Source organism: Oncorhynchus clarkii, chromosome 21, assembly GCF_045791955.1.
Source record: "Oncorhynchus clarkii lewisi isolate Uvic-CL-2024 chromosome 21, UVic_Ocla_1.0, whole genome shotgun sequence".
Lineage (NCBI taxonomy): Eukaryota > Metazoa > Chordata > Actinopteri > Salmoniformes > Salmonidae > Oncorhynchus > Oncorhynchus clarkii.
This window is the reverse complement of record NC_092167.1, coordinates 11,351,081-11,412,028: the sequence shown is the minus strand read 5'-3', so window position 1 is coordinate 11,412,028 and position 60,948 is coordinate 11,351,081. Positions and strand designations below refer to the sequence as shown.

Here is a 60,948-nt window from a genome sequence, read left to right as displayed (position 1 = left end):
TCTACCCGACGACATCATCAACAGTTAAAACATTTTTAAAACAGTGATTTCAAACACTATGGGATTCGCGGTGACGTGAGGAGCAAGAAAATACCCTCTATGACTAGAAACTCGTTGCAGAAACGTTTAATCCTACACTGTGATGTCTCCGAGAATCATTTCTTAGGACCTTTGTTTTCACATTTGTAGGTCTAGTTTGGTGCTGAAGATAATGAATAAAAGGTTGAAAAGTGGCGGAATTACCCTTTACAATGGCTATTCTGCATTAAACGAGACTTCGTTCATTGTAGCCAAACAGGCATGTTCAAAACAGTTTTCATACAAATCCATGGGTCGTGCATGGACTCTTATTTTGAAAAGCGTGTTTATAACTGCAGGGGTTGAGCGCTAATTCCTTGTGACGCGTTCAAAACAACTGTGAACTCAAAAATATCTGATGTACGACTTCAGTGCGTTCAAGACAGCTGTGAATTTGCGAGAAAAAAACTCAGAGTGCGAAACATCGTTTTGAAAGGTCATCCAACTCGGAATTCGGGCCTCTCCTAGAACTCCAACTTTCCGATCTGAAAATCACCGACGTCATGATTTGACCTCGTATTTTTTCCGAGTTCCCAGTTGCCTTGAAAGCCCCGGAGTCAGTACTTTGACAGCGCGACGGTTTTTCCTCGGAGAACAGACTTTTCGCTGTTGCCTTGTAAGGTGTTAAAAACAAGATGCTGTCTTACATCATTGGGGTAAGTATAATTGCCAACTAGCTAAATATGATATGTTTTTACATTGGCTTAGGCTGAGCTACAGTTGTGCGATTTGACACTGCACAAGGAATCTATAGCGAACGGCAGGCAAGCTAGCTATGGTTGGCTAACTAGTACTGTAGACTACAGTGTAGATCTTCGTCGTGAACCATCAGGTTTGTAATCCACCGTAGCTGTAGTAAATCAGTCATATGGTATATAGTAAACTGTCGTCATAACTACCTAACTTGATAAGCAAAGCTTTTGCTTTGCCTCTTATTGAGATGTTTGGGCGTTGCATGGCGCAAGTTGCATGGCGCTAGGGAGTGAGTTAACGTTACCTAGTTTACGTGATTGACAGTCGGGTTAATTTCTGATTAAAATAGCCAGCATGGAGATCTCTGCACACTTGTCAAAGGAGTGCACGCCGCTATGGCTCTACCATGTCGTTATTAAGTTAGCTAGCTACTAGCTATCGAATAGTGGTGAAGCGCAGTAGTTTGGTCCAATGTTGGGGTGTGTGCGTATTTATTTAACTAGGCAAGTCAGTTAAGAACACATTCTTATTTACAATGACGGCCAAACCCGGACGTCGCTGTGCCAATTGGGACGCTGCGTAGCGCTATGGGACTCCCAATGACCACCAGATGTGATACAGCCTGGAATCGAACCAGGGACTGTAGTGACGCCTCTTGCACTGAGATGCAGTGCCTTACCGCTGCGCAGCTCGGGGAAATTCGTGTTTCCCCAGTGTTCCTCTGACATAACCACTCCCCTAATTTTAGGGAAGCGTTGTGCCTATCCATTATGACTAAACCATTTGTCAAGTTAGGTGTAATATCACACTGACTGATGCATTGTATATCAGTACAAAAATGAGGTATATCCTAATAACTGTTAAAAACCTGTTTTTGTTGACTTGTTGGTACAGTCTGTAATTTTCCCCTCCCAATCATGGCAGCAGTCTTTACAATGTTCAACATGGTAAAGATCGCCATCCTTATTTCCACAATAACTTCAACTGAAAAGGCAAACCTTCCTTTCCCATCTCCGCAGCTCATTCGGAGCAGTATTGACAACATGATCAACCTCATCCTGAGCCTCTTCCTCTCAAAGAAGAAACCTGCCATCACCCTAGAGGACCCCAACATCAAATATGCATTAAAGCTGATAGATAAAGAGGTAAGAATTCAGTGTTGTGATCAGGTTATTATTACTGTGCTGTGGTGAAACCACGTTCACATTATTAATATAATAGAGTGAATGAAACTAATTGGACTAAGAAATCATGAGTAACAATTGTGACTAGATAAGACATGTTTGATCTGGGATGCCCAGTGCTGTTCTAGAAAGGCAATTCCATGAAACAGAGTGATGATCCGACTCAGATTTTTCACCTTAACATTTATGTAAAACAAAAACCAATGATTGCAAAGTTAAACAAACTATGCACAATGACTACTTTTAACAATTTCCACACTAAAAAAACAACACATTTACCTGAACAGTGCAGATGCAATGTTTAGTAACATAATGATCCCACAAACTGTCATTCTGTTACCAAACTTTGCATTTGCACTGAGTTCTATGCTTTGTAATCATTGTTGTTTTGTTTGAGTCTCAGCATCACTCTGTTACTGTGGAAATGCCCCTTACCATTACAGGAATTGCACAAAGACCAAACACATAAATTAGGCTGGTCTGTGTCACAAGCCCTTTAGGACTTGGGCTGGGCAGCTGCTGCATTGCTACAGACTGAGGTTTCTCCATTTAGTGCAGAGGTCAATATGCAACCAGTCTGGATTATAGTTTGAAGTTATTGCTCTTGTACAGACTGCTACTGTGGATCAAGGCTAACAGTCAGTCAACAGTGTGTGTGCTTTATATCAGGGGTATTCAACTCACCCTATGAGGTCTGGAGCATGCTGGTTTTCTGTTCAAGCTGATAATTAATTGCACACTTGATGTCCCAGGTCTAAATATAGCCCTGATTTAGAGGAAAACAGTGAGAGAACACTGAGAGAACGTGGTGGAACTATCTTTGAGGTCTAGAGTTGAGTTTGAGGGATCTATATCATGTCAGTGCAGCTGTGAAATGCTGTGTTGTGGTTCTCATAGATCATCAGTCATGACACAAGGAAATTCCGTTTTGCCCTGCGGGAAAAGGATCATGTCCTTGGGCTACCCATTGGTGAGTACATTCAATTGATGTCGCTGTTCAACTTTTCAGCATTTATATAAAAACACTATTAAGACTATAATGTAGTGTAACATTGACTGTAATCCTGGTCTGAATCTGAAATCATACAAAAATGTATCTGTTTGTTGTGTTGTCTTCGCACGATCACGACTACTCTTCATTTAAGTGGCCGCCATACTTTGACTGTTTCCGTTCCCAGGGCAACACATATACCTGTCTGCCAAACTGGATGGAGTCCTGGTGGTCAGACCATACACACCTGTGTCTAGTGATGACGACTTAGGCTTCGTTGACCTGGTAGTGAAGGTACTGAAGAAGCTTTCTCTGTACTATAATTCAACCTCTATCTCCTCAACCACTTTTCCCAACAAATGTTCTTATTGCTTCCCAGATTTACTACAAGAAGGTTAATCCAAAGTTTCCTGAAGGTGGGAAGATGAGTCAGTACTTGGAGAGCCTCCGGATTGGCGACACTATTGATTTCAGAGGGCCCAGCGGCCTGCTGGTCTACCAAGGAAACGGTGAGTCATCACGTTTGCCCAACATTGCCACTGTGTGCTAGATCTTGCATTAAATACCCTGTTATGTATATTTAGGCCCTGGCTGAAAATGTTTCTAAAGTGGTAAGTGGTCACTGCTCTGAGCTAGGTCAATGGTGAAGAAGTGCACGCAAGCCACTCCTTTACTAAATTGGTTTGTTTATTGGGTGTTTCAACAGGGGCTTTTGCCATCAAGGCAGAAAAAAAGGCGGAGCCTGTGATCAAAACTGCCAAGCAAGTGGGCATGATCGCAGGAGGGACTGGTAAAACAAAAGCCACCATGCTCAATCTGTACATAGCAGAATGGCCATCTGTGATGGGTTGACATGTGTTCTATTGGATCCTGTTCCCTCAGGAATCACTCCCATGCTGCAGCTCATCACAGCCATAATGAAGGATCCCCAGGACCAGACAGTGTGTCATCTGCTCTTCGCCAACCAGGTGAGTTTACACCGCTTTCCTCATCTGGTTTGAATTTGATGTCAATGAGTTCAAACATGGGCTAGTAGTCCCTAATACCTTCTCTATCCTATTCTCCCTCAGACTGAGAAAGACATCTTGCTTCGACCGGAGTTGGAGGAGATCGCAGCTAATCACCCAACCCGGTTTAAGCTATGGTTCACCCTGGACAGGGCTCCTGAGGGTAAGAGATGCCCATAACTTCTATTATGTTTCAGTGAACATGAGCTGATATAGGGAAATAAATGTTTGCTTGCCCTGTTGAAGTGTCAATAAATGCCGTTAAAGGTTCACAAAGATTTAAGAGAAGGCTAAGAAAGAATCTTGTCTGGTCCGGAGTGACTTAAAATTTAACGTCTCTTTAATCATCAGAGTGGGAGTACAGCCAAGGCTTCATCAGTGAAGACATGGTGAGGGACCACCTTCCACCCCCTGGAGACGACACTCTCATCCTCCTGTGCGGACCGCCTCCCATGATCCAGTTTGCCTGTAACCCCAACCTGGACAAAGTGGGCCACGCCAGCAGCCGGAGGTTCACCTTTTAGAAGCCAACCCAGGCGAGGGGTTAAAGGGGCTCAATGATCAGCCACACCCAACATTTATTAAAACTCTCTTGCATCAGCGCTTGATAATCTGTTGAAATCATTTCACTTATCCTACAGCAGAATTAGTGGACCATTTTCTGTAACTTGGTGTGCCTTAATTTCCAAAACAGAATCCTGAAATGAGTGGTGTCTAAAGCATTTTCTGATTTCATTCTGAATTGAGTAACTGGTAGTTGGAGGAAACAATTATTTGAATGTTCTTCCTGTCAAACTAATTGTGACTGATACCTGTGTACTGAACAAAATATAAACTCAACTGATTTCCTCCTATGAACTCTTAAGTTAAATGAATTAGGCCCTAGTCTATGGATTTCACATGACATAGGCCTACTTTTTGGGAGCCAATCAGAATGAGTTTTTCCCCACAAAAGGGCTTTGTTAGACAAATACTCCTGGCCTTTGTGTCCCCAGCACAAGGTGCACTTAGGATAAATTCTCACTAACAGGGAAGTAAACACTTTTTTTTTTTACAGAAAATGAAAATAAGCTTTGCAACGAACATTTCTGCTCATGAAACCACTTTGCATGTTTTTTTTGTTCAGTATAATTTTACTTGAGTGCCTTAGCAATACTTCTTTGTATGCACAGCTGAAGACATGACCATAATACTGCTCAGTTGCTTCCACTGCAAACTATTCCCTAAAGTGTAATGTATAACTTTGCACATTGATGTACTTATTCCATATTGTTGCAGAAAGAGTGACTAAAGGGAGGATATCTTGAAGCTGTTACTGGAGTCTTTCCATGTGCTTAAATGTCTTTACAGCACTTGAAATATGGTTTCATTATGCAACATGTTGTATTGAGATCAATAAAATACAAATGCAATAAGTTGTTTAATAGGATTATTCAGCCTAATTGATCTTTTAACATCCTGATGTAAGCACAGCCTTGACTGATCTAAAGTAATGGCTGTGGGTTCATTTCCAGGGGTGCAACTTTCACTGGGGACATGTCCCTCCCACATTCTGAAATTGCATTATCACTGATACAAAATGGGACTTGTGGGTCTCTGGCTGGTGTAAGGATCTATCGACAAAGTGCTCAACTCAGACCTTGCTGAAGTGGAATAAAAAATACTTGTGGAAGTATCTCAATGTACATAGCTCACCCATCTGTAATAGGCTAGTATACACAGTCATGTAGCCCATTTTACCATGTTTTTATTGACAATTCTTCACAAAAAGATGCATAGAAACAGTACACAGTACATTACATTGTGTTCACTGATATGGTTAAGGCTTGCAAAACAATATCATTGCTTTCTGGTGATGTTCACATTCTAGAACATTGGGCTTCCATGTTCCTAAAATTCCACATGGCAGGACAAACCAAAGTGATAATATTGAATTACTTTGGGACACAAACAGGAGCATCAAATGAGACAACATTATGGATTAAAAGTCAAAACATTGCAGTCTAAGTGTCCCACTGCGAGTTGACCAATCTTTTAGGTTATATAATTGCTAATAGGTGTGAGAGGGTTCCAAAAATAAGTCAGTCAGGACAATGGCATACCATGTAAGTACAGGGACTCATTTATGGATATTCAAACAAATATATAGAAAAAAAACAGTTCTGTAACACAAAAGTATGGAAGTATAAAGTAAATGCTCCCATGTTGAAATCTCAAGTCATGCTACATTTCAACAACTTAAATAAATACACATGTATAACTTCACTTGGGAATGCAGAGCAAGAGATCGTAAATTGCTGAAACGACAACGACGTAAGGGCATAGGTGGTCTCAGGTTGTAGAAGACAGCTTATCAAGGTGTGTGTGTAGGGGGGGGGGGGGGGGTTGCATGGCAACGCCAGCTGGGGCCAATGATGTGTATAAACCCTGGATTGCTGATGCTATGTAACGGCCAATGAGAGGCTTTGAAGCCACCCGTCAGCCATACTCCTCCATAGGAATGAATTGAATTCTACAGCACTTCAATCAAATGTTTAAAGGACAAAATGACATGCATTTAGGTATTTATTTGTTGTAGTGGGGACAGTATCATTAGTACTCCCTTGTATTTTTACACATCATTTCAAAGTATGCATTAAAAGGTGTCTAATATAATATACTTGTCAAAAACAAATGTAGACATTAATGCATTTCTACAGCTTCTAAAATCTTTTTTTACAATTGAGGAGTAACAAAATGGCTGTGTGGTGGCTGCAAAACAGCACCCCCTGTCAGTCATCTAAAGTTAATACATTTAATTGGCAGGAACCCTCCCTCACACGTTGGAGTCGTCATCGGTGACGCTGGCCTCAGGGGAGCGAGAGGAGACCTTGCTGAAGAATTCATCCTCCTTCAGCATGCTCTGAAACATGCAGGAGAAAACACATTGAAGTCACACAGGAAAACAAAGAGATTAATAACTGCCAGAAAAGTGCCATGGTTGTTTTGCTAGAGCACAGCTTGCTGAGAGGCACATAAGTGATTTGATGTGTGATCATGTGAGTTTTTGTGGGGTGGGGAGGGTATTTTACCCCCCTTTTCAATCTTGTCTCATCGCTGCAACTCCCCAATGGGCTCGGGAAAGGTGAAGTTAGAGTCATGTGTCCTCTGAAATAGGACTTCTTAACACCCGTCCGCTTAACCCGGAAGCCAACCACACCAATGTGTCGGAGGAAACACCGTTCAACTGATGACCTGGCCAGCCTCTGGAGCGAGATGAGCCAAGTAAACCCCCCCCCCGGCCAAACCCTCCCCTAACCCAGACGACACTGGGCCAATTGTGCGCCGCCCTATGGGACTCCAGAGATCACAGCCGGTTGTGATACAGCCCGGGATCGAACCCAGGTCTGTAGTGACACCTCTAGCACTGCCTTAGACCGCTGCGCCACTCCGGAGGCCTCATGTGAGCTTTTTAATGACTTCTTACCGTCAGGTTGTCGATTTCCTCAGAAAATGCTCCTATCTGCCTCACAGCCCCTTCCGAGTCCTCCATCTAAGAGTACAGACAGTGTTAAAGAGCACTTCACATGGAAAATTAAAAGTAAAACACTATCCTCTTGTGGTACCACATTCCACCCTCTCATCTGTTCATTGGAGTGCTCTAACCTCACCTAAAGGATGATTATCATTAATACTTTTTAAATAGTTATCGCCTCAGTTAAAGGGGCTAAAAAAAAGCCACACTAAAAACACCCACATTCCCTGAAGTTGAAGGGGTTAATGGCAGTCCCCTACCTGGTCCAGGTTGTCCTCATAGATCCTCAAGCCCCCCTGGAAGCTGCTGTTCTTGGGCATCTCCACGTCCATGGGGCACACGTACTCCTCGCTGTCCTCCTGGCGCTTCTTACGCAGGGTCCCGAAGCCACCAAACGGCAGCCTTCTGGGCTGGAGGAGGAGAGAGGATGATGGGAGAGAGTCAGTCAAATGGGGACAAACGGCTGTGTCTAACAAGCTGATGCCTTACCAGCTGCGAGTTGACCCTACCTTGACCTTGGCGGTGGCAGTGAGCAGGGTGTAGTCAGGGTTCTCCAGACACTCCTGTTTGCTGCGCTGGGCAGCGGAGCCGATGAGCAGGTGGAAGTGGGTGGCCAGGTGGCGGCGCAGCAGGGTCTTGTTGGGAGGGATGTTGAGCAGAAGGGCTAGGGACTCCACGTTGAAGCGAGGCTCCAGCACCTGAGACAAGGAGAGATGCAAACGAAGAGTGAGACAGACACCAGTAAAAGGCAGTCAGTGTATGTATACGCTGATGAAGGTGTGTGTTCCTGAAATGAGTCAGTGGCAAGCCAATTCAAACAGAGACCCCCCCCCTCTCACCATGACCCCCCCGTGCACACCACTGCCCCTCAGGTTAGGAGCGTACTCAGCCAGGTCCACTGATCTCAGCCACTCCATCACTCTGTGATTGGTCCACTGGGAGATCTCCCCTGGTGTGATGTTGTTCTGGGGAGACATTTTCTTTTAAGTTGGTGTTAATAAAAACGGAAAAGTTTATTTTCCCTTTTACAAATAACACCACTGAAATGTAACTGAACTGGTGAAGTGAGAGACCATGTGTATGGTGGATATGAAAGCACAGGGAGAGAAAGAGCGAGAGAGAAGCGAGAGAAAATTAAATTGTTTATTTATTTAGAAGTGACTAAACCGTACCTCGTCAGAGGGCCGTCGGCGGAGGCAGTTGGGCTCGTAGAAGTTGAGCCGGAGGACCTGGATGGCTCTCTTGATGCTGAGGTGGTGGAGAACACTGCCCACCTTTAGAGACAGCAGGTCATCCTGAAGGGGACAAACACACATACTCTTCTCAGTCAGGAGAATGACTACTGTCAATCAATAAGAAATAAAAAGGACACTAGACATACAGATGATCACACAAAAGCAAGGATTTGTTATTTAATAGACTTTATTCACCCCCTTTGACATTGATTCTAATTCATTTTAGCCGTGTTAGACCGACTACTGCAAATTAAGACTCACCACAGTCATGTAGTGTAGCATTCGTCCATCGACCCTCCCCTCATCAAACTGGCTCTTATACTGTGGCAGACCAATATCATCAAGCCATCCTGAGAAACACCAAAACAACTCAAATCAATCACAAGTCACAGAAAGGTTATTCAATTTTTCATTGTCAAGGCTTTTTGATAACTCTGAGGCTGTGGTCAGTGGTCACTCACTGGTCACCCAGTTGTGGTCCAGTTTGGCCTTGCTGACATCCTCCTCTGATCCCAGTGCCTGGAGAGCCAGCTGCAGCTTCTTCCGGTGGAGGGGCTGTTTGATCCCCAACTCCTGTTGCCACAAACATGTATGGATTGTTTAAAACATCTCACATACTGTACAGTTAGGAAGAGAGTGATAGAGAAAATAGATGTTTGTCAGGACACAGGTAGCAAAGTGAACATTAAGCAACTATAAGCTTTAACATCGGGAGTTTCATTAAAATGTCTAGCGACACAGAATGCACGAGACGCCTCCTGGATGCTCCACTGAGCCGTCCTACCTTCTCCAGGTCGTGCTGGGAGGCCTGCAGCAGGGTGAATCCTGAGCGGATCCACTGCTGGGCTTGAGCCACGTGCAGCCCCAGGCCCTGCTCCTGCAGCCACACACACACCTGCTCCTTACTCCACTGCGCAAAGGGAGCGTCCACATCACTGAGGGGGGAGAGAGCGAGCACACTCACCTTTAACGTGGAGGGTAAACAGCACATCATTCATTCCCATTTGCTCCTCTGACACCACAAAATCCTAATACCCTAAAACTGTGATACTGTAGACTTAGTTCCAATAAACTTCTGATCCCTTCTTCTACATCTCTAGTTCACAGACAGATACACACAGAGACAGTCTAGCAAGAGGTGAGCTTCACATACTCGGCGCTGTGCTGCAGGTCACGTGACCAGCCCAGTCGGGGGCCGGCCGTGGCTCTGACTCCTCCCCTCCTGAACTCAGTCTCCTCCAGGTCTAGCGAGGTGGAGTGACTTCTCTTCAGCCTAGAGGGGTTTAGAACACAGCAAGCCTAAATATCCTGCCATGCTCGATCCTCGTGTTACAGCAAACCCTCTGTCCTTGTATTACAGTTAATAAAGCAATAGTTTAATTTAAAAACCCTGGCTCCATCTTAATTAATCTTTCCCCCAATTCCTTGCATACCATCTCCTCACCTCTTTCTAAACTTAGGGAATATAGAGAACATTTTGACCCACCTGCCTAAGAACTTCATAAAGCCTCTGGACTTCTTCTTGGCCTCTGGTGAGGAAGGTAGGGTCTGGCTGCTGTCTCCTCCCTGAGGTTTGTGTGGCGGGGCACCAGCCAAGTCCAAGTGGTCTGTGCCCTTACGCTCAGTCTCAGCTGGATTCAAACACACACATCCCTGTTAGATCAATAGCTGACATCTGACAATCCACCACCACAGGAAACTCGAGGCCAACACTGTCCAAGGACTACAGCTGTAATGGCCACCATAACCACTTCTGGACTACATCTTCCACTAAACACCACCACCACTATGAGTACGCCAAGAACCACTCAAAAGCACCACAACTCAACTCATGCAGGACTGGTTGACATGAACTTTGATGCAAATTCATAGACTTCCAACTGTAAAAGACAAATCTCAGAGGCGCATCTTTAAGGACAGCTAGCAGAGTTAAGCGGCATCATTGCAGATGGTGTCACATCATGGATAAGGAACAACTGGATATGATTTAAAAGGGGAGAGAAATCACACTAAAAACCACCCAGCTCACACCAGCGATCAACTAAACTTTTCACTTGCTTGATACAAGTGAAAAATGAAGAGTAGGAAAATGGAGGTAGGGGCATATCTAGGGATTCTTCACACAACAATGTAACCATTTACCATCTATGACCCAATCAGCCTCAAGAGGGTTCAGAAAAACAGCCAGCCTTTTTATTTAGTCTACGATGGGTCTAGTTGTGTAGTAACGTTAGATGGTGATCACATTGTTGCGCTAGTATCCCTGCACACATCCAGCGTTCATCCTGATCTGCCATACTGCAGGCCTGGCCCGTCTGTGGGGCTGCAGACTACTGTACTGTACCCAACGTAGGCGCACTCGCACTCCGGCTGCGATCTTCACATCACATAGAACCATGGAGAATAGAGAGAGCAAGGATAGAACATAGTCACTAGTGTGAATACTACCAGACAGACAGACATAAGAAAACACACATTAAGAAATGGAACTGTGAATGTTTTTTTTACATCATGAACATGGAGTAATATTTATTGTTCACACCACCCCGTGCAGAGAAACGAGCACCCTTCTCCCCGAGCACCCTTCTCCCCGTGCCCCCCCCCCCCCCAATGATGACTCACCCAGATTTGGGGCGCTGGACGTCCTCTTGCCTCCACGCATCTTGAAGAAACCACGTCCAAAGGAGGAGCGGGCCTTCTTGGTCCCAAAGCTTTCATTACTGCTGGGGTTTGATGGGGAGGTGGATGGGGGGCTGGGCTCCTCAACTGTAGTCTAGAAAAGGGGTGAGGGGTCATTATGAGCACATTAACCTAATAAAATATTTGGCATGCCAGTAAACAAAATCAATCTCCCAATATAACCAGCTCCATTGTTCTGTTGTACCACCAGGTGGCGGTGGAGTAACAACTGTCAAAACAACCATTGCTCAGGAATCCTATTATGATTCCATATCATCCTGACAGACAGTCCAGAGTCCAGTCAGCCATCACAGTGGGGCTCAGTGACCCCGCCCTCCATGTGGGGGAGATAAGAGATAGAACCTGTATCTGTATGACTGGCCCGTTTGAGAGACACGCCTTTGAGACTCTCCCATGTTGAGAGGTCAAAAAATGGGGGGGGGGGGGGGTTTATGTTTAAGACTAGAACAATGGGCCAGAACAATGGGCCATTAACCAAAAGGTTGCTGGTTCTAATACCCGAGCCGACAAGGTGAAAAATCTGCCGATGTGCCCCTGAGCAAGGCATGTAACCCTAATTTGCTCCAGAAGTGCTGTACTACTATGGCTGACCCTGTAAAACAAAAACGTTTGGACATCTACTCATTCAAGGGTTTTTCTTTATTTTTACTATTTTCTACATTGTAGAATAGTAGTGGACATCAGAACTATGAAATAACACATGGAATCTTGTAGTAACCAAAAAAAGTGTTATAAAATATATATGTATTGATTTGTTTATTTGAGATTCTTCAAAGTAGCCACCTTTTGCCTTGACAGCTTTGTACACTCTTGGCATTCTCTAAACCAGCTTCATGAGGTAGTCATCTGGAATGCATTTCAATTAACTGTGCCTTGTTAAAAAGTGAATTTGTAGAATTTCTTTCCTTCTTAATGCGTTTGAGCCCATCAGTTGTGTTATATCCTGCCTGGGTCGGCCCTGTCCGGGGGTATCGTCGGGCGGGGCCACGGTGTTTCCCGACCCCTCCTGTCTCAGCCTCCAGTATTTATGCTGCAATAGTTTGTGTCAGGGGGCTAGGGTCAGTCTGTTATATCTGGAGTATTTCTCCCGTCTTGTCCTGTGTGAATTTAAGTATGCTCCCTCTAATTCCCCCTCCTATCTCGGAGGACCTGAGTCCTGGGACCATGCCTCAGGACTACCTGGCCTGATGACCCCTTGATGTCCCCAGTCCACCTGGTCGTGCTGCTGCTCCAGTTTCAACTGTTCTGCCTGCGGCTATGGAACCCTGACCTGTTCACCGGACATGCTACCTTGTCCCGGACCTGCTGTTTGCGACTCCCTCCCTCTACCACACACCTGCTGTCTCTAACTGAATGCTCAGCTATGAAAAGCCAACTGACATTTACTCCTGAGGTGCTGACCTGTTGCACCCTCTACAACCACTGATTATTATTATTTGACCCTGCTGGTCATCTATGAACATCTTGGCCATATAATGTAATAATCTCCACTCGGCACAGCCAGAAGAAGACTGGCCACCCCTCAGAGCCTGGTTCCTCTCTAGGTTTCTGCTTTTCTAGGGAGTTTTTCCTAGCCACCGTGCTTTTACATCTACATTGCTCGCTGTTTGGGGTTTTAAGCTGGGTTTCTGTATAGCACTTTGTGACAACGGCTGATGTAAAAAGGGCTTTGTAAATACATTTGATTGATTGACAAGGTTGGGGCGGTATACAGATAGCCCTATTTGGTAAAAGACCAAGCCCAAATTATGGCAAGAACAGCTCGAAAAAGCAAAGAAAAACGACAGTCCATTATTACTTTAAGACATGAAGGTCAGTCAATTCGGAAAATTTCAACCACTTTGAAAGTTTCTTCAAGTGCAGTCGCAAGAACCATCAAGCGCTGTGACGAAACTGGCTCTCATGAGGACCGCCACAGGAAGGGAAGACCCAGAGTTACCTCTGCTGCAGAGGATAAGTTCATTAGAGTTACCAGCCTCAGAAATTGAAGCCCAAATAAATGCTTCAGAGTTCAAGTAACAGACACATCAACAAACTGTTCAGAGGAGACTGCGTGAAATCAGGCCCTCATGGTCAAATTGCTGCCAAGAAACCACTACTAAAGGACACCAATAAGAAGAAGAGACTTGCTTGGGCCAAGAAACACAAGCAATGGTCAATAGACTGGTGGAAATCTGTCCTTTGGTCTGATGAGTCCAAATTTGAGATTTTTGGATCCAACCGCCGTGTCTTTATGAGTTGCAGAGTAGGACGATCTCCGCATGGGTGGTTCCCACAATGAAGCATGGAGGAGGTCGTGTGATGGTGCTTTGCTGGTGACACTGTCAGTGATTTATTTAGAAATCAAGGCACACTTAACCAGCATGTCTACCGCAGCATTCTTCAGCGATACGCCATCCCATCTGGTTTGCTGCATCAGATGACCTGGCCTCCAAAATCACCCAAACTCAACCCAATTGAGACGGTTTGGGGTGAGTTGGACTGCAGAGTGAAGGAAAAGCAGCCAACAAGTGCTCAGCATATGTGGGAACTCCTTCAAGACTGTTGGAAAAGCATTCCAGATGAAGCTGGTTGAGAGAATGCCAAGAGTGTGCAAAGCTGTCATCAAGGCAAAGGATGGCTACTTTGAAGAACCTAAATTCTAAAATATATTTAGATTTGTTTAACACTTTTTTTGGTTACTACATGATTGCATATGTGTTATTTCATAGTTTGTTATTCTACAATGTAGAAAATAGTAAAAATAAAGAAAAACCCTTGAATGAGTAGGTGTCCAAATGTTTGGCTGGTACTGTACATAAACTCCATGATTGCAGAAAGTCAAGGTCTTTCCAGTTAACCCACCATTCCCCATCACCCTAGGAGTAAGAGGACAGTCTTACCTGCTCTGTGTTGCTGTTTATGTGGCCCAGGCTACCTGCTGAATGTGGTGGGACTTCTGGTGGACTGCAAAGAGAAAGGAAAGTTAACCGACAGTCTAGACCTAGAGATTATGAATATACTGACAAACTAAAACTGTGACCCAATGGACAAATAGTGCATGGGAGTGTAGTTTGTCCAGGAAAAAGCCAACCTCACCTGTCTGTGTCTGGTTCCTGTATCAGGCTTTCCTGCTTCAGCTCTGAAAACACTGCAATAGATGGAATCTGGGAAGAGAGGGTGAGAGAGGAAGAGAAAGAAAGACAAGAGTCAACCTCGCAAAATGAATGTTTCGTCAATGTCGCAAAGCACAGTGGACAGTTTCATTGGTTAGGTAGTTGGTGTCCTGCTAAACCAATACCCCAAGCCTGTTGACCCTCACATTCCTAACATTACGTTTTGGTAAGGAAGTCTAGAGTCTCGGGTCCATCCTGTGTGTGAGACATTGTTATGACAGGGGAGGTTGTTACCTCGTCACAGCTCCTTCCTGTCTCCTCCCCAACTGCCAGGGTGGCCCGGTCTGTATCCATGGCGACCTGAATGGAGGGGGATCTGTCATCCTGGATGTCATCGTAATCGTCTTCATTCAGTGTGTCTGCGGGGGGGTGGGGGGGGGGGCAGTTATAATTGTTACACAAAATAATCAAGTCCATTATTCTACACTCTAAAACGTGATTGATCTAGTCCGATAAATAGAAATGGACTATTGTAATGATACCGATAAAACACTTCATTACTAGTTTCATACTCCTTGAACATAGTTTCACCTTTCACCAAGTCCTGGACCTTTTTGTACCGTGTGATAGACTCCTGAAGCTCCTCGATCCTCCGGTCCTGTGGGTGAAGGATGGTAGATCAGAGTTAGAAAAGCCATTGAGATCCCCATGCGTCAACTACAGAAGCCTTTATGAAAAAGTGTGAACAGGAGCTCCAGTACCTTGTCATTGTTAGCTGACGTCAGGGACTCCATGGCCCTCTTCATCCTCAGCACATCCACATCTGGAAAACAACAAGCATGCCCCCACAGGGATCAGAGACAGACACATTGTCTGGTGTCTACTGCTGTCTATACACACTGGTTGAGTCTATAAAGACCTACATGCAAGTCAAGTCCACTTAAGCAACAGGACTTTTAATCGAATAGACTTGAGCAGACAATTACATTGCAGTATTTGGGGCATGTTCAAGGCCAATAAATTCTTGAAGTGAATACATTGCACTCCACATAAATTGCATTCCTTTATGGTAAACGGGTGATAAGAGCCTCAGCTGTGGGTTGAAAGAGTCAGAGATCATGTCTAAACATGCTTGGTATGAGCCCTGAAGACAGATAAGACGATAGTAAGGTGGAAAGTACAAAATCCCCCTTTCTATCTGTGTGAGATAGACAGGATGCTTTGAAAATTGTATTTCAGGGGGAAAGTCCAATGCTCAGGCCATGTCTTGATGGTACCCATCATTACTTAAGGGGACTTAAGGGCAGAAATAACTGCAGACGAATTAGGAAAAGGAATGTTGGAAACTTGTTGCCGTAAATCTGTCAAGGTGCAAGTTAAGCCTATTGAAATATTATGGCTCCTCGTGTGTATGAGAGTGAAGTGAGGTTCCCCTCCCTCCCACATGTCTAGTAACCGTACTCCCACCTTTCTCTCCATCTGTTCTGTCTGGGGTCAGCACTCCCTGTGTAGCCTGGTCTTTAAGTCTCCTCAGCTCCTCCAGCTGCCTCTGAAGAGTCTGCAGTTCCTCCTGAATGGGAGAGGATCATGTTCGGGACCATTCAGACCTCATTAAACTACAGATACATATCTAGGCCCATATTCATAAAGTGTCTCAGAGTAGAGGGGTAGACTATAAAGCAGGATCAATGAGCTAACTTGCCTAAATAGTCACAATTAACTTTTTATTTTTTAGAGAGAGAAGCTTGAAAATGGGCATGTCCTAATTGACTCAAAAACCAAAAACACATATCTAAATTGAGCTTTCTTAAATTATCCAGAAAATCAATAGTTATTTCTGGTTGTTTATTAAAGTTAGCTGGCTAACCCATTGAACCTGCATTGTAGTATACCCCTCTGATCTAGGATCAGATCCCCTGTCCATTCATTTTAACATAAAAGGCAAAACTCATACTAGAGAAGCACTCTTCGTATCGGACACTATGAATACAGGCCAAGATCTAGATAAAAACCCAGCTAGACAACAGAGTCTGACCAAACGGAAAGTTAAAACCCAGTCTGATGCCAACTGTGCTGCAGGGCAGTATGACCCAGAATAAGGTTAGAGTGAGGATACATTCTACCAGAGGACTGGTGTCTTAACCAGAGAACCATACAAACAACTGTAAACATGTCAGTTTCTTTCACATTCCACTGAGAAAGAACAGCTCCATTGGGATGTTCATCTCCAGCAGAAGGTCATCCGTGACCGTTCAGTTCCATCCATTAGTTTAGCTTACTTAGCCAAAGGTTTAAGACATTTTAGCATCAATGTACAGTTAACATACAATTAAGTGGATCAGGGCAGGAAGAAATGAAAAACGAGTGTGTTAAGAAATCTGCAACTTTTACTTAGCTGGTAGAAGAACTTAGTCAAAGTGGAAATGTGCTGAAAGTTGGAAAAATGGATAGTGTCAATGGACAGAGGGAAGGTTTAGAGGCCCATAAGGACAGACAGGGAAGAGCAGAGCACAGGGTGCTAACTTCTGCACCACACCTCCAGTGAACCTTAACCTGCCCCATTCCTAGGGCTGCGACAGGTTAGCACGTTGCAGGGGAGAAGTTAGCCAGGCAGGGGTGAGAGAGGAGGAGAAAAAGGGTATGAACCATGAAGGAAGGTGGTATTACTAAGAGTGAAAGCAGTGATTTATAACCAACATACAAGGGAACAATAGATTCAGTACCTACATGATGTAGAAAAAGTGTAGAGGGAGTCTACCTTAATCTGTGGACCATATGTCATGCACAATCTAATTTGAACGGATTGACCCAAGGCCTTCGTATTGCAGACAGATTCTTAGCCATGCTACTCACTTTGGTGGATTTAAGTTTCTTCTCACACTGCAGTCTTTCATTCTCCATATCGGTCACCCTGAACCGCAGGTCATTGACTTCCTGGTACAACTCCTGGGGAGGTAAAAGACTGCATTACCCACATGTCCAAGGGGTCAGCTGAGACTATTGGAGGAAACTGTGGGGGATGTTTTTATGGAGTGAAAAATCCTCAATGAGGCACCAAAGATTATTTAGAGAGAGAAAGAGAGAGAGAGAAACAGAGAAGCCCACTACAACATGGAGACAGATCCTTGATTTTGAAGAAAGCGTCATGGTCAATTACCATTACAACTGCTTTTATGTCATGGATAATACATACTCCTGCACCTTGGAGCAATTACCTTATAGACGGAGCACTCAGGAAATATGCATCATTAAACAAGAATGTGCTACATGATTCACGACGCATACATTTAGACAAGAGTAAAAACCGCAGAGCACCGTGGGTAGGAAAGAAGAAATGGATCAGACTCATGGGTGTGTGATTTACAGCCGAACAAAGCCCAGCATTAAACAAAGGCGATATTAAATATATATGGAAGACATTGCCTTTCTACACACCTCTCCCTAGGTTATAGTAGTGTCGGAAACCCAAACTCAGGATCCAATATCCTGATTCCTCCAGCCCAGGCCTGCTCAGTGCTCATAGATTAGGTGTATGGAAACCCTGACTGTCAGACTCCCAGCTTCTCTAGAGGGGATATGAATTATTTTATGAGAGGAAATGGCTGATGGAGCAAGGCAGTGTTTTGGCACTCCCTGCCCGCCAGTCCAGGATCTGCATGACGGATCAGGGCCCACTCCATCCGACTGAGACAGACCTCTGCATGGTATTAAATGTTTGGGTGACTGCCAAGATTCATATAAACTCACATCCTAATATTATAAGAAGTCTGCCTGCCGTTGAACAAAACGCCAAATATCTACAAAAGACAAGATATCTCTGTGTGGGTGAGTCTATCGCCATAATGCATCCGTGTACCTCACTATCCCTGAGATCTCTCGCCACAGTGGTCAGCTTCAGTTTCAGACTGGACACCTCGGTCATCAGCTCCAGCTTCTGGGTCTCCAGGGTCGACCTGCTCAACAGCTCCTGCACAGGACACAGTCACAAACGAGTAGGAGCGAAGTGTATTAAGTGTGTTAATCAGTGTTCAACCAGAAAGAAACATTTGGATCAAAAGGCTGACCAATACCTTGAGCCCAAGGTTCTGTCTCATAAGACAGAACATCCTGCTAATAACCATAATACACTGCAACCCTGCTGGGGCCTCACCTGCTGCAGCGTTTCTTCAGTGGCGTCGAGTTTCTCTCTGTGCTCCTCCAGACACATGTCCAGATCCCTGATCTTCTCCCCCTGCACCTCCACCTGGTCTGAGAGAACACTCACCTGGGGACAGTCGTCACTCAATAATACGCCACATGTCATCTGCGTGTTGTTTTCAGGGTATGGGTTAGTGATCTAAGAGCATGCTCTGTGATGCATGTCTTCCACTCACTCCATGAATAGGTAAAACCTACTGAATTCAACAGCTACCTATCAAATACACTTTAAACAGAGCACCCTTGCTAATGTACGGTTTGCATGTACAATGTATTTGCTAATGTTCACATTTTCTCAATATGGGGTGGTATTTCCTATTTGTTAAAGCTGGTCTCTGCTTGTTCATGGCCTCGTGACACACACCTGGAGGACGAGACACTCCTTATCACTCTCCACCCGTGACAGTCGTTCCTGGTAGATCATGGCGGAGCCATTTCCGTTGGTCTGAAATCACAAACAACCAAAGCCAAGTGCTTAGAGAGGCCATAAATATGGTCAGGAATAACTTCTTGCCCTACCACCATACCAGGAAAGACTCCTGACCCTAGGAATAGAGCAGCCTCCAGTCATATGTACCACTCCATCTCAAAGGCCAGCATACAGCTATCAGGTGTCATAGCATCCCTATATTGAAAAAACATCACATGATTTTCCCCTGGGGAGAAAAAAGAAAAAAAAGGCCGGTGACACGTGAAATGCATGTTATTTGAGAGACACGTGAGGGTCAATAGGGTTCTCACATGCAAGTGCTTTATGTGTGACTAAAGTGGCAATTGAATCAAAAACTGAACTCCTCTTCTCATATTTCACACAGGGAACGAAAGGGCTTGAGGGAGGAAAACATGAGCCTCACTTTGAATCATCTCCAGTAAAGAGGATGGAAACCATTTCAGACACCGCTCCAGAGACACTTACTCACAAAGCATGTCATCACACAATAGCCATACAATCAACAGAGTGAAGGTATAAATAACAGGTAAGGCTGTAAAGACGAAGCAGACCACTGCCTGTGCAATCACACAAAAGGAATCTAGTCTAAATAAAAGTACTTCGATGTGTGGAATACTCATCAGCAATACATTTTCCATGATTACACTCAAATTGGGAATATCTCATGCATTAAAGAGATCCTCCTGTACTTCTGTATACTTTTTAGCCAGCAGTTCTGAAAGTAGCGCTCGCGAGCCAAAAATTGATGTACCACATCATTGCTCTCTCGCTCACTCTGCTGTGTGCGCATCTAACTAGCTGCCACTCAAATGGCAAGGGGCAGATTGAGGTAAGACAGTAATTCCGCTCATAAACGATGCATGTATGAACTACACAGACACATTCAGCCAAAAGCGGGAGGTTTAACAAATACTTTGTTCCAGAGCATGTCTAACAATAGTAAAAATACTGACTAACATTAACAGTGTTTGTTTTCTTACTGTTGCAAATGCAGAGGGAGTTACCTACCAGTTGTCCCTGCTGCAGCCACTCCACTAGGCCGTCGGCGGTGGTGTCAGGGACCTGGCAGCGGAGGCCCTCCCTCTCATCCTGGTCCATCATCTCCAGCGCCGCCCGCAGGTCCTCCAGCAGGTGCAGCGCCCGCAGGCTTCCCAGGAAGGGAGAGGTGGGCGACTGGCAGTCAAACAGCCCATTGGAGTAGTCCATGGCCTTGGAGCCTGTTGGGGCCATGGTTAGGAGAGAGGTGGTTAGGAACAAATAAGCAAGTTAGAAGCTTAGATATACAGTACCAGGCAAAGGTTTGGACACACCTACTCATGCAAGGATTTATCTTAATTTTTTACATTGTAGAATAATAGTGAAGACATCAAAACTATGAAATAACAAATATGGAATCATGTAACAGAAAAAAAAAGTCTTAAATCAGAATATATTTTGTATTTGAGTTTCTTCAAATATCAAGGCAAAGGGTGGTTGACAGCTTTGTACACTCGACACACTTTCCATTCTCTCAACCAGCTTCGTGAGGTAGTCACCTGGAATGCATTTCAACAGGTGTGCCTTGTTAAAAGATCATTTGTGGAATTTCTTTCCTTCTTAATGCATTTGAGCCAATCAGTGTTGCGACAAGGTAGGGGTGGTATACAGAAGATGGCCCTATTTGGTAAAAGACCATGTCCAAATTATGGCATGAACAGATCAAATAAGCAAACAGAAAACAGTCCATCATTACTTTAAGATTCTTCAAGTGCAGTCGCAGAAACTGGCTCTCATGAGGACCGCCACAGGAAAGGAAGACGTCAACTGTTCAGAGACCGCGTGAAATCAGGCCCTCATGGTCAAATTGCTGCAAAGAAACCATTACTAAAGGACACCAATAAGAAGAGACTTGCTTGGGCCAAGAAACACAAGCAATGGTCATTAGACCGGTGGAAATCCGTCCTTTGGTCTGAGGAGATCAAATTTGAGATTTTTGGTTCCAAACGCCATGCCTTTGAGACGCAGTGTAGGTGAATGGATGATCTCCGCATGTGTGGTTCCCACCGTGAAGCATGGAGGTGGTCATGTGATGTTGCTTTGCTGGTGACACTGATTTATTTAGAATTCAAGGCACACTTAACCTGCATGGCTATCACAGCATTCTGCAACGATACACCATCCCATCTGGTTTGTGCTTAGGTGGAACTATCATTTGTTTCTCAACAGGACAACGACCCAACACACCTCCAGGCTGTGTAAGGGCTATTTGACCAAGAAGGAGAGATGGGGTGCTGTATCAGATAATCTGCCTCCACAATCACCCGACCTCAACCCAATTGTGGTGGGATGGGTTGGACCACAGAGTGAAGGAAAAGCAGCCAACAAGTGCTCAGCATATGTGGGAACACCTTGAAGACTGTTGGATAAATCATTCCAGGTGAAGCGGTTGCGAAAATGCCAAGCGAGTGCAAAGCTGTCATCAAGGCAAAGGGTGGCTACTTTTAAGAATCTAAAATAACACTTTTTGGTTCCTGATTCCATATGTTATTTCATAGTTGTGATGGCTTCACTATTATTCTACAATGTAGAAAATAGTGAAAATAAAGAAAAACCCTTGAATGAGTAGGTGTGTCCACACTTGACTGGTACATCTATAGTTTTAGCCCTGTGGTTGGAAGTGTGAGCCTCTCCCATCCTCTCCTAATTCCCTTCAACTAGGAGGATGAAAGACAATATCACCACGTGGGATGTCATTGACCCATGTGATGCGCTGCAGAAGTGGATTTCTGAATGTGTCCTGAAAAATCACATACCACACATTTTAAAAGCAAAGAATAACAGATTAGATATTGATATTTTTTTTTAAATTGTGTGCAAGAGGCCTGAGCAGAAGCTTGTGTGTTGGACTTGGAAAAGCCACGTTTCCAGTGTGTACTATAATCTGTCAACCTTCATAGAAATGTAGAAGAGAAAAATAAAGAGAGGGATAAATAAATATACAAGTCTTCCCTAAAAAGGCAGCCAGGGACAGAGTGACCGCAGTGGGTTCTGTGGTAACAGGGGCTAGAGGATGTCATGTGATCAGCCATCCCTCTTGGAAAGGTCAATTCTAAAAAATATACAAGTCAGTGGAAAAGCCTGGGCTCTTAAAGCTGTCCCCTCTGCTCATCTACCATCAAAAAAATAATAGGTCCAAAACTTCCCTCTGGTGTCTGACTGACCATTTCTATTGCTTTGGTGCAATTGTCACTCAGAATGTGGTACATTTTCACAGCTCTTAGTACAAAACTCAAAACAGACTCAAAAAGGCAGTTCAAAACTAAACATATTTTCAATTGACTAAGTACAACACACAAGATCATAGACACTTGTGTCTAATCTAAAAATACATGTTTTATATTGCAATTCATGTTTATTTAACTAGGCAAGTCAGTTAAGAACAAATTCTTATTTACAATGACGGCCTACAACGGCCAAATGACGCTGGGACAATTGTGCTCCGCATAAAAAGGACACTCGATCACAGCCGGTTGTGATACAGCCTGGATTCGAACAAGGGTGTCTGTAGTGACGCCTCTTGCACTGAGATGCAGTGCCTTAGACCACTGCGCCACTCAGGGGCCCATGTTCATATAAAGTTATTGCCTTTCACAACGCAATGTTCACATTACTTTTGATATGATTCTCTTCGGTTAAAATACATTTTAGAATAACTTAATCTGACTGTTCTTAATTGAAGTTGGGGGAAGCTATAGATTTGACATGGTTTGTCAACTACAGAATGTATGTAACAAATTCACGTGTATTGGTTGCATACACAGATTAGCAAATGTTACAGCAGGTGCAGTGAAATGCTTGTATTCTAGCTCCTACAGTGCAGTAACAATAAGCAAATATTTCATAAAGTCCAAAACAAAAAATGCATCCCTTATACAGTAAACCTGTATCCAAAATTAAGTTGCTGGGGTCACACTGCTCTACAAAAACTGCATTGGCCAATACAGTACTGTAATATGCCATTTACATAGCAGACACTTAAACAAAGTGACTACAGTCCATATATTTTTGTATGTGACCCAAGTGGGAATCAAAACCCACAACTCGTGTTGCTAGTGCCATGCTCTTATGAACTGAGCCACGTACATGACCACTACAATAAATACATACATAACTGTAAAATACAATACAGATGGAAGACGTAGGATTGCCATCCCAACAGGCGTGCCACCCTCCCTTCAGGCCATGGATGAGGCATGCAATGCCTGCAAATCATATTAGCAGTAGGCCTTGAATAATAATTTGTTTCCATCACTGCTGAAACAATGGAACGTCTTGCTTTCTCATATTGGAGGACTGCACTGGGAAACATCCCAGACCAGTACCTCAGTCATATCCTAAGAGCAGCAGCATGGGAACCCTAGTCCAGAGGATAGATATCAGGGGCTTATTTAAGAGGCATTTATGTACATATTTGAGGGGGATCCGCCCCACAGTTCAGAATGTGAGTGTGAGTGAGTTTTGCGCGTTACCTGCTATGATCCCATCCATTTGCTCCAAGGCGGCAGCCAACATCTCGCTGGCGTCGGACATCATCTTCACCCCCCCACTGTGGATCTGAAAAGAAAACAGAAGTGTCAAGTAAAGACCAATGACAAACTGAACAGCCATTGCCCAGAAGACGACAGCACAAGTTAGACGATGTGCTTGTAAAAATCGGTCTGAAAATGGCATTTCATTGGCTTTTAAAACTTGAGCAGTAAATTACATGAACCCCATGGGTAGTTCAAGTCTACACATTTCACACAAACAAAACTAAAGTGGACAGAGACCACCCAAGAGTCAGGACCCCCCTACATTACAACACTAGCAGATTTTACAACTTTAGTGATGATTACAGTAATATTTGATGAAAGGCGTTTCTATGCACCTTAATTTGTAAGCCACTTCCTGGTAGTAAGGATAATGTTCTAGCCTACAGTTAGTTGTAGAATGACACTGCAAATAATATGTAGGATTTTCTCCCTCCATGTGAATGGGACATTAGGGAATTCCCATGTCTTGTGTGATCAAGTGTAATTACAATGCACATGTCCGGTATTTGTTGTTAGGGGGCATAATTGTGTCCCTGGTACATTTCAAATCAAATCAAATTTTATTTGTCACATACACATGGTTAGCAGATGTTAATGCGAGTGTAGCGAAATGCTTGTGCTTCTAGTTCCGACAATGCAGTAATAACCAACGAGTAATCTAGCTAACAATTCCAAAACTACTACCTCATACACACAAGTGTAAAGGGATAAAGAATATGTACATAAAGAAATATGAATGAGTGATGGTACAGAGCGGCATAGGCAAGATGCAGTAGATGGTATCGAGTACAGTATATACATATGAGATGAGTATGTAAACAAAGTGGCATAGTTTAAAGTGGCTAGTGATACATGTATTAAATAAAGATGCAGTAGATGATATAGAGTACAGTATATACGTATACATATGAGATAAATAATGTAGGGTATGTAAACATTATATTAAGTAGCATTGTTTAAAGTGGCTAGTGATATATTTTACATCAATTCCCATTATTAAAGTGGCTGGAGTTGAGTCCGTGTGTTGGCAGCAGCCACTCAATGTTAGTGGTGGCTTTTTAACAGTCGGATGGCCTTGAGATAGAAGCTGTTTTTCAGTCTCTCGGTCCCAGTTTTGATGCACCTGTACTGACCTCGCCTTCTGGATGATAGCGGGGTGAACAGGCAGTGACTCGGGTGGTTGTTGTCCTTGATGATCTTTAGGGCCTTCCTGTGACATCGGGTGGTGTAGGTGTCCTGGAGGGCAGGTAGTTTGCCCCGGGTGATGCGTTGTGCAGACCTCACTACCCTCTGGAGATCCTTACGGTTGTGGGTGGAGCAGTTGCCGTACCAGGCGGTGATACAGCCCGACAGGATGCTCTCGATTGTGCATCTGTAGAAGTTTGTGAGTGCTTTGAAGAGACGCTGCTGCGCCTTCTTCACGATGCTGTCTGTGGGTGGACCAATTCAGTTTGTCTGTGATGTATACACCGAGGAACTTAAAACTTACTACCCTCTCCACTACTGTTCCATCGATGTGGATAGGGGAGTGTTCCCTCTGCTGTTTCCTGAAGTCCACAATCTCCTTCGTTTTGTTGAGTGTGAGGTTATTTTCCTGACACCACACTCCGAGGGCCCTCACCAACTCCCTGTAGGCCGTCTCGTCGTTGTTGGTAATCAAGTGTTGTGTTGTTGGTAAGTGTTGTTGGTAATCACTGTTGTGTTGTCCGCAAACTTGATGATTGAGTTGGAGGCGTGGAGGTGATATGGTCCTTGACTAGTCTCTCAAAGCACTTCATGATGACAGAAATGAGTGCTACGGGGCGGTAGTCGTTTAGCTCAGTTACCTTAGCTTTCTTGGGAACAGGAACAATGGTGGCCCTCTTGAAGCATGTGGGAACAGCAGACTGGGATAGGGATTGATTGAATATGTCCGTAAACACACCAGCCAGCTGGTCTGCGCATGCTCTGAGGGCGCGGCTGGGGATGCCGTCTGGGCCTGCAGCCTTGCGAGGGTTAACACGTTTAAATGTTTTACTCACCTCGGCTGCAGTGAAGGAGAGTCCGCATGTTTGGATGAAGATGAAATCATATTCTATATATATTCTAATATTTTTTTTTTTAAACAATATATCCAATTATAAGGTTTCTAAAGAAGATATTATCTATCATGAAGATTCACGGTTGTATGATGACATTGACTGTTGTATTTCTCCCCCGATGCATTGGCTGAATCAAATGCGTCTCAGCCGCCTACTCCTACCTCAGAGTCAGAGTCAACAGCTACTCCTACATGTATTCTCCTATACTGTAAATCTGGTGCCTCACAACTTCCCCATTGATGACTGCATTTAGTACCGACCTCAGCAATTAACTTTAATAATGGGGTCACGACTTAAGCCTATGACTGGGTGTTTACTTGGAAATTATTTAGGGCCTATTGGGCGTTTCCATGGAGCATGTGTGGGGCAACTGGGCCACCTAATGAAAAGAGAGGATAAGGTGATTGTAAACTGCCAGACAGTTACCCAACATTTGCATATGGAGATTTCTAATGTAGGAAACCAGAAAGGAAACTAGGACCATGGTATTGCGAGTGAAGTGAACTGTAAGTGACCACAACATGCAAGTCAAAAACAAAGAGGAGCTTTCAGAGGCAAAACCATAACAGTGATTTCTCACCCCGGCAAAGATTCCCTGAGCAGTCATGGGGATTGAGAGTTGGCTCTTATCTGGAATAATGGTCCCATTCTACCAGGGATCTCTCCCCACAGCATGTTGGCTTGGCTGGAAATCTAAGCTTCAATAACAAAGCATCACTCCCAGCCTCCTGACCCAACATGCAGCTCATTCACCTAAATGGACCAGACAACTTCACTTTCATGGTAGGTCTAATGTTATATTACATATTGAATTCACAAAAACAAATGTACAATCTAAAAGAGAAATGTAAAATAGCCTGAGAGGATATGAAATAATCACGACGCAAAGTCAATTGAATTGGAGGGTAATGAGAGAGAGCCCTCTCCTTGTCCAGGGAAGCATAACTCAGGGTAGGAGAGGGGGGCTAAAAGAGCCAAATTAAATAATTGGCCTTTATTAGAGACGGGGAGAGAGAGCCTGCACATTCAGTCACCCACTTCCATCATGGGCCCTTCAGGCTACATGGGTAATATTCCCTTCAAAATAGGCTTACATTGCTATACAGTTGCACTACTCAATAAACAATGATGAATTGTACCAGCAATGGCAGGGCAACTGAAGAGGCAGGGCAACTGAAGAGGGAGTTGCGCACACAGAAACATTTTCCAGCAGAAAACAATTCGTTTTATAAAGCTGCCCACACAATTGTCTTGGATGGTTCACACCCTTCAAAAAAAAAACAAAGCAGAATCATTGTTCACTGGACATGCCATAACTGAAATAATCTGAATGATGTTATCGTCAAGATTAATTATTTGCTGACTTTTTCGGCTGAAAAATACTGCACCAAACACCTTAGATGTAAATTTGTGCAACTAAGATCTCTTCGGCAAAAAGAGATGGCAGATTTCTTTAGTTGTCTAAAATTAATTCGGACTATTTCGAGGAAGTGTATATTGGCTACGGCATCTCAAGCTGGACAAACAGTACTATTGCCGCTTTTTCTTATAAGAGCGCATGTGAGCACACTCGTTCGGTTAGCCGAGTTTGGCTAGGCGCCTGCCGAAACGAAACATGCTGACTGACGCCTTTAGTACCATTGCTTTTTCCTCCCAAGGCATTTCCTTCTGACGGAGAGCCATCCCACTCTCATTCCAGGGAGGGGGGAAGCTTTATTTGGTCAGCCGTTTGTCTCACCCCAAGAGGGACACCCAAAACGTGGACATGTTTCTAACTGGAACAGCAGTTTTAAGAATTCAAACATGAACGTTCCCTCTCTGGGATAGTAAAATGAAACTAATAAGGAGCATAAAGAAAGGGTAAATGCACTAAAAGCAGGCAAGCTCTTGTTCCTTTAACATAGTAATTCAGTAGGTCGAATGCTTCTGAGACAGGATTTGGCACAAACGTTTCTATGCGAGATTAAAGATCAGCAAAGTTGACAAGATATCATATAACTTCTTTAGCGTTCATCCTCTTTTACCCCTTCACCTTCTCTCAATCAGTCTCATAGCTTGAGGTCACAGTAAATTAAATGATACATACTGGATTAGCAAATTAGTATTACTCCAGTCTCAAATTACATATTTAATAGGGAGAGACAACAGTTTGCATATGATGTAAATACATTAAAAGGGCAACTGCACATTCATATTTTGCCTCGTTTTGAAGATTGCTTATAAAAATGTTTGGGGCCATGACTGAAGCACAACCAGAGTTGTCTTGTGGGTGTGGTTTGATGTGGGTGTGTTATATTCACATATCGTACCCTGGTAGGTACTGTTTTTTGGTGCAGTGTGAACATGCCACGCAGACCCCTCAAAAGAGCCCCTGAAGGGAACCAAACAGACCATCTCCAAAAACAGCACACCTTTTCTCAACACCATCATCTCTTTTGTGGCACCAATGAGAGGGGTTATGGCAGGGGAAACAGTGTTGCAGTAGTTTAGTGTTTGGTACTGGAATAACAAGCAAACCTGACCTGTGGAGGTTTCCCTAAAAAATGGACCTGGACCATGGAATCCAAGCAAACCGAGATGGACTCAGTTTGGTTCGCTTCAGGGGCTCTTTTGGGGGGTCTGCGTGCACACGGAGTAAAAATAAAAATTGGCTGAAAGGGACCAAGTGTGAAAACACCCTTACTTTAACTAGGCAAGTCAGTTAAGGACAAATTCTTATTTACAACGACGGCCTACACCGGCCAAACCCTAACCAGGACGACACTGGGCCAATTGTGCTCCGCCCTATGACACCTACCTAGGAGCTCCCACTCTTTCCATTTACTTTAACCAGGCATACTCACCCACTGAGCACCGACCGACACCGGACGTCCATGGACGTTGAAAAGTAGTTGATAGTCGGTCAGTCCACCCTGACCTTGATGTTAACGTCCACAGATGGACCGGACCAAATCTGAACCTATCATAGACATTTGTTTCACAAGTTTGGCTAGTACAGTGAGTACAGTAAAGTACAGTAGTATATTGTATTGAGCTGTATTGTACTCTACTGTGCTCTGCTATCCAAACATGTGAAACATGAGAAGGAAATTTACTCCCATAATCATGCATTTCCATTTAGGGAGGCACGATACATCAGCGAACATATCGGTAACGGACGATATTAGCTGAAAATGTCGGCATTGGCCCGATGTCTAGTTTAACACCGATGTGCAAAACCGATGTCAAAGCTGATGTGCATACCTATATAATGTACACTACACACTACCGTTCAGAAGTTCACTTAGAAAAGTCCTTGTTTTTGAAAGAAAAGCACATTTGTCCAATAAAATGAATTCAACATTTATCAGAAATACAGTGTAATTGTTAATGTTGTAAATGACTATTATAGCTGGAAACGGCTGATTTTGCAATATCTACATGGGCGTACAGAGGCCCATTATCCGCAACCATCACTCCTGTGTTCCAATGGCACGTTGTGTTTGCTAATCCAAGTTTATCATTTTAAAAGGATAATTGATTAAAACATTTCAAAAGGGTTATGTTAGCACAGCTGAAAACTGTTGTGCTGATTAAAGAAGCAATACAACTGGAGCATGAGCATTTGTGGGTTCGATTACAGACTCAAAATGGCCAGAAACAAAGACCTTTATTTTGAAACAGGTCAGTCTATTCTTGTTCTGAGAAATGAAGGCCATTCCATGCGAGAAATTGCCAAGAAACTGAAGATCTCGTACAACGCTGTGTACTACTCCCTTCACAGAACAGCGCAAACTGGCTCTAACCAGAATAGAAAGAGTGGGAGGCCCCAGTGCTCAACTAAGCAAGAGGACAAGTACATTAGAGTGTCTCGTTTGAGAAACAGACGCCTCACAAGTGAAGAGTCCAGGTCCAGACGTCTCACAGGGAAGAGGTGACTCTGGGATGCTGGCCTTCTCAGACTGGCCCAAAAAAAGATGGGCAAAAGAACAAGACACTGGATAGAAGAACTCTGCCTAGAAGGCCAGCTTCCCGGAGTTGCCTCTTCACTGTTGACGTTGAGACTGGTGTTTTGCGGGTACTATTTAATGAAGCTGCCAGTTGAGGACTTGTGAGGAGTCTGTTTCTCAAACTAGACACTAATATACCAAGTGCGCTATTTTTCAGATGTTGCACTACCGGAGTTACACAGTAATAGCGTCACTGCTATTAGATTCACGACTGACATTTGGACCAGCGATATCAGCCCCATGAGCTTGCTGAGTCTGACACAGCACAGTGGGTTGTTGAGGATTTCGTACTGAGGAAAGTCGTATTGCATGCTCATTAATGTGCTCTATACAAGGCGGTGTCAGAGGAAGGCCCATAAAATTGTCAAGGCCTCCAGCCACCCTAGTCAGACTGTTCTCCCTGCTACCGCACGGAAAGCGGTACCGGAGCGCCAAATCCAGGTCCAAGAGGCTTCTTATCAGCTTCTACGCCCAAGCCATAAGACTCCTGAACAGCTAATCAAATGGCTATCCAGACTATTTGCATTTGCCCCCGCACAAAATGCTGCTGCTGCTACTACTCTCTGTTATCATCTATGCAAAGCCACTTTAACAACTCTACCTACATGTACATAATTACCTCGACACTGGTGCCCCACGCACATAGACTCTGTACCGGTGCCCCCTGTAAATAGCCCCGCTATTGTTATTTACTGCTGCTCTTAATTATTTGTTATTCTTATATCTCACATTTTTTGGGGATTTTCTTAACTGCATTGTTGGTTAAGGGCTTTTAAGTAAGCATTTCACTGTCAGATCCCTGATCTGTACTACACGGAAATTAATGATGCACCTGTTGTATTCGGGCGCATGTGACAAATAAAAATTGATGATGAAATCCTGGTTGAGAATGAAACGACTGAACAAAATAATAACAAAACAGCACAGCAAGTAAGTAAGAGAAATAGGTTTTGATATTTTTTTTTTACTGGTAATGGGGACATCCGTAAATGCTAACAAAATAACTGTGAGTAAAACCTTTATTTAACTAGGCAAGTAAGGTAAGAACAAATTATTATTTACAATCACGGCCTACCCCGGCCAAAACTGGACGACGCTGGGTCAATTGTGCGCTGCCCTATGGGACTCCCAATCACGGCCGGACGTGATACAGCATGGATTCGAACCAGGGACTGTAGTGACGCCTCTTGCACTGAGACGCAGTGCCTTAGACCACTGCATCCATGTGTGTGTGTTAATTATTTAACTGTACTAGAATGCTTAAAAGGCTGCAAAAATGTTTCATATCAGTTTGCTATTGTTTTTTTGGCAAGGAAAATATCAGATATCTTATCGGACAAAAATGTAATCGGTGCATCACTCATTTCCGTGTAGTACAGATCAGGGACCCATGATGTAATTTCGTTACTCGGTGTATATCCACTTCACTTACTATAGATCAATAACCAAGAGAGATTTTTTTCAATGTGCCATGTCATACGTGCAGAATGAGTAGGGTGTCAGCTATCTTTGAATATTCATGGAGCATTTATTTAACAGCGTTTTAGGAGAACGTGATTGCAGAAAAACCTGAAGGAGATTTGACCATAATTCCATTACCAAAGTTTGCATCTGCACAGTTCCTCCACTAAATTCATTTTTGTAAATATTTCTGTAGAAGTTGTTAAAAGTAGTCCTTGGGCATAGTGTTGTATGGTTTGTTAAACTTTGAAATCAATGTTTTTTGTTTGGCATACATTTTAAAAGTAAAGAAACGGAACCAAAGCTCGATTCTGTTACCATGGAATCGCTTTAAAGTACAAGCTACACGCTGTTTATCAGTGCCCAAAATCACTCGCTAGCTAAGTTCCAACTCTGTGTGTGTCAATGACGCTATGTAACAGGTAGTAGCTAGCAGGTACAGTGAGCCACATTCAGCTTATCAAGTCACTGGCAAGGTGTGTGCTTCGGTGCGTCTAGTTTTTTTTTACACCTTTCTCAACATCTATTACCAGAATGTGTCTGTCTGGCAGTGTTTCATAGGGAATCATGTTACAAAACAGGTTACAGGGGGGATACAAGATGCTCACCTATGGGTTTTGGAATATTGATAACACTCTATGGGTTTTGGAATATTGATAACACTGTCAGTCTCAATTCTCATTTTGCCCCAAAAAGTGGCAGACTCAAATGATTGACACCAAACTATCAGCAAGTGGCCACTCCATAAAGGGCTTAGGGCCAAGGGTTATTTTAACATAATGTGTGGTCTTATGTAAACCAGTCTGAGGCGCTGTGTAATGGGCAGGTCTCTCTCACTGTCTGGAGGTTCTGGTTGCTATGATTGGATAGAGCGTGGGCAGCTGATGGAGTGCAATCAGTACAGCTGCTTCTCTCATGTTAGTGGGCATGATGATTGTAATCCATACCCAACCCCCCCAGTAAGTCGTGACAAACTTACAAAACTCAGTTTTGGATGAGACTGACTTAAATGGCCAAAATTATCCTGTTTTGACACTAGAATTGATGTTCCTGACTCCGATACTGATGTCACATATCTGGTTTTAAACAGCCTAAGTTGGTTCTAAGGGGCAGTTTACATTTAAATAATAGCAAGAGAACATGGTCTTTTTCTAATATTAAAATCAGGACCTAATGAAATCAACTGAAGCATACCTTTTGAAAGTAGAGCGCCATGGACACAATGGAAAAACAAGTACAATTGTAATGCGTGTCTTTGTCTTTGCTAAAACGGGTAGTGGGAATTAACACCACACAGCCCATCTACTCACAATGACTCACTGAACCAGTAAAGTACCACTTTATGGTGAAGAGCAAAGAGTTTTCCATTTCTGTTATATCACTCAGTGGCTGGCAGATTCACCCAAAGCAAGTTTTAAAACCACAGTCTCTACAGAAAAAGTTATCTATGCAGCCTTGTAAAGTACTGTCTGCCAGTAAGGCTACACAGACAATTCTACTGTGGGTAAGGCATTGAAACTTTCATTCCAGAGCAGTTCAGTGCTCAGTATGAGGTGTCAGTTCAGTAACTGACACTGGCATCTCTGTGACCTGTATGACCAGCCCTCCCCCTGGATTCCTTCAAACCTCTTCCAGATGTGCTCTGCCACACACAACCAGTTAAAAGTTTGGACACACCTCCTCATTCAAGGGTGTTCTTTATTTTTGTACTATTTTCTACACTGCAGAATAATAGTGAAGACATCAAACCTATGGGGGGGGGGGGGGGGGGGGGAATAAAACAGTGTTGGGCAAATCAATATATATTTTTTATATTTGAGATTCTTCAAAGTAGCCATCCTTTGCCTTGACAGCTTTGTACACTCTAGGCATTCTGTCAACCAGCTTCATCTGGAATTCTTTTCAACAGTCTTGAAGGAGTTCCCACATATGCTGAGCACTTTTTGGCTGCTTTTCCTTCACTCTGCGGTCCAACTCATCCCAAACCATCTCAATTGAGATGTATTGTTTTGTGTTTGGTATACATTTTAAAGTGAAACATCTGATTTTCAGCGTAATTCCATTACCATGGAGTTTTCCCTAATATAATCTAACTTACTCACGGATAACAACCAATCCACTACACATTGTGTGCCAACCCCTCTGAACAACCAGCGGGTTCTTCTTTTTCAAAGCTTCCATGTCATCAGACAAAACAAAGGTCTACCACTAGAAAAAAAGACGTTTAAATCTCCTAGTAAGGTCTTATTATTGAATGTGTGCATTGTAAGCGAGAGCTAACCCATTTGGCTCAGGTTTGCCTTTGAAATCATTAGGTAGACATTATTTTGGTTTATTTACATAGTTTGACATCAACCAGATGTAGAGATATGGAGGGGGAGGTGCGACTCTTACGAAAAGAAAAACACACCGCCTGGCCCATTGACGAGCCTCTCTCTCCCTCACACACACACACTAATAGCTACGTAGCTATAGAGTTCCAGCTGTGCCACAGATGTGTCCTTCAGAACTAAACTGACCTATGCACTTGTCTCCCCTTCAGCTGGTAAGCTGTTGTTTAACAGGGGGCTCAAAGTAGGGTAGAGAATTGAAATACCCCATATGGCACAATGTTTCAGTCATACAAATTATGAATGTCCTAACAGTAGTACTGGATGTTGGTTTGGACATACAGCACCTAAATACACAACATCAGGCGCTTTCAGTCTTCAGTGCCAGGATGTAAAGCAAAACAAAAACATACAACTACACTAAACGTGCACCAATTCCTGAACAGCATCCAACTATTGCAAACCCCTTGGCTTGTTTGAATGCTTCTTTTCCTTAGATGTCTAATGGTCCTTTTGTCATGTCTGGAGTGAGATCAAGTTGCAGTTGTAATAGTAGGCTGGGACTTCACCCCTGTGGTCGTGGTGGCCGCGGCTCTGTAGACATGGCACACAAACAGCTCTTTGTCCTGCTCAGAGTCACATGGAAAGCGAGGGATAGAGAACACAAGGTACAGCCGTCTTACGCATGTCCCGACTAAATTACAGCCAAAAACACACACTTGGGGGGAGCAACTACACAACGTCACAGGCAGGGCAGAGTACAGGGAGAAAATGCTGCGTTGGACATCTTACTACATGTCTGACTGGCCTTATTGTTCTCTTAGTTGTGGTGACTTGTAGGCCTCAAAGACCCCTTCCAAACAGACTGGTGTTATTATTCAACACATTGCAATTCTGAACAGAGCAATAACAAATACACATCATTCCAACTAATAGCCACGCTGAAGAAACTGAATGTCAGTTTAATTATGCATTTCCTATGTATGTCCTGGGGCTAGTCATCATTAGCTGTAGTTATGATGCGCATATGTTTGACTATCTGCCACTGTAGACAGAATATGGATTTTGAAGCAGGCGCTGAAAGCTTGGCATGGCTGAACACAAATAAGACAGAGACAATCATCTCTGAAGTTAGGCTAGGCTATATAGTGAACAAGGCTGCTGGCCAAAGCATCCCTGCACTCAGGATGACCTTCGCCTTGTCCTGTTAGGAAGTCCTTCCTGTCACATGCTTGAGAAATGTCTTCCTTTCAGTCACACTGTCATTTTCCCAGCTACTACTCAGGGCTCTACGCTGACCTTTTTACAAGGAGCACACCAAGAAATGTAGGGGCACAATGAAAAATATTTGAGTTTTTAAAGCTTGAATCCTTAATTTCTCAAATAAAATGGTGGTGAATAAATGGTCGCACTGTTGAGCCCTGCTACTACTGGTATGTGACGCAAGCCAAAGATCTTGTCAAAGAGGTTTAGTGTGAACAGAAAGCACATTATTCCAGTCAGGAATTTAGGCTACTGTATATGCAAATGTGTATAAGAATTCAACAACAAATGGAATGAAAGAAACAAAGTTTTCACATTAAAATGTCAAGTACAAGGATCAGGTATACTCCAGCAATGCCCCAAACTGCTTCACAACATTCTGAGTTTGACCAAGAGCCCAGGAGCTGTCCCACCACTCAGAATACACCACCACAGGAGTAGTCCTCCTGAAGTATGGATGGAGTGTAGGGAAAGGGAAATGTGTAGGGAAAGTAGGTCTGAATGGTGGAGAACGGCATCAGGACAAAATCTGGTAGACTGGGTGCAGCTGAAGGAAGGGTTTTTTAAGCTAGATGCTAGACATCTATTACGTCACATAGCTGGGTCTGTCAAATAACTCAGTTGAAAACTGGATGAAGGAGCTGTATGCTAAAATACTTTGCTCTCCACAACAAACTAGGACCAACCCACACTATATCAATGAACTTCACCTCTGCTGGAACTGATTCAACTCTGCCTGAGGGAGAAACAACTGATAGGACACACTGCCTAAGGAAAATAAATGTTAAAAAAAAAACATACCTGCACATAATGCTGAAATGAAAAACCTTTGCGTCAAAAGGACAGACACACAGTTGATTGTCTCCTTGCTATTAGGTTGGAGGGCACATTTGTCAACATAAAGCTGTCACTATAGCTCTTGGAAGTCTGGTCTTATGGCTGGACCTGGCTTGGACAACAACTTTCAGCTGGACTTGTGGTGAAGAATATGTTGTCTTGCAGCACTGATACAGATTTCAAACGATTATCCTTGCCTGATAATGTTGCAGTCATTGGATACACTACTGTATAATACATGTGACTGCATGCTATCCTTAGGACATTTGACCAAAAAATAATACATATATAATCTAAAATACAGTAATTGGTCTGAGCGCAGCAGACTGAGCCAAAGTCTTTGTCTGAGAGTAAATCCTTTGTTATGCTTTCAGTCCCCCCACCCCACCCAATACACAGAGAGATAGCCAAGAGCCAGGACACAGACAATATCTCAGGAAGGAGCACTCTTTCCTGGACAACTTAAGACTACAGAGTAATACCAATAAAACTATGAGCCCTTAAATGTAAGGACACAATGAATGAATTTGACATGGGCTCTAGATAAACAATTCTTACTCGCCAAATGCAAATGACGTTGTTGAACTAACTTGTCCTTGTCTCCCACAATTGCAAGAATTAAGCCCCCCCTTTATGAATAGGTCTACAGTTAATGAAATTACCTGAACTGAAGGTAACGTTGACCTACCTACCGGAGGTGTGCATACCATATGCAGTGGTGGAAAAAAGTGCCCCAATTGTCATACTTGAGTAAAAGTAAAGATATATAGAAAATGACTCAACTAAAAGTGAAAGTCACCCAGTATAATCCTACTTGAGTAAGTCTAAAAGTATTTGGTTTTAAATATACTTAACAAGAGTACATGTAATTGCTAAAATATATACTTAAGTATCAAAAGTGAAAGTATAAATAATTTCATATTCCTTATTTTAAGCAAAACAGAGAGCAACCTTTTATTTACAGATACCCAGAAGCCAGAAGCACACTCAGACATCACTCAGACGAATGAAGCATGAGTTTAGTGAGTCTGCCACATCAGACGCAGTAGAGATGACCGGGAATGTTCTCTTGATAATTGTGTGAATTAGACCATTTTACTGTCCTGCTAAGCATTCAACATGTAACGAGTACTTTTGGGTGTCAGGGAAAATGTAATTAGTAAATAGTACATTATTTTCTTTAGGAATATAACGTTAGTGAAGTAAAAGTTATCCAAAATATAAATAGTTAAGTACAGATACTCCCCCAAAAACTTCTTAAGTATTTTTTCTTAAGTACTTTACACCACTGACCATTATGTAAAAACTTCAGTGGTATGCAACACTTTTTAATATTAGTGATGTTATTGCTCATTGCTACACTGTAACCATAATCACGAGTTGTGGTAAAGGTGAAAATGTATCAAACTGTTGCCCATTCATTGTTTTCATCAGCTTGCTAAAGCTTTTGCCGTCTCATCAACTGATTAACGTACTGACAGCTGTGCACAGCAGTATCGTAATTCAATGAGAAAATAACTTTCCAAGAAAGTTGGTCTCAAATCTTCGCCATTGTTTTTCAATTGAATAGAAAAACGACTGTTTTTGGCCATATATAATCCAATGGCGCAGACTAAATTTAACCCATACAAACCACACAATTGACGGTCAAAGTACAACAAAACTGGTCCGTTATAACTGAAATACAAATTTTCACGGAAAAAAAAAAACTTTTTAAAAAACTTACCCAATTCAAAAAGAATAACTTCACAGGCGTCAACTTCTTGAAGGGCGACCTTAACGCTATTCCAAAAGTTCACTTTCCAGTGCTCTCTCGAGCCGTACGCAACACCTTTTGATAAAGCTTCATGGCGAATTCCCAACTTCCACAAGTTTGCCGTATATCCCACTGCGCATGCGCCAACCAAGGCGCAATCCAATTTCAACCCTGTGTAGGCAAAATTACTTTTGGATTAAAAAATAATATTGAACCTTTATTTAACTAGGCAAGTCAGTAAAGAACAAATTCTTATTTACAATGACGACCTAGGAACAGTGGGTTAACTGCCTTGCCCAGGGGCAGACTATTGGTTTTCATTTTGATGGGAATAAAATAACTCATGGAAAACTGACCATTATTCATGAGGTGTAAATTATCTTATTCATGTGATTTTATTAATATTAATCACATTGAATACCATATCATACTGGTATTAATATTATTTTGTTGCTCCACAAAACTGTCTAGAAAACTGTTAGTTATCAGATTATGTCTGTCAGGTTTTTAAACAAAAACTGTACAATATGAGTGTTGCTCCTCATCTCCCTCTTTGAGCAGCTATGATGTAGGACATAATTTCCTCCTTTTAGGTTCTGATAATGATGGTCTCTACGCAACATAATTTAGCTTGGTGAGCATTCTGCTGTAGGCTTCAGTAATCAGTACAATGAGTTGAGTTGGGAAATTATGGAAATTGGGTGCACTCTGAAAATAACAGTGGTCAACAGGCAAATTGACACAGGATTAAATACTAGTTTTATCAAAGGAGAAGATACTACTTGGAAGATACTACTGGGCTTCCGAGTGGCGCAGCGGTTTTAGGCACTGCATCTCAGTGCTAGAGGCGTCACTACAGACCCTGGTTTGATCCCGGGCTGTATCACAACCGGTAGTGATCGGGAGTCCCATAGGGCGGCGCACAATTGGCCCAGCGTCGTCCAGGTTAGGGGAGGGTTTAGCCGGGGTAGGTTGTCATTGTAAATAATAATTTGTTCTTAACTGACTTGCCTAGTTAAATCATTATAAAATACAAACGAATAAACCAACAGCCAATTGAGCATACCTTTGCTTAGCGTACTAAACTCCACGGTGAAAGGCATTCCTGACGACTCTACCAACAGAGTGGATCAGAGACCAGGCTTTGTGGGATCTAGCACCAACTACATCGATTCGCCCAAGGTCAATACTTCAAAACATTTAAATTGTGAAACACCTACCGTGTACCTACGCTTGTCCTCTGTAGTTGCGTGCCTTTGTTTGCTGAAATCCAAATACAACCACCGAGTGAGTGTTTGCTCATTGCTGTTGCTCTAAAATGGCAACTACGTTATGTGCCAATTGAATCTCAACAAGGAAACTGTTGGTGATTGTATTTGTTTAACGTTTATTGAAAAGGTATGGGTTTCAGCAAAAGCACGCAACTGCAGAGGACAAACATAGGTACACAGTAGGCATTTAGCAATTTACATTTTTTGACGTATCGATGTAGTCAAAGCTGAATTCCACAATGCCTGGACTCTGCTCTACTCCGTTGGTGGAGTAACCAGAAACTCCCTTCCCCACGGAGTGGAGTATAGTCCACTAACCTTTGCTGGGCATGAAATCAATTCTGACTGCCACTGCTGGAGTAAAGCTAAATGGCTCTCTCTAGTGGTTGTAACAGTCACAGTGCATAATTGATACGGTCAATATATCCAACATAGCCAGCAGCACTGCAAAAACAACACATTTCTGAAACAATAAATTCCTTGTGGCTATCACCTTGGCAACTGGGTGGATCCAGCAATTAATTTACTGTCGACTCGGTCGTTCACTTACTACATACACATCCTCATGGGAGATTCCATTAAGTCTGGAGGAATGTGAACATATTTTTGTTTATATCTCTTCCTAAAAATCACCACTTGAATGAACTTTCATTTTCCGGAGGAGGTTACAGTCACGGGTTAAATAGATAAAGGATAGAATTATAATAACAAAAGTAGGTACTGTAATTAAATCAGCTGCTGATATTCACTGGCATTAGGCTTACATCAAATCAATTATATTGGACACATACACATATTTAGCAGATGCTATTGCGGTGTAGCGAAATGCTTGTAATTGTTGTTGTTTCAGATATGCATGGATTCTCTGTTTGCATCGTTTTGCACAAACCAGTGGATGCTCTGGAACAGGTAAGTGTTTGTTCGGGGTAGAGCATGCACATCCAGTAGCTATCTGAGAACGGCTGATAATGGAGCTATGATTGACAGAGCAGACAAAAGAACCAGCAGGTGGAGCTGGAGCAGGTCTTACAGCTTAGGGATAGACCTGTAAGGAAATTAGTCACCTGGTCTCAACTAAGATATGATGAATATGCTATAACTACCTACAGTAATAACGGGCAGTTGATAATGGGACACATATGAATGTACTTGCTCTTTACAGGACTACATGGAATTACTATAAGTATGTCATTACAATTTTTTCTATCTCAATGATTGAACCACATTCAGCATGTCCTTATTATCTCTGAGAGCATTTGATTTTTTTAAATTTTTATTTTATTTCACCTTTATATAACCAGGTAGGCCAGTTGAGAACAAGTTCTCATTTACAACTGTGACCTGGCCAAGATAAAGCAAAGCAGTGCAACAAAAACAACACAGAGTTACACAAACAAGCGTACAGTCAATAACACAATAGAAAAATCTATGTACAGTGTGTGCAAATGTAGAAGAGTGGGGAGGTAAGTTACTAAATAGGCCATAGAGGCGAGATAATTACAATTTAGCATTAACACTGGAGTGATAGATGTGCACATGATGATGTGCAAGTAGAGATACTGGGGTGCAAAAGAGCAAGAAGATAAATAACAATATGGGGATGAGGTAGTTGGGTGTGCTATTTACAGATTGGCTGTGTATAGGTACAGTGATCGATCGGTAAGCTGCTCTGACAGCTGATACTTAAAGTTAGAGAGGGAGATATGAGACTCCAGCTTCAGGGATTTTTGCAATTCGTTCCAGTCATTGGCAGCAGAGAACTAGAAGGAAAGGTGGCCAAAGGAAGTGTTGGCTTTGGGGATGACCAGTGAAATATACCTGCTGGAGCGCTCGCTGTGGGTGGATGTTGCTATGGTGACCAGTGAGCTGAGATAAGGCGGGGCTTTACCTAGCAAAGACTGACAGATGACCTGGAGCCAGTGGGTTTGGCGACAAGTATGTAGCGAGGGCCAGCCGACTAGGGCATACAGGTCGCAGTGGTGTGTAGTATTTGGGTCTTTGGTGACAAAACGGATGGCACTGTGATAGACTGCATCCAATTTGTTGAGTAGAGTGTTGGAGGCTATTTTGTACATGACATTGCCAAAGTCGAGGATCGGTAGGGTGGTCAGTTTGACGAGGGCAGCATGAGTGAAGGATGCTTTGTTGCGAAATAGGAAGCCATTCAGCAAACTAGATGTAGTCTATCACAGTGCCATCCGTTTTGTCACCAAAGCCCCAAATAATACCCACCGCTGCGACCTGTATGCTCTAGTCGGCTGGCCCTCGCTACATACAAGGGGAACTACTACTTCAAGGTCTCAGAGCAAGTGACGTCACCGATTGAAACGCTATTTAGCGCAAACACCGCTAACTAGCTAGCCATTTCACATCAGTTACAGAAGCAACACTGATTGACAATAAATTTCACATGCTGTTGTGCAAATGGAATAGACAACAGGTGGAAATTATAGGCAATTAGCAAGACACCCCCAATAAAGGAGTGGCTCTGCAGGTGGTGACCACAGACCACTTCTCAGTTCCTATGCTTCCTGGCTGATGTTTTGGTCACTTTTGAATGCTGGCGGTTCTTTCACTCTAGTGGTATTATGAGACGGAGTCTACAACCCACACAAGTGGCTCAGGTAGTGCAGCTCATCCAGGATGGCACATCAATGCGAGCTGTGGCAAGAAGGTTTGCTGTGTCTGTCAGCGTCGTGTCCAGAGTATGGAGGCGCTACCAGGAGACAGGCCAGTACATCAGGAGACGTGGAGGAGGCCGTAGGAGGGCAACAACCCAGCAGCAGGACCGCTACCTCCGTCCTTTGTGCAAGGAGGAGCAGGAGGAGCACTGCCAGAGCCCTGCAAAATGACCTCCAGCAGGCCACAAATGTGCATGTGTCTGCTCAAACGGTCAGAAACAGACTCCATGAGGGTGGTATGAGGGCCCGACGTCCACAGGTGGGGGTTGTGCTTACAGCTCAACACCGTGCAGGACGTTTGGCATTTGCCAGAGAACACCAAGATTGGCAAATTCGCCACTGGCGCCCTGTGCTCTTCACAGATGAAAGCAGGTTCACACTGAGCACATGTGACAGATGTGACAGTCTGGAGACGCCGTGGAGAACATTCTGCTGCCTGCAACATCCTCCAGCATGACTGGTTTGGCGGTGGGCCAGTCATGGTGTGGGGTGGCATTTCTTTGGGGGGCCGCACAGCCCTCCATGTGCCTGCCAGAGGTAGCCTGACTGCCATTAGGTACCGAGATGAGATCCTCAGACCCCTTGTGAGACCATATGCTGGTGTGGTTGGCCCTGGGTTCCTCCTAATGCAAGACAATGCTAGACCTCATGTGGCTGGAGTGTGTCAGCAGTTCCTGCAAGAGGAAGGCATTGATGCTATGGACTGGCCCGCCCGTTCCCCAGACCTTAATCCAATTGAGCACATCTGGGATATCATGTCTCGCTCCATCCACCAACGCCACGTTGCACCACAGACTGTCCAGGAGTTGGCGGATGCTTTAGTCCAGGTCTGGGAGATGATCCCTCAGGAGACCATCCGCCACCTCATCAGGAGCATGCCCAGGCGTTGTAAGGAGGTCATACGTGGAGGCCACACACACTACTGAGCCTCATTTTGACTTGTTTTAAGGACATTACATCAAAGTTGGATCAGCCTGTAGTGTGGTTTTCCACTTTAATTTTGAGTGTGACTCCAAATCCAGACCTCCATGGGTTGATAAATTTGATTTCCATTGATCATTTTTGTGTGATTTTGTTGTCAGCACATTCAACTATGTAAAGAAAAAAGTATTTAATAAGAATATTTCATTCATTCAGATCTAGGATGTGTTATTTTAGTGTTCCCTTTATTTTTTTGAGCAGTGTATATACGAAATATATGCGAAAAAAACAAGGGAAAACAATATTTAAGACACAAGACAACACACTTCCGACTGATACGCCATCTTGGAAACGCACTTTGCGTGAAGCAAACTAAGGTTTGTGTGCTCTGATTGCACAGTGCTAAGAGCAGCATGCAGCATTGAACTAGTTCTCACACAGTGCTCTAGCGTGACCCTTTATAATGTACAGTCTGTGGTTCTACCACACAGTGAATGAAAAAACATCTAGTGCCCATGTCCTCCCACAGCTGTGTATTATGTGACTCCTTGCCGTTTGCAGTGAGACACACTGTGAGCCACATTGGCTATTAGGTCAATGGACGACTTATAACAACAACAGGACAGAATTACATGTTCTAGAACTTCACATCTTGCCCAAAAGGCAGCCATTATGCTGTTGCCATGCTAACATACCAGAGCCATTATACTCTCAAATAGACTTCACTCTTATGTGTTGCATCTCATGCCCATCCTCCAGAATCTCACCATCTGGCATACTGTATACCAACATGACCACTGTGTACTAGCAGTAAACATATGTTTTGAAATGCAGATATTCAGAAAATTGTTTCAACGGTCTGTTTAATTCCGAAATCCATATGGAATCCTGAGTATGGAGTCATTACGAGGGTACTCATCATGTGAGCGTGCTTGGTGCTGTCTTTTTGACTGTAGCAATCACACTATGTAAATTAGCATTAGTACAGTGAAAGTACAGTTTGTGCTAGTACCTTGTGGATATTGCACAGTACGTTGTTGTTCATTCCTAATGAAAACCGTTTACCCCCCATATTTGTCTGTCCGTACAGTAGATGAATGTATCCTCCTGTATACATTGTATGTATGACGACTGTCTTTAAAGACCATGGCTATGGCAGTTGTGTAAAGAAGATACGACTGATCCATCATAATGGAGATTGACATGGAAGGGTTTGAGGGTGAATGGGTAACACCGCAGGTGTAGATGGTGACACTGCCCCTTTGCACTCTGGTGCACAGCAATGGCCTGAGAGCAAATGGATTGAGAGTGACTTTAGAGTGATTCTAATGTCTCATGTCCTTGATTGAAGGCACCAATAGGGAGCAAGCTAGAAGCTTTTATCCACAGGAGCTAAAGGTCAAGTTGATCCGCTTAAAGGTGTAGTGGAGCACTAAATTGGACTGGAGTGGAGCCATTTCTTGTTTCAGGAGTATGTAGAGGGCAGGTTGTCCTGACTTTAACCCCCTAGAGTTGATATCCTCGCCCCGGGATTTAATTAGCATAATAAAAAAAAAAATCCCTATCAAAATCCGTCTGTTTAAGCAACACCCTCAACATGCCCCTGTTGTGAATTCAGATAAGCTGGCTCTGACACATGTTGAATGGCAAATAAACAGCTGGAGTTGAGCTGGTCACAGGTTGTACAAATTGTCAAAGGAAGTTAGGAAATATTCAGACTTATCAAATCTAATCAAATCTTATTGGTCACATACACGTGATTAGCAGATGTTATTGCGGGTGTAGCGAAATGATTGTGCTTCTAGCTCTGATAGTTATTACTTGTTAGATATTACTACACTAACAAATTGCACAACATATACCCAATACACACAAATCTAAGTAGAAATGAATTAAGACTATATACAGTGCCTTGCGAAAGAATTCGGCCCCCTTGAACTTTGCGACCTTTTGCCACATTTCAGGCTTCAAACATAAAGATATAAAACTGTATTTTTTTGTGAAGAATCAACAACAAGTGGGACACAATCATGAAGTGGAACGACATTTATTGGATATTTCAAACTTTTTTAACAAATCAAAAACTGAAAAATTGGGCGTGCAAAATTATTCAGCCCCTTTACTTTCAGTGCAGCAAACTCTCTCTAGAAGTTCAGTGAGGATCCAATGTTGACCTAAATGACTAATGATGATAAATACAATCCACTTGTGTGTAATCAAGTCTCCGTATAAATGCACCTGCACTGTGATAGTCTCAGAGGTCCGTTAAAAGCGCAGAGAGCATCATGAAGAACAAGGAACACACCAGGCAGGTCCGAGATACTGTTGTGAAGAAGTTTAAAGCCGGATTTGGATACAAAAAGATTTCCCAAGCTTTAAACATCCCAAGGAGCACTGTGCAAGCGATAATATTGAAATGGAAGGAGTATCAGACCACTGCAAATCTACCAAGACCTGGCCGTCCCTCTAAACTTTCAGCTCATACAAGGAGAAGACTGATCAGAGATGCAGCCAAGAGGCCCATGATCACTCTGGATGAACTGCAGAGATCTACAGCTGAGGTGGGAGACTCTGTCCATAGGACAACAACATTAGTCGTATATTGCACAAATCTGGCCTTTATGGAAGAGTGGCAAGAAGAAAGCCATTTCTTAAAGATATCCATAAAAAGTGTTGTTTAAAGTTTGCCACAAGCCACCTGGGAGACACACCAAACATGTGGAAGAAGGTGCTCTGGTCAGATGAAACCAAAATTGAACTTTTTGGCAACAATGCAAAACGTTATGTTTGGCGTAAAAGCAACACAGCTCATCACACTGAACACACCATCCCCACTGTCAAACATGGTGGTGGCAGCATCATGGTTTGGGCCTGCTTTTCTTCTTCTTTTCTTGTTCTACAATTTTCTTTATTTTTTCTGTTGAAGCGAGGGAGAGGAAGAGGACGACTTCATGACCTGCTTTGACATAATGACCAGTTACTAAAACAAACTGCAAGGTTACATTTCCTTACCAAATAAAGTATGCTAGTGAAGGATAGTGCTAAACCCTGATGGAAATAGGATGATGATCAAGAGTTGTCAGGCGTGTTCGTACTTGAGGTGAAGTCAGGTGCAGGAGAGCAGAGAATTGTGAACAGGCGCACACTTTATTACAGCAGGAGAGATATACAGACGGACGCAGCTGTGTCAAAAACCTCCTCCAGCCATCAAGGCAAAGATCGTACCCCTCCCACTCCACGAGGTACTGAAGATCCCCCCCCCCCCCCCCCCCCCGACGCCTCGAATCCAAGATGGAACGAACGGAGTACGCCGGGTCCCCCTCGATTACCAGAGGGGGCGGAGAAACCTCCCGTACCTCAGACTCCTGGAGCGGACCAACCACCACCGGCCTGAGGAGAGACACATGGAACGAGGGGTTAATATGGTAATCAGGGGGAAGCGGTAAACTGTAACATACCTAGTTCACTCTCCTCAGGACTTTGAATGGCCCCACAAACCGCGGACCCAGCTTCCAGCAGGGCAGACAGAAGGGCAGGTTTCGGGTCGAGAGCCAGACCCAGTCCCCCGGTGCGAACACAGGGGCCTCACTGCGGTGACGGTCAGACCAGACCAGCGCGGCCTGCTGAAGGTGACCATGGGTGGCCTCCCATGTCTCCTCCGCACACCTGAACCAATCGTCCACCGCAGGAGCCTGAGTCTGACTCTGATGCCATGGTGCCAGAACCAGTTGGTACCCCAATACACACTGAAAGGGGGAGAGGTTAGTGGAGGAGTGGAGGAGCAAGTTCTACGCCATCTCTGCCCAGGGCACGAACGCCACTCACTCCCCCGTCCGGTCCTGGCAATAGGACCGCAGAAACCTGCCCACATCCTGGTTCACTCTCTCCACCTGCCCATTACTCTCGGGGTGAAAACCCGAGGTGAGGCTGATCGAGACCCCCAAACGTTCTATGAATGCCCTCCAGACTCTCGGAGTGAACTGGGGACCTCGATCAGACACTATATCCTCAGGCACCCTGTAGTGCCGAAAGACGCGTGTAAACAGGGCCTCCGCAGTTTGTAGGGCCGTAGGGAGACCGGGCAGAGGGAGGAGACGACAGGACTTAGAAAAACAATCCCCAACGACCAGGATCGTGGTGTTACCCTGTGAAGGAGGGAGATCAGTCAGAAAATCCACCGACAGGTGTGACCAAGGCCGTTGTGGAACGGGTAAGGGGTGTAGCTTACCTCTGGGCAGGTGTCTAGGAGCCTTACACTGGGCCCACACCGAGCAGGAGGAAACATAAACCCTCACGTCCTTAGCCAAGGTAGGCCACCAGTACTTCCCAGTCAGACAGCGCACCGTCCGACCGATCCCCGGATGACCAGAGGAGGGAGATGTGTGGGCCCAATAGATCAACTGGTCACGGGCAGCAGACGGAACATACCGACGCCCGACGGGACACTGGAGTGTAGCGGGCTCAGTAAGCAACGTCTGCTCTATGTCCGCGTCCAGTTCCCACACGACCGACGCTACCAGGCAGGAGGTCGGGAGAATGGGAGTCTGATCCATGGGCCGCTCCTCTGTGTCATACTGCCAGGACAGTGCATCTGCCTTCACATTCTGGGAACCTGGTCTGTAGGACAGGGTAAACACAAAACGGGTAAAGAACATGGCCCACCTTGCCTGACGAGGATTCAGTCTCCTCGCTGTCCGGATGTACTCCAGGTTGCGGTGGTCAGTCCAGATGAGGAAAGGGTGTTTAGCCCCCTTCAGCCAATGTCTCCACGCCTTCAAAGCCTTAACCACAGCCAACAGCTCCCAGTCCCCCACATCATAGTTCCACTCCGCCGCGCTGAGCTTCTTCAAGAAGAAAACACAGGGGCGGAGCTTTGGTGGCGTGCCCGAGCGCCGAGAGAGCACGGCTCCTATCCCAGCCTCGGACACGTCCACCTCCACTATGAACGCCAAAGAGGGATCTGGATGGGCCAGCATAGGAGCCGAGGTAGACAGAGCTCTCAGGTGCCCAAAAGCCCTGTCCGCCTCAACCGACCACTGCAGACGTACAGGACCCCCCTTCAGCAGTGGGGTAATAGGAGCAGCCACCTGGCCAAAACCCCAGATAAATCTCCGGTAGTAATTAGCAAACCCTAAAAATTGCTGCACCTCCTTTACCGTGGTGGGAGTTGGCAAATTACGCACGGCTACAATGCGGCCACTCTCCATCTCCACCCCTGATGTGGAAATGCGATACCCTAGGAAGGAGACGGCTGCTGAAAGAACAAGCATTTCTCAGCCTTGACGTACAGGTCATGCTCCAACAGTCGTCGAAGTACCTTTCACACCAAGGACACATGCTCGGCGTGTGTAGCGGTGTATATCAGAATGTCATCGATATACACCACTTCACCCTGCCCGTGCAGGTCCCTAAAAATCTCATCTACAAAGGATTGGAAGACTGATGGAGCATTCATCAACCTGTCTTCCACTCGTCTCCCTCCCGGATATGCACCAGGTTTTACGCACTCATGAGACCCAGTTTAGTAAAGAAGCGCGCCCCATGCATTGACTCAATCGTTGTGGCGAAAATAGGTAGCGGGTAGCTGTACCTCACCGTAATTTGATTGAGACCTTGATAGTCAATGCACAGGCGCATACCTCCATCCTTCTTCTTCACAAAAAAGAAACTTGAGGAGACGGGTGAAGTGGAGGACCGAATGAACCCCTGAAGCAGGGATTCGGAGACATATGTCTCCATAGCCGCCGTCTCCGCTTGCGACGGGGGATACACGTGACTCCAGGGAAATGTAGCGTCTACCAGGAGATTTATCGCACAATCCTCACGTTGATGGGGTGGTAATTGAGTCGCCTTCTTCTTACAGAAGGCGAGAGCCAAATCAACATATTCTCGGGGGATACGCACAGTGGAGACCTGGTCTGGACTTTCCACCATAGTAGCACCCAAGGAAACCCCTACACACCTCCCCGAGCACTCTCGCGACCACCCCGTGAGAGCCCTCTGTTGCCAGGAAATGGTGACGAGCCAACCAGGGAAGGCCTAGTACCATGGGAAACGCAGGAGAGTCAATGAGGAAGAGACTGATTCTCTCCTCGTGACCTGTGTCTCCATGACCAGGGAGATGGTGGCTTCCCTGATTAGCCCGGACCCTAATGGTCGACTATCCAGAACGTGCACCGGAAACGGTCTAACCACAGGAATGATGGGGATCCCTAAACTAAGGGTGAACACTCTGTCTATAAACTCCCAGCTGCACCTAAATCGACTAGCGCCTTATGCTGGGAATGCGGGGAAAACTCAGGGAACCAAACGGGTACAAACAGGTGGACAACAGAGGACTCTGGATGAGAGTGGTGCAGACTCACCTGGGGTGACGCCAGAGTGCCCTGCCTGCTGCCTCGACTCCCAGAGGAACAACCCGGCACCGACCTGCAGTGTGCCCTCTGTGACCACAGATGGTGCACGTGAAGGCCCCTCCTCCAGGCCAACTCTCGTCGGACGTCCTCGCGCAGGCTGTATCAGTAGTGGTCGATGAGGGCCCTGACGTTCCATCCCGCTCCGGCGGCCAAGGTCCGGAAATCCAGCGTGAACTCTTGTGCGCTCCTCGTCCCCTGCCTCAAATGGAAGAGCCGTTCCCCCGCCGCTCTCCCTTCGGGCGGATGGTCGAAGACGGCCCAGAAGCGGTGAACTCCTCGAAGTGGTCCAACGCCGCGTCTCCCTCTCCCCACACGCTGTTTGCCCACTCCAGAGCTCTCCCCAAGAGGCATGAGACGAGGGCGGACACTCTCTCCCTTCCCGAAGGAGCTGGGTGAACGGTGGCCAGGTATAGGTCCAGTTGTAAAAGGAACCCCTGGCACTGTGCTGTCGTCCCATCACACTCCCTGTGAAGGGAGAGACGCATCCCACTGGGGACTGGATCCAGACGGGACGAGTAGAGGTAACCCCGGTTGGGCTGGTCGAGGCGCTGGAGAGACTTCCTGTCTCTTCCAGCGGTCCATGGTTTGGACCACGCAATCCATCATGGCACCAAGATGATGCAGCATTGTCGCGTGTTCCTGGACGCGCTCCTTGACTCCTCTGACCGGGGTACCTGCTCCTGCTGACTCCATGGTTGGTGTGAAATTCTGTCAGGCGTGTTCGTACTTGAGGTGAAGTCAGGTGCAGAAGAGCAGAGAATTGTGAACAGGCGTACACTTTATTACAGCAGGAGAGATATACAGACGGACACAGCTGCGTCAAAATCCTCCTCCAGCCAACAAGGCAAAGGGTATAGTGTGCAAAATAGTCACACAACATAAACGTATAACAATACAAATAAGCTTTGTGAAAACACAGAAAATAACAAACGCTTAGCCTAGTGAGTACAACACGTAACACACAAATAATTTCACACAAAGACATAAGGGGGAACAGAGGAATAAATACATGTAGTGTGATTGGGGAATGCAAACCAGGTGTGAATGGAACAAGACAAAACAAATGGATAATAGAAAAATGGAGCGGCGATGGCTAGCAAGCCGGTGAGGTCGACCGCCGAACGCCGCCCGAACAAGGAGAGGGGCAGACTTTGGCGGAAGTCGTGACAAGAGTTGAAAACAATTACCATAATATTGATGATGAAGATGAAGAGGAGGATGATAATTGTGATTAAGATGTTGAAATGATTTAGCCAAATACAAGAAACACAAGCTAAACCAGCAATGCCAAACGTAGCTCATTAGTAAGGAAAGAACAAATATTGAATCAACCTGTTGACCTTGACTTTCTCCCATGACCAGTCAAATTAAAACTGTTTTGTTACAGTCAAACTATTTTATAACAGCCTGCAAGAGCACCTTTCAATATCTAGAGGTTAGTATTGAGAAGGCCACGAATAACTGTTGCATTCTAATGCAATTCAACCTCTCTCCATATCAAACATTTGTGACTCAAGCGCTCGTTCATTCATTTCCACTTCTTGGCTGGATTTATTGTCCCTTATTAGTGGGGAAAATGTCCAGGAATGTTTCCTTTCATCATTCAGCTTCCTGGTGCTTTCTTTCTTACATAACACAGCTGACAGGGTGATAATTAACAAGCTGAGGGAAGTCAGCAGGGTCCCTGGGGTGGCCCCAACCAGACAGGGATGGCTGCACACCCTTCTGTATGAACCGTTTCCACGGTTTCATTCATCATCCCCACCTGTAAAGGGTCATGGGTTTATTTTTACCGGTCTACGAACATGATGTTACCGATTGCCCTCTTGATTATGCACATTCCCCAAAGGAGTGGTTATATGTTTCAATTTAGCTATTTACTGATACATCTAAAAAACTGTTCAGTATCTTACCTGACTTTTACTGTCAGGAAAATGAAGATCCACTATACATTTTATGATCTGCTGCATGCTGAATAAGATGTTTAGCTCAGCTAGTCTAATGGCTAGCCATTCATATACTGTGCCTTGCAATCAACCCCTGCAAGATCCTTCTTATTACCACCCTCATGTCATCACTTTCTCATGGAGGATGATTAGAGAATAACAAAGTCGTCCTTGCTTTTAGCATGGTACTGACAATTTCCTTCCTACTGGTATGATGAGCATTACAATAGAAAGTTCCCATAAAGAAAAATATCTTGGAGCAAATAACTGTAGCTGTCCATCAGCCACAGAACACCCCCTAACATCCCATAATTATCCCTCTGGATGACAGGAGCTGATAAGGAAGAGACCATTGGCCAGTAGGAGAGCGGAGTGAAGTAGCACTTAGAGATGCGTAGAGAGGCGCCCAAGGCCAGGGGTCAGTTCAAGAGCACCACACAACCACAGGGAGGAGATGAACCACAGACCCCGGGAGAGACTGTCTCTAACAACATGTGAACCTCTCCAACAGAGTCCTGTATCTGTGTCTGCTTTCACAATCTCAGCACCTTTGTTGGTATACTTTCACTTTTAAGCTTTTGGCTTTCACCATCAAAGAGTACGGTACAAATAGAAAGATTTTTTTCTGTTAAATGCACAACGAAAGATGCTGATAGAAAAATCTATTATCTATTGATGTCTTTTCTAGGAATGTAGAAACCTGTTATTAGGTGCCAAGACTTGACCAATGTGTGCAGGGAAAAACAAAGAAAAACTGTGTAAGAATGTGGACCAGGTAATGAAACTGCATACAGAGAAGGAATCATACAAGAGTATAATATCTGTGCAAATGTTGAACATCGTGGATGGTAATACTTCATAGTATGCCCCATGGTGGTTAAAATTACACCTCTCTCTCTCTCTTACAACCCAGAAGCAAACTGGGAAAAAAAGGTCTTATCATTGAGAAAATGTGAACAGAGTAAATGCTGTTTGTGTGGAGAGAAAATAATGTTATCCAAGCACCGCTCGCAGCTCAAAAACTAATTCAGTCATTCTCAATGTTGAATCATTCTCAATGTTGAATCATTCTCAATGTTGAACCATTCTCAATGTTGAATCATTCTCAATGTTGAATCATTCTAAATGTTGAATCATTCTCAATATGGTGCTACTGTACCAGGAGCTCTGCTTGAGGTCCATTTGGTTTACCATCAACTTAATTAACCTCTCTAGGCTAGTATTTTCACGTTCGGATGAAAAGTGTGCCCAAAGTAAACTGCCTGCTACTCAGGCTCAGAAGCTAGGACATGTTATGAATCTACATAGTGTTAGTAGATTTGGATAGGAAACACTCTGAAGTTTCTAAAAACTGTTTGAATGATGTCTGTGAGTATAACAGAACCTATTTGGCAGGCGAAACCCAGAGGACAAACCATCCAGGAATTTTATTTTTGAGGTCACTCTCTTTTCTATGGGGATCTAGATTTCTAAGGCACTTGCTTGCAATTCCTATTGCTTCCACTGGATGTCAACAGTCTTTAGAAATTGGTTGATGTTTTTCCTTTGAGAAATTAAGAAGTAGGGCTGTTCAGAACAAGGGTCGAGTCTAGTGTACTGTTGTGGTTGGGGCACATGACCTGAAAGCTCGCACCACATTGTTTTTATCCGCTAGTGAACGCAGTTTATCCCGTCTTAAATTTTATCAATTATTTACGTTAAAAAATACATAAAGTTGTTGTATTAGGAAAGTTGTTTGAAATGTTTGGACAGAGATTACAGGTCATTTATTAGATATTTTGTAGTCATGTTGTGCGAGTTGGAACCTGTGTTTTTCTGGATCAAACACGCCAAATAAATTGACATTTTGGAGATGTAACGATGGAATTAATCGAACAAAAGGACCATTTGTGATGTTTATGGGACAATTTGGAGTGGCAACAGAAGAAGCTCGTCAAAGGTAAGGCATGAATTATATCATTATTTCTGAGTTTTGTGTCGCGCCTGGCGGGATGAAATATGATTGTCTGTGTTTGTTTGATGGGGTGCTGTCCGCAGATAATCACATATTTTGCTTTCGCCATAAAGCCTTTTTGAAATCCACCGTGGCTCGATTAACAAGAAGTCAAGCTTTAATTTGACATACTGTTTGTGTATTTTCAAGAATGTTAAATATTTACAATTCTGTAGTTTGAATTTGGCGCCCTGCACTTTCACTGGATGTTGGTCAGGTGGGACGGTAGCGTCCTATCTAGCCTAGAGAGGTTTTTAATCTACTCCATCAGCCGACTCTCTCTCTCTGTCTATATGCGGTAGCAAATGAGCCTGGGGACAACTGAAATGTTGTGAAAAAGTATTGACTTGAATAACAAGCCTAACTGTCACCTAATATACTTATATAAAACTCCCTAATGTATGCATCTCTCTGCTATGATAGGTGTGATTGCAGGTCACTAACAATAACTGTTGTGCTGGGGACATAGTGTCAACACTTGTCTGGCACTTTTAGCACAGTTTCAGGCTGGTGCAGCACAGTCACTTAGTATGAGCAGAGTAATTGGACCTTTTTCCCTGAGTGGAGAGCATTGCTTTGATTTATCTCCAGGTGACAGTGAGAAACCTAGCAACAGACCGTTCCAGATATAGCCTATTGCTGCTTCTCTCTGGATCTCACCAGAGACTTCTGGGTCATAGCATGATGCTGCTCTCTGCATCTCACCAGAGTCTGTCTGGTTCTGGACACACATGCATTGTCACGCCCTGGTCTTTATATTTTGTGTTTTCTTTATTATTTTGGTCAGGCCAGGGTGTGACATGGGTTTATTTATGTGGTGTGTTTTGTCTTGGGGTTTTCGTAGGTATTGGGATTGTGGTTTAGTGGGGTTCTCTAGCAAAGTCTATGGCTGTCTGGAGTGGTTCCCAATCAGAGGCAGGTGTTTATCGTTGTCTCTGATTGGGAACCATATTTAGGCAGCCATATTCTTTGAGTGTTTGGTGGGTGATTGTTCCTGTCTCTGTGTTTGTTTGCACCAGATAGGCTGTATAGGTTTTCACGTTACATTTGTTGTTTTTGTATTGTTCGTGTTTTCTTCATTATTAAACATGTATCAAGAATACCACGCTGCATTTTGGTCCGACTCTCCTTCACCGCAAGAAAACCGTAACAGAATCACCCACCACAACAGGACCAAGCGGCGTGGTGACAGGCAGCAGCAGCAGGAGCTACGAAGTCTGGAGTATACGACTTGGGAGGAAATAGACAGGTGGGCGGTCGACCCAGGGAGAGTGCCGGAGCCCGCCTGGGATTCGCTGGAGCAGTGCGAAGAGGGGTATAGGAGAATGGAGTTGGAGAAACAAGCACGGCGGCGCGGAAGGATGCCCGAGAGTCAGCCCCAAAAATTTATTTGGGGGGGGCTCAGGGAGAGTGTGGCAGAGTCAGGAGTCAGACCTGAGCCAACTCCCCCTGTTTATCGTGAGGAGCCAAGGAGGAGACCAGAACCAGAGCCGGTGTTGGAGGTGAGCGAAGCAGAGACTGTGAAAGTGTTAATGGGGAAATTGGAGGAGAGAGTTATGAGGGAGTTGCTGTGTTGGTGCTTTAGGTACGGTATTCGCCCGACAGAGCATGTCAGGGATTTGATGGCACCTGGGTCAGCGCTCCATACTCGTCCTGAGGTGCGTGTTAGTCGGCTGGTGAAGATTGTGCCAGCCTCACGCACTAGGCCTCCTGTGCACCTCCCTAGCCTTGCACGTCCTGTGCCAGCCCTGCTCTCAAGATCTCCAGTACGCCTTCACGGTCCGGTCCATCCTGTGCCACCTCCACACACCAGCCCTCCGGTGGCAGCTCCCCGCACCAGGCTTCCTGTGCGTGTTCTCGGCCCAGTACCACGAGTGCCGGCACCACGCATCAGGCCTACAGTGCGCCTCGCCTATCCAGCGCTGCCAGAGCCTTCCTCCTCTCCAGCGCTGCCGGAGTCTCCCGCCTATCTAGCACTGCCAGAGCCTTCCTCCTCTCCAGCGCTGCCGGAGTCTCCCGCCTGTTCAGCGCAGTCAGAGCCTTCCTCCTCTCCAGCGCTGTCGGAGTCTCCCGCCTGTTTAGCGCTGCCAGAGCCTTCCGCCTCTACAGCGCTGCCGGAGTCTCCCGCCTGTTCAGAGCTGCCAGTCTGCATAGAGCTGCCAGTCTGCATAGAGCTGCCAGTCTGCAAGGAGCTGCCAGTCTGCATGGAGCAGCCAGAGCTGCCAGTCTGCATGGAGCAGCCAGAGCTGCCAGTCTGCATGGAGCAGCCAGAGCTGCCAGTCTGCATGGAGCAGCCAGAGCCGCCAGTCTGCATGGAGCAGCCAGAGCCGCCAGTCTGCATGGAGCAGCCAGAGCTGCCAGTCTGCATGGAGCAGCCAGAGCTGCCAGTCTGCATGGAGCAGCCAGAGCCGCCAGTCTGCATGGAGCAGCCAGAGCCGCCAGTCTGCATGGAGCAGCCAGAGCCGCCAGACTGCATGGAGCAGCCAGAGCCGCCAGACTGCATGGAGCAGCCAGAGCCGCCAGACTGCATGGAGCAGCCAGAGCCGCCAGACTGCATGGAGCAGCCAGAGCCGCCAGACTGCATGGAGCAGCCAGAGCCGCCAGTCTGCATGGAGCAGCCAGAGCCGCCAGTCTGCATGGAGCAGCCAGAGCCGCCAGTCTGCATGGAGCAGCCAGAGCCGCCAGTCTGCATGGAGCAGCCAGAGCCGCCAGTCTGCATGGAGCAGCCAGAGCCGCCAGTCAGCCAGAATCTTCCAGATCCGCCATTCAGCCAGGATCCGCCAGTTAGCCAGAATCTTCCAGATCCGCCATTCAGCCAGGATCTGCCTTTCAGCCAGGATCCGCTATTCAGCCAGGATCCGCCAGTCAGCCAGGATCTGCTGGAACCGCCAGTCAGCCAGGATCTGCCAGAACCACCAGCCAGCCAGGATCTGCCAGAGCCTACTACCTGCCTGAGCTTCCTCTCAGTGCTGAGCTTCCTCTCAGTGCCGAGCTTCCCCTCAGTCCCGAGCTTCCCCTCAGTCCCGAGCTACCCCTCGGTCCCGAGCTACCTCAGTCCCGAGCTGCCCCTCAGTCCAGTGGGGTCCTTGGTGAGGGGTATTAGGCCAAGGTCGGCGGCGAGGGTCGCCAATCTAAGGACTCATTACAAGGGGACTAAGACTTGGTTGGAGTGGGGTCCACGTCCCGAGCCGGAGCCGCCACCGTGGACAGACGCCCACCCGGACCCTCCCCTATGGGTTTAGTTGTGCGGTCGGGAGTCCGCAACTTGGGGGGGGGGGGGTTCTGTCACGCCCTGGTCTTTATATTTTGTGTTTTCTTTATTATTTTGGTCAGGCCAGGGTGTGACATGGGTTTATTTATGTGGTGTGTTTTGTCTTGGGGTTTTCGTAGGTATTGGGATTGTGGTTTAGTGGGGTTCTCTAGCAAAGTCTATGGCTGTCTGGAGTGGTTCTCAATCAGAGGCAGGTGTTTATCGTTGTCTCTGATTGGGAACCATATTTAGGCAGCCATATTCTTTGAGTGTTTGGTGGGTGATTGTTCCTGTCTCTGTGTTTGTTTGCACCAGATAGGCTGTATAGGTTTTCACGTTACGTTTGTTGTTTTTGTATTGTTTGTGTTTTCTTCATTATTAAATATGTATCAAGAATACCACGCTGCATTTTGGTCCGACTCTCCTTCACCGCAAGAAAACCGTAACATGCATTAAGACACAAATACACTCTTGGACACAAATACACACAGACACTTGGACCCCCAAAAAATATGTGTGCTCCATCAAGCAAATCCTGGGCTTCAATTACCTATTTGCCAATTGGCCTGGACCCTTTGCTGCTGACACAGAGCCCCGCCAATCAATCATGACTGGTCTGCCAACGTAACCGTCCGAGCGGGTTTCAACAGGCTCTCCCATTGCGACGTCCCCCTGAGGCCCATCTGCTAGCCCCGGCCTGCTAGCTGTCTGAATCGCTAGCGTAGTAGCAACAACAGAATCGGCTCCCTGACTTATCTATTGCTACTCATTGGACCCTATGATCATTCGGCTACACATCCCTCTCCCTAATGTCAATATGCCTTGTCTATTGCTGTTTTGGTTAGTCATTTTTGTCTTATTTCAGTGTAGAGCCTCCAGCCCTGCTCAATATGCCTTAGCTAGCCCTTATGTTCCACCCCCCACACATGCATGCGGTGACCGCACCTTGCTTAAATGGTGCCTGTAGAGACCAAACCTCTCTCATCGTCACTCGATGCCTAGGCTTACCTCCACTGTACTCACATCCTACCATACCCTTGTCTGTACATTATTCCTTGAATCTATTCTTCCACGCCCAGAAACCTGCTCCTTTACTCTCTGTTCCGAACGCACTAGACAACCAGTTCTTTTAGCCTTTAGCCATACTCTTATCCTACTCCTCCTCTGTTCCTCTGGTGATGTTGAAGTTAACCTAGGCCCTGCAGCCCCCAGCATCACTCCCATTCCCCAGGCGCTTGTTGACTTCTGTAACCGTAAAAACATTGGTTTCATGCATGTTAACATTAGAAGCCTCCTCCCTAAGTTTGTTTTATTCACTGCTTTAGCACACTCCGCCAACCTGGTTGCCCTAACTGTGTCTGAATCCTGGCATAGGAAGGCCACCAAAAATCTGGAAATTTCCATCCCTAACTAAAGCATTTTCTGACAAGATAGAACTGCCAAAGGTGGCAGAGTTGCAATCTACTGCAGAGATAGCCTACAGAGTTCTGTCAGAACCCCCCCCTTACCACTTGTTATAGACCCCCCCTCAGCCCCCAGCTGTGCCCCGGACACCATATGTGAAATGATCGCTCCCGCATCTATCTTCAGAGTTTGTACTGTTAGGTGACCTAAACTGGGACATGCTTAACACAATCTAAGTCTTACAATCTAAGCTAGATGCCCTCAATCTCACACAAATTATCAAGGAACCTACCAGGTGTAACCCTAAATCCATAACCATGGGCACCCTCTTAGATATCATCCTGACCCACTTGCCCTCTAAATACACCTCTGCTGTCTTCAACCAGGATCTCAGTGATCACTGCCTCATTGCCTGCGTGCGTAATGGGTCCTCGGTCAAACAACCACCACTCATAACTGTAAAACGCTCCCTAAAACACTTCAGCGAGCAGGCCTTTCTAATCGACCGAGTATCCTGGAAGAAAATTGACCTCATCCCGTCAGTAGAGGATGCCTAGTTGCTCTTCAAAAGTGCTTTCCTCTCCATCTTAAATAAGCATGCCCCATTCAAAATATGTAGAACTAAGAACATATATAGCCCTTGGTTCACCCCAGACTTGACTGCCCTTGACCAGCAAAAATACATCCTGTGGTGTTTTGCATTAGCATCGAATAGCCCCCGCGATATGCAGGGAAATCAGCAACCAATGTACTCAGTCAGTTAGGAAAGCAAAGGCTAGCTTTTTCAAACATAAATTTGCTTCATGTAGCACTTATTCCAAAAGGTTTTGGGACACTAAAGTCCATTGAGAATAAGAGCACCTCCTCCTAGCTGAGTATAGGAAACACTGTCACCACAGATAAGTCTACGATAATCGATCATTTCAATAAGCATTTTTTTCACGGCTGGCCATGCTTTCCACCTGGCTACCCCTACCCCGGCCAACATCTCAGCACCTCCTGCAGCAACTTGATACACTAGCACCGGCTGCCAAGCGGTGAAACACCACTTCCCATTCATTTCAATGGAAGGAAAGAGGTGAGAAGCTGAGATGGCGGGGGAACTTTGGGTGGTATGGTGGCATGGGAGGCAGTGAAAAATATAAACTTTTCTCAACTTTATGCAAATCACCAGCGGCGGCATCCTCTCTCACACCAATCATATCGAGTGGTTCCCATGACGAATTTGACGCTATGCGACCCAAGAGACTTTCTTCAGCAAAGATGGCTTACAGAAAATACATTAAAAATGTATTTTTTATTTTTTTATTAACAGCAACTCAATACATAAAGTACATGAGGGAACACAAGTATATATAGATTATATACAATGGACAATCGAGCTAGGGGGTACAATATCACATTACATTTACACAAGGACCTTAAGGGACATACATACACTTACAATTCTAACATTTTTTTTTTGTTAGTAGAGTATTTAACTGTCTTGAAATAGAGTTCCATTTTTTTTTGTAGGGTAAGAAAATGTGTTTTTTTGTTTGTAAATTTACATTTTTCTATATGAAATTTGGCCAAAAGAGTAATGAAATTAATTACATAAAAATGTTTCAGCTTATTTCTATCGTATGTAAAGAATCCAAGCAGAACATTTCTCCACAATAGTGTAAAATCTTCAGAAATGTGTTAAATTATAAATCTACTGATGGCTTGCCACAGTTTTCTTACATGAGTACAATGCCAAAAAAGATGCAACACTGTTTCTGGGTGGTCATTACAAAAGGAGCAATTTGAGTTGATGTTTTCCTTAAACTTCTTCATATAGTGGTTGGCAGGATAATATTTATGAATAATTTTAAAGGAAACTTCCTTAATTTTGTTAACAAGTAGTTATGTGTGTGGCAACATCCAAACTTTTTTCCAACAGATATTATCAATAAATCCTTTCCAATAAGGCATGACATAAGGTATATAGATACAACATCCTGCTGAAACAAGGTTCGTATCGCTCTGTTGTTGAATGGACCAAAAGAGGAACAAATGTTTCCTACTGATGAGTCAACAGGGTCAATAGAATGTAGGCTCTGGGGGTCAGGTCTTGACACGTTCCTGAATAACAGAGCAACACCTGGCATCTAAAACAATTGCAAAATCTTTAGGTGTTACAGAGACCTTGTAAAGTGATAAGAATTCTTTATAACTGAGTAAAAGCATTTACCAGTTGGCTCACCAATAGGATATTATTTCGGAACCAATATTCTAAAAATAAATAATTATTTTTATACAATATATCCCGATTACTCCATATTTAATATCTGTGTGGAGAAAAATTGTGTTTATAAATTAAGGACCATGAAAAGAAGAAAGTTTCACTGGAATTTTGTCAATATTATAATTGCAAAACAACATGAAGTTAAGGCCACCAAAAGTAGAGAAGACATGATGAGGAATACAATTCCAGATAGAAGTGGATCTTTTTAGGAATTGTTTTATCCAATTGATCTTAAAAGTATTATTTAAAGTAGTAAAGTCCAGAAAATTCAGTCCACCATTCTCATAAGTGTTCATTACAACAGTTTTCCTAATGTAATGGGTACGGTTTCTCCACAGAAAGTTGAAAAGCATCTGGTCTATCTCCATGATTATTTTACTGTGAAGAGATAAAGATAGAGCGCCATATGTTAGTCCAGAGATACCTTCAGCCTTGGTTATTAGGACTCTACCTTTTAAAGATAAGTCCACCAGAAAATACTAGGATGGAAGCAAATGTGATTATAATGTCTTAACGAATCATGCAAAAAATAATACAGTTGACAGGAATATATTAGTTAATGTAGAGACAAACTATTATGCATATTTTTTTATCATAAAGTTAATTTACAAAAATCACAATATAACAAGCCAGCTGACAAGCTGGCTAGCTTAATGTGTGTTGTGACGTTGTAATTCTGGTTGTTTCATGTTTTAGGGACTCCTGAAACAACCAGCAAATCAGGCTGTCGTCTTGTGTAACAATGGATGTAAATAATCTAGCTAGCTAAAGCATTTACTTTAAATTGAATGTACAATTTTGTAAGCTTGTCTTGCTGATATTTGACACGCAATGCAGATAGACGAAATAACGTAGCTAGCTATGTTCTTGCTTATTGTGCAGTGGAGGATAAAAATACCTGTTTGCCTAAGGAAGTGTAGCTATCTAGCCGATCTGTGTATGGACCCAAACGTTTGGTATACATATTAGTTCAGAACCTAGCTATGATAGCCAGTTGTATCAACTTCAAAACAGTCTGAATGACATAAATGAAGCCTATGGATTGAGTAGAATATAATATAACTTTTTGCCAAGGATGCAAGTCGTATATACATGTAGTTATTACCACGCATGAGATCCCCACATTATAGCCTGTACATTTAAGATATTCACTGATCATGTACTCTACCTTGGAAAATAAAGGTGCAGTTCAGGTATGAATGTCTTTGAGATTGTTTTTCAGTCATATCCAATACCAGGAGTATCAAATTCCAGTCTTTGAATGATGCTGTTTCTACATTTTTGTGTTACAATTATACACTTCAACAGTGTTTACCAATCTTGGTCCTGGGCTCATCAATGGTTACACATGGTAACTAATAGAC

The 60,948-nt window shown here is 44.4% G+C and overlaps 2 protein-coding genes across 4 annotated transcripts; one reads left to right on the top strand and one right to left on the bottom strand.

Annotated features, from left to right (window-relative positions):
- The first annotated feature begins 286 nt into the window (after positions 1-286).
- Positions 287-5,626, top strand: LOC139378528 (NADH-cytochrome b5 reductase 3-like). Its single transcript, XM_071120778.1, has 9 exons — positions 287-734; positions 1,791-1,916; positions 2,853-2,925; positions 3,134-3,240; positions 3,326-3,455; positions 3,653-3,736; positions 3,829-3,914; positions 4,017-4,116; positions 4,305-5,626. Exons 1-9 carry the CDS (start codon positions 714-716, stop codon positions 4,475-4,477), a joined length of 900 nt encoding a protein of 299 aa, XP_070976879.1. The 5' UTR covers positions 287-713; the 3' UTR covers positions 4,478-5,626.
- A 57-nt stretch (positions 5,627-5,683) lies between these two features.
- LOC139378526 (liprin-beta-1-like) lies at positions 5,684-38,746 on the bottom strand. Of its 3 annotated transcripts, none has more exons than XM_071120776.1 (26): positions 38,654-38,746; positions 23,654-23,738; positions 20,154-20,362; positions 19,059-19,139; positions 18,648-18,761; positions 18,354-18,464; positions 17,351-17,443; positions 15,965-16,067; positions 15,259-15,320; positions 15,089-15,155; positions 14,792-14,916; positions 14,481-14,548; positions 14,285-14,348; positions 11,325-11,475; positions 11,047-11,079; positions 10,189-10,333; positions 9,856-9,975; positions 9,487-9,637; positions 9,164-9,275; positions 8,964-9,052; positions 8,640-8,762; positions 8,307-8,432; positions 7,977-8,165; positions 7,728-7,877; positions 7,420-7,485; positions 5,684-6,855 (listed from the first exon to the last, which is right to left on the bottom strand). In XM_071120776.1, the coding sequence occupies exons 2-26, from the start codon at positions 23,715-23,717 to the stop codon at positions 6,769-6,771; spliced, it is 2,703 nt and encodes a 900-aa protein (XP_070976877.1). In that variant the 5' UTR covers positions 23,718-23,738; positions 38,654-38,746; the 3' UTR covers positions 5,684-6,768. The 3 variants fall into 3 exon arrangements, with proteins under 3 accessions (XP_070976877.1, XP_070976876.1, XP_070976878.1); XM_071120775.1 differs by lacking the exon at positions 38,654-38,746 and adding an exon at positions 37,404-37,555; XM_071120777.1 differs by lacking the exons at positions 11,047-11,079; positions 38,654-38,746 and adding an exon at positions 37,404-37,555.
- Positions 38,747-60,948: the final 22,202 nt, after the last annotated feature.

Excerpts from the sequence above, each read along its gene's own strand:
- LOC139378528 (XM_071120778.1), top strand. The coding sequence starts at position 714 with ATGCTGTCTTACATCATTGGG. Across the intron at positions 735-1,790 it reads TGCTGTCTTACATCATTGGG|CTCATTCGGAGCAGTATTGA; the intron begins GTAAGTATAATT and ends CCATCTCCGCAG. Across the intron at positions 3,737-3,828 it reads CATGATCGCAGGAGGGACTG|GAATCACTCCCATGCTGCAG; the intron begins GTAAAACAAAAG and ends CTGTTCCCTCAG.
- LOC139378526 (XM_071120776.1), bottom strand. The coding sequence starts at position 23,717 with ATGATGTCCGACGCCAGCGAGATGTTGGCTGCCGCCTTGGAGCAAATG. Across the intron at positions 18,465-18,647 it reads CTGAAGAAACGCTGCAGCAG|GAGCTGTTGAGCAGGTCGAC; the intron begins GTGAGGCCCCAG and ends TGTCCTGTGCAG. Across the intron at positions 8,433-8,639 it reads GCCGACGGCCCTCTGACGAG|AACAACATCACACCAGGGGA; the intron begins GTACGGTTTAGT and ends ATGTCTCCCCAG.